Source organism: Lissotriton vulgaris, chromosome 2_1, assembly GCF_964263255.1.
Source record: "Lissotriton vulgaris chromosome 2_1, aLisVul1.2, whole genome shotgun sequence".
Classification (NCBI taxonomy): domain Eukaryota; kingdom Metazoa; phylum Chordata; class Amphibia; order Caudata; family Salamandridae; genus Lissotriton; species Lissotriton vulgaris.
Window position 1 is genome coordinate 1503943094 of NC_141687.1, and position 72089 is coordinate 1504015182.

At 44.3% G+C, this 72089-nt stretch overlaps 3 protein-coding genes and 1 pseudogene across 3 annotated transcripts; 2 read left to right on the forward strand and 2 right to left on the reverse strand.

The window, feature by feature from the left end:
• The first annotated feature begins 10613 nt into the window (after positions 1-10613).
• Positions 10614-12067, forward strand: LOC147732813 (uncharacterized). The gene is made up of 3 exons (XM_086954647.1): positions 10614-11012; positions 11124-11348; positions 11444-12067. Exons 1-3 carry the CDS (start codon positions 10614-10616, stop codon positions 12065-12067), a joined length of 1248 nt encoding a protein of 415 aa, XP_086810773.1.
• A 2593-nt stretch (positions 12068-14660) lies between these two features.
• On the forward strand, positions 14661-16632 carry LOC147732814 (uncharacterized protein F54H12.2-like). The gene is made up of 2 exons (XM_086954648.1): positions 14661-15813; positions 16595-16632. Exons 1-2 carry the CDS (start codon positions 14661-14663, stop codon positions 16630-16632), a joined length of 1191 nt encoding a protein of 396 aa, XP_086810774.1.
• Positions 16633-21127: 4495 nt separating this feature from the next.
• LOC147732815 (uncharacterized) lies at positions 21128-22580 on the reverse strand (annotated as a pseudogene).
• A 340-nt stretch (positions 22581-22920) lies between these two features.
• On the reverse strand, positions 22921-25067 carry LOC147732816 (uncharacterized). The gene is made up of 4 exons (XM_086958867.1): positions 25022-25067; positions 24818-24916; positions 24523-24663; positions 22921-24319 (listed from the first exon to the last, which is right to left on the reverse strand). The coding sequence occupies exons 1-4, from the start codon at positions 25038-25040 to the stop codon at positions 22926-22928; spliced, it is 1653 nt and encodes a 550-aa protein (XP_086814993.1). The 5' UTR covers positions 25041-25067; the 3' UTR covers positions 22921-22925.
• Positions 25068-72089: the final 47022 nt, after the last annotated feature.

Consider the following 72089-nt stretch of genomic DNA (forward strand, 5'->3'; position numbering starts at 1 on the left):
TGTATTCTACACGTATCAGGGACATGGTAGCCCTTGGTGCACTTGCTGCCTCCACAATACAAAACGTGCCAAATATTCGGAGGCAATATGAATCTCATTAAGGCCAGCATTCATCCGCCTTGCTATCTATGGCTAGTATTTTACTTCTCTAGTCTTCTGTTAAGGGTCCTTTGCTGTTTCTTCTGTGCAGAGCCACCAGTGTCGTCACCTCCGTCTTGCCTCATGTAATCAATCACTCGTGAAGATCTGGAGCCCCCTAGCCTTATTAGGGAGAAATCCAATAATCTGCAAACTTGGGGGAGTGGTGTGGGCCTGCACAATTCACCCGACAGGCACTGCATGCGTCATGGGTCTCACTGTTACTTCTACAGCATGTGATTAAAGTGAGCATGCACTTGCATACACTGACGGTTTGCATCATTGGTCCCCTGAAACATCTAAGCTATCCTGAAAGGGAATACATACTTCTGGTGCTTGTAGTTCTTCTGGATGATCATGACCTGAACATTTCTGGTGACTGCCTGACTGTTCTCCATATGTCATCGGTCAGCTCAGGTCTCAATAATGTCTCCCATCTTGTCTTGGACCTGGGGATGTCTGTGTGAAAAGCAGGAGACATCCCTTCATGTAATAGAGTCACTGCATGTTGTCAGTTCCCCAGTGTGAGCAGCAATATGAGTAAAGCAGATGTCAGGGATTTCAGGTGCCGCTGGCCACCTCCATTACCGCCTCTCACTCCCTAGTCCATTTCCTCTGTCAAAGTAACTGTGCCACCAAGTAGCACATTTCAAAGTTTGGCAGGCCCATACCACCCTGTGCCAATGACACAATAGCATTGGCTACACATATCTGTTTTGCTTTTTCCTACCTATACCAACTCCGAAAGCAAATAATTGAGGTATTTAAAAAATATTAAGGAGGGATAAAAAAATAATGTAGTATCCTCAGGACGGACAACAACCTCACATAACCACTCAACACTGGAAGGTCCCTCCATAACTGGGCAGGCGCTTGTATATTATTCACTGCCCAGCTCAGATTGCCCCTAATCAGGTGATGATCATCAGTGTGGCAAACCCAAACCCTTAGATTTTTAAAATTGTTGGGAGCCCATGCCAAGAAGGTATTGAGTTCACCTGGGGTGTGCTGTTGCATCCATTGAAAGCCGCAGGAATAGGGAGAATGTATCCTAATTTGTCCTTAAACCTGACATATCCTTTAAGCTGGAGAGCAATGGCATCGCCTAGCGCAGCTGGAGTGTGGATCTTCCAGTTAAATACATCATCTGCAAATAACAAAATAATGTGTGAGGTGTGTGAAAGCTAGGTGCCCCTGTCATACACTCATCCCTGACAAAGCAAGTCACACAAGGAATAATGGGGTGAGCAGGCACCTTTGTCTCATAACCCTTCATAGGGACCATAGGGCAGAGAAGGCATTCTCTGCGCAAACTCTTGCCACCCTATCTTTATATAGTAACTGTTAGACCTGTCAGCCCTTTGGGTGGTCCCTCCATTTATTTATTTATTTTTGTTCCCTCACTGCCTTCTAACCTTTGTTTTTTATGTCCACTTGAATTTTTAGGTGTTGTCCGAGGGGTTAGGTACTCCTTGTCCCTATAGTTTTTTTTTCCCCTGTCCTAGGTGCCTTTTCTGACTGAAACCACAGGATACACAAAATGGTGGCTTACAACTGTCACCTGCCTGGCTACCTCAGGAACCAGGGCCATAGGACAGTATGAGGGTTTCCAGAACCTTCTGGACTTCCCTGGACATTCTAGGGTCAGCCTATAAAAGGTGGAATGTTGGGCAGCCATTTTGTAGTGTGTGGTGAGGAGTGTTCTTAGCTGGAGTGGAGGCTGTGGAGCGAGGAGATTAGTGCACTGTGAGGGGATCTGATTGCCTCGAGGGGCTGCTGACCCTACCCCTGATACTGTCCCTCTCCCATTGACCTGCCCTAGCAAGAACAGACAAAGATTACTTCTAACCAAGAAGCTGTGGAAAGCAAGGTGAGAGGGTCCGAGTCTGCCTCCGATCTGTGGCCAAGATTCATTTGAAGTGCCATTGCCTTGCTGCCCCCCCCCTTTTCCTGGACACAGCCTGATTTTCAAGACATTCGGTCTGGGTTAGTCCATTTAAAAGAGGAACTCACGAGGGACCCGTCTGTAGTCCCCTGGTCTCCATGGGCTCCCTGCCTTAGCCTGGCCTGGCTGCCTCTGAACCATAGGAGCGCACATGGCTGGTGGAGGTGCGGAGCTCGTGAAGCGGCACTAGCCGTGGCCGCCTGTCAAGACTCCGATTGTTGATTCGGGAGGCGGGAGTGAGACGCGGGCTGGTCCGAGGACCGGGACCCGTGGGAGAGCCTGTGAGGAGGGGTGTTCTGCTGTGGTGGCTCGAGTGTGAGGCGGAGGAATTCGGATCAGAGCCCCGGCCCGACGCCTGGGGAGGAAGTGCGGCGTGACGGGAGTAACTGAGGGAGGAGCCGGCTTATCGTGCAGCGTGAGGGAGGAAACTGACGAAAGGAAAGCCGCTCCCCCGGCGGAAGATGAGTCCCGCCTCCGTAGTCCTGCAGACATCGTACCTCGGCTTGGACTCACGAGGGAGACTCCTTGGCTTCCCAGCAGTCTGACATCGGCTGTCTGGACAGAGCAGCGCCCCGGAGTATAGTAAGCTGGGAATACGACTGAGGGGGCTGAAGGGAGGAAATTAGGTGCATAGACCCTTCTGCTTGGCCTGGTAAAACTCAGGGGCTTCCCCGCCCCTAATAGAAGACCAATTGGCTGGGCGTAGAGGCCATACATGAAAGAACTTGAAGGGTTCAGTGAACTAAAGGTCAGCATTTGTTCTTCCATACTCAACCAGGCTAACAGTGAAAAACCAATAGAAGATACTACATTCATGAGGGCAGTAATGTAACTCCTCTGTGTAAAGTACATGAAACAAGACCTATCCTTTATTCCTTAAATGTTCAAGCTACATGAGAAGGAGTCCAATTTCAACTGCAAATGAGGGTGATAGGTTCTAAAAGATAAATCACTTCTACTTGTAATTTTGATATCAGCTAATTGTTGGTTTATGCACTGCCTAATTATTGCTAACATAATTTGGAATGGATGTTCACAAGACTTATCCATAGTCAATTTTACATGAGATCAAAAGAAAGTCTAGCATTGAAATATAGACTGTGCTGTATTGAAATTTGTGATTAAGATTAGGATTAAGTAACATTTCTTTGTATTCCATGATTTATTGCTGAATTGTTAACCGCAGAGTATTAAATGTGAATTGAGGAGCTACTAAGAGAAACGTGATTGAAAGCAAACTTGAAGAGGAAAAGATAAACTTTTCTACTTTTATAGAAATACTGGTGTCGTGTCATTTTTGGAGTGGATGGACGCTGGACTCCTGTGAGAGTGTGACGCAAGCTTAACACTTTGTGCCTTTGGATTAATCTTTCCCCTCTCTGAGTCAGGCTACCCCATGTGGTCTGGTGGTCCCAGGTCCAACAGTAGCCATACTTATTTCCAAAATCACAGCCATAATCCCATTATGTACAACACAAAAAAGACCACATCAATGAGCATAAGGCCTTTTCAATATCAAAAGATGACACCATGAGAGTCTTGGGCGACAAGCTGTTAGGTTAAGAATATGAAAACGCTTTCTAAGATTATTATGTGTCTGACTGCCTGGGATAAGCCCCTTTTGATTTAGATGATCTAGTACTAGAGCTAGCGGTGCGGGTTAGGTAGCCCAAAAAAAACATTTCTCAGGATTTTGTATTTCACGTTGAGGAGAGACCGGGATCTCTAAGAATCCACGACTAGTAGGTTGCATCCTTGTTTATGGAGGACTAGTATAGTGCTCGCCTTAGCGGATTTGGGTACCACCTCATTAGAAACCCCCCAAATCATACAATGCAAGCAATTAGGATAACAGTTGCTGTCTATATGTTGCATAACACTTTATAGGAAGTCCATCAGTCAGTCCCAGGGTCTTGCCCCTTGTGGGTGGCTCAATACAACTTGAATCTCCCCGGCAGTAAAGGTCTCCTCCAATTCACTCTGCTGTACCTCGTTTAGTGCAGGCAAAGGAATCAAATGTAGGAAGGATTCCATATCAGGGACATATAGCCCCTGTGGCTCAGAGTACATGGAGGTGTAATATGAAGCAAACTCAGTATGGCTCTCCCCATTGGGTGTGAACCATAGCACCATCAGGCATTTGAATGCCATATATAGGTTTCCAGCCTATATTCTGTTGCAGCATTGAATCTAGCATTTGTCCTGTCGTATCCACATCGACATGCTGTTGTACCATATATTTCTTGTAGTGAAGCCCAGTCGGTGTCTCAACTAGAGCCACATGTTCTTTGAAGACCTGCAGTTTACGCTTGCCAACCTTGTGGTCTGTCACCTATGTGGACTTTGCCTTCCTCAAATCTTTTTCTTTCTCCAATATTTGATGTGTCATTAACCTTTTGATCTCATAGGCCATCTTGAAATACACTCCTCATATCACCAGCATGAAGGCATCACATATTGTTGAGTAAACCGCCACAGAACCATAATTTTACCAAAAGTAATGCTCTATGTTCGTAGCGACTTCAGCATAAAAATCAGGGTCCAGCCAAGTGCCTACATTTAGTCTCTATATGGGAATATCTGGTTGGACCCCGATCCTTCCCATGACATGAAGCAGGGGTCTGTGGTCTGACAATATGAAACCCAGGTATTCCATTGTTGTGCTTCCCATTCTCCCTAATTTTATTAGAAACACGTCTAACCCAGACTGCAGACAATGGGCTCAAGAATGGCATGAAAACTCCAGTGCCTCTGGGTGCACACCATGCATCAACTAATCCCCATTGTCTAGTCCACTGCACAAAGTGATGCGACTGTACCCTATGGCGTATCCACACACGCTCTAGAGCATGCAAATGAGCACGCCACACACAGAGCTCTGTAACACACATATGTATTCTACGTCATAATCTTTATTGGCCACATCAGGACAATTCAAGCTACCTCCCAACTAACTATGTAACTTTACAAAACACAAAAAAGCATACAGCAGCAGACCAAGGTCAAGCACTTTAAATCCCACCAGTTTCATATACTTTTCCACGAGTGCAATGACTTCCGGCATCCGCTGCTGCGAGTTGTCTATTACAGAGAAGGTCCACAAGAAAGGGAGGTGCACTCTATGTGAGGTCAGTTGGGAAGCAAAAGTTATCCTAAAGTCTTCTATTTATTAGTGCAGTTTGGTTAAAACCGGCACACAGCCAACGCGTTTTGTTCCCTAGTGCCACTGGAACTTCGCCAGGGCTTCAGGACATATGTAACCCGTTCGTATGTAACGTTCGCTTCCCGACTGACCTCACTTAGGGGGTCATTAGGATGTCGGGCGGATTGCCTCCACCAGGCTGGCGGTAGCCACCGCCGGCCTGGCGGAGGCAATCCGCCTGACATCCACTGCCCAATTCCCCCCGCCATATTAGGCTGGCGGGGGGGACCGCGGTGGTGTAAAACACTGCCCGCCTGTTTTCCGCCCCGGTCGCCTTGCGGCCGGGGTGGAAATTGTTTAATATGGTGGCAGTGTCTGTTAGACACCGCCAGCCATATTACAATGGGCAAATTGACATGCCTTTGCCGCCACGGAAAGGCAGGCGGTCTTCACTCTGGGGGCCCCCTGAGTGAAGGAGAATGGGGGAGGTGCACACGGGGGTACCTGTGGTACCCCCCCCCCCCCACATTTACATAATCAAAGCGGCAGGCACCGCGCGGTGCCTGCCGCTTTGGTATTGCAAATGCTGCATGTCATTTCCAGTATTGTGGCGGGTGGTGCAGAGAGCACCGCCCGCCACAATACTGAAAATACAGGATGTGCCCGTCACTGTGGCGGGCACATCCTAATTCCCCCTACGGGACCCCTGCACTTATGGGGGGCGGTCGCGTTCTCCGTTAGGGTGGCGGGCGGACAAAGTCCGCCCGCCATCCTAATGAGCCACTTAGAGTTCACCTTCCTTTCTTGTGGACCTAACTATGTAACTTTGTCATGAGTCCAGCAAGGACCACAAGGTCCTTCTGCAAATGATCCACTAAATATAGAACTCCTGGTAAGATCGAAATCACCGCACCCCGAGCGTACCCGGAGTGAGATGTGCCATGCAATTTTCCCCTCCATTTCTTGAATAATTTCTCCAATTCTATCTGCAGTAAGTGTGTTTCCTGGGGAAAGGCTATTTGCAAGTTCCTGTTTCTCTATTAAACCAGAATACTGTTGTGCTTACATGATAAAATCACCTTACCACCCACCAAAATTACTACAATTATGACTGTAATCACACTTTATAATTCATTCTTATTTCTACAGATGACGGGATAGGTAAAATTAAAATAAATAAATAAATAAAACCACTTACCTTGTGCAATCGGCAATGTAGTGAGCGCAAGATAAGTGGTTTTATATATTTTCTCATTTTATTTTACCTACCCCGTCGTCTGTGGACTTCCCTCCTTCCCCAACCCAGCCCTGCTGCGTCGCCCCATGGCTCTTACCTGTGCAGGCCGTACCTGGGTGCTAGGGGCTTGTAAATAAGTGTCCTTGACTATTTATCTTCAGGGCTGTCATGCAATGATGACAAACGTAGCACACCTTGCATACTGTTAGCTAGAGTAGGATTGGGTGTCTCTGGCCATGAGCTATATTAATTTGCAACCCAATTACACTGTGAACCTGAACATATCCTGCTTTATCGACCACCAGAAGTGAGATCTGGCCCGCCTCATTGTGAGAAAGATTGCTGGATGGGAATTATCATTCCTGGAAGACTCCCAGATTGCTGAACGCGGCAAGGTAGGGTTGGAGTACATTGAATGTACCAGGCCTGCCAATTTGGGGACATATTTATAAACCTTTCACACAACATAGGACAGCAAGCAAAAGTTGCTAAGCTGCATTGCGTGAAAATGAGACAGCAGAAAGGCTCTATATTTACAAAGACATGGACCATTTCTGCTCTCCCCTTGCATTGGTGCACTGTGTGCAGCCTAGGGCCAATGCAGGCATCCGTGCAACCATAGTGCAAGGGTACCAGCATTATAGGTGGGAAGGGACACGTTCCTGCATCAAAACAATCCTTAGAGGCACCAAAAGAGGAAATAACGAAGAGGAATTAGTGTATTTCTCCTTATTACACCTCACCGGGCATAGCCTTTTGACACATTCCCAGGGTTAATAGCTTTAGTAAATGTGGTAATGCGTCAAACTCCATGGGTGGATGCAGGGGAATGACTATCCTCCACCCATGGGACCCATTCCAGATTGAAATGTAAACGAAAGACACTCAAGCAGCAGCATTCAGTCACATTTCCTTACAGAAACCCACAAGGTGATGCAAATTGACTGTTGCGTGGCTTTGTAAATATTACTGAAACTTCTGCGTTGTACTTACTTAGCCTAGCAAGACGCAAGGACAACACAAAGGCTTTATAAATCTGGGTCTTGGACTCTAATAGAAAGAGGCAAAGAAAATGCAGTCCAAAATCAGATTGCTTTTTTCGTGTGGTGAGCACTTTTTACAACTCGGAAATACTGTGCACATTTTGGCAGACTAGACGAGTTTATGATGGTGAGGCAATTTCTTATCATAAGGACTAAAACTGCAAGATTACCTTGATGCTGTACCGTACTGAAATACATTATTAATTGCATTGTTATACTTGGCGTCATGTAGCAGAGCAGATTTGCTACTAAGCTCACTGCCATTTTGGGATAAGGGTGTATCGAAGGTTACAGCTGTGACTGCTTCCTCAGTGCAAAATCATTCAAATTGTGCATGTTGGAACTGTTTGAACATCACGGGCTGACAAAGTAGGAGTGCCTTTTTGCAGATCTGCTTTATTGAAGGGAAAACTCAAAACAGCTATGAACTAGAAATAAGCTGAAGACTTCTCACTGTCTAAATGGGGCAAAGAGTTGCAGAGGTGGGTAGCAGCTGAGACAGCGTTTCTGTCTTCTCCAGAGTCTGGGGTAGAAATATAGAATAAGGTAGCTGCCTGGGAGACATCTCTGTTGGACTTTGGTTAAAAATGCAATGGGAACCATCAATAAATAGATATTGAAGACACGTAAAGAAGCTGAAATACCAGTCATGAGATACAATATGCTATACCAACCTGAAATGGGACCATCACATTATTTTAAACAATGTCACCTTTCTCCTCATTTGTGTACTAGACTGACAGAGGGGAATGGTGATAAGCAAGGTAGGCAGGTGTTTTCCTCCTCTTTACAGGCAGATTCAGTGGTAATGATGAAACTGAATGGATATTTGAAAATGCCTATGAATGTTTTGTGTGAGACCAAGGGGCATATTTATTAGCCCCTTGCTCAGCCATAGTGTCACTTTTTGTGGTGCTCCGGTGGGGAAAACTACAAAATCATACTTAAGCCACTTTGTATGGCCTCAGAGAATGGAATGAGGCAAATCGCTGCATTGCCACACTCTGCACTAAGGAGGTGTTCCAGCGCAACACCCGTGGGTTTTGATGCTTACCCAGATTTACAGGCGCATGTAAACCCGAGGATGCTCCAAAACCTTCTGCCTCCCCAGGGGAGGCAAAAGGAAGAGAAATAACTATTTTCCTCTTTCTATTTGTGCCCTTTCCTGCACAAAACAATCCTACCATCAACAGAGGCACCCATGCATAATGGCGCAAGGGTGCCTACGTTGGCACTAGGCTGCTGAAACGGCACCAGCGCAGGGGAAAGGACAGGACTGCACCATATTAGATAAATCTGATGCATTACTGTCCTTTCACCCTGATGTAGGGCAGCGCAGCAAGGTGACTAGCAGAGCTGCTGTAAGCCAAATCCATACAAATTCGCCCCCAGATGCATTAAGGTGCATGGATAAGATGCCAATAGTCTATGTTTATTGTCTATGAATTAAAGCTAAGCAGTGGGGAGGGTCCTGTGACAAATGCTCAGAAATCAGGCCAGATAATGACATTTCTTCCACCTCTAATAGCCATTTTGTGCCAGTAAGAGAAACTCGCCTAGAAATGTTCCTATTTATTATTGTGTGAAGTGTAGGCACCTTTGCAGTCGTTTTCATAACATGTCAACAATTCTAGGTATGAATATAAAATAGAAAACTACTTGATAGATTCTCCATGCTAGCATCAGTACTTGAGTTGTCTTTTTTTATAAACGTTGATTGCTTTTCCAGATTTAGATATCCTTTTTTTGTTGATTTATGGAGTGTCATTTTTACAAATGCTGCTCGCTGTTTGTATTGTCATTTCTGAATGAAATAAAAACAGAATCAATTCAAACTACTAAATAAAGTGTATTCCCTTCAGCATAGCAAGTATGTGGATTCGAAAAGAAAGTGATGTCTATTTAGCAAAGTTAGCAGATACAATGTAAAAAAAAAGCATTGCGTTGCTCCTGGGCCAAGATGTGGCCCAAGTAAAAAGTCTAAGATCTGGGCTCTCTGGGTACAAAAATGATACCACCATTTTAGGCTTTTCACCTCCCTGAGATAGACTGACATGGGCTCCTAGAGATAGGGAAGGTAATATGGGTTCCACAACAGTGGCCATTTCAGCAACAACTCCAGGGGATCACCAGCAGTCGGTGAGTCAAGTCAGTGATGGTGGCAGTGCATATGAGCAGTCAGCCAATCTAGTCAACCTGAACTGTCAGGTCAGGTCCTCCCTGAATGAGAAAACAAGCAACCCAAGACCGTTTTCGCCCTTAATATCCTTAATATGGGCTCAACAGCCAGGTATAGCTTGAGTCCATTCTCCACACGTGGCTTGGCAGTTTGAGCTGGACTGTTCCCATTGGAGAATTATTGAGACTGATTTGCACGCAGCTGGATCCAAACTAGGGTGGCATGGTGTGCAAAATAATGATGAACTGGGATGAGGCCCTGATAATTACCAGTAGCTGAAATTAAATTCAAGCATTCCAGTCATCAATTTTTATATACTTTAATATGTCACCCTAAGTAGGACGGGTATGTCCAGATGTGGGTTTCTTGCACACTGTGAGTAGAAAGTAGGGATACCATTCCTCGTCATGCATGTCCCCAAAAGTGACAGGTCAGTGTGTGTCCTTAAAAGTGACAGATCTGTGATTGTCACCAAATGTGACATGTCTGTGATTGTCACCAAATGTGACAGGTCGGGGTCCCTAAAAGTGACATGGTGTTCCTGTCCTTAAAAGTGACAGCTGCCATGCCCCATAGATGTGTCCTTAAAAAAGTGACGGGCCTCAAACCTCTATGATGACTGTAGGTGTCCATTTGTCCCAAGGGGGCGGTCTTCCAAAGGGCGGGGTTTGTTTTGGAGCCATCAGCGAACCAGAGGCCTATGACGTTTGTATGCCATTGTTATGGTGTAGAGGTGTACGCCCCTTTTAGGGGCTGCTTAGGATACATATACGACTTCCTTAAGAACCTCTTACAGCAAGCAGAAGCCTGAATACGAAAAGGTGCCCGCACCCCACATCAGAATGAAGAGATACAACCCAATCGTGAAAAGGCCCGTGTTGGGTGGCTCCCAACCCACTATCAATAGATATTACCGCAGTTTAACACCCATGGTAATGGACGAGGATGCTCGACAAGAAACTCCTAGGGATATGGACTGCGACGTTACTGGCTTTGGCAATGGCATATGTAGGCCTATGGAAGCACGCCGTCTCAAGGATTGCGTATGTCGGATGTCCCCGATTAAGGGCGACAGCAGCGACAGTGAGGGCTCATGTAGCGGCAGCCTGCTTGCTGGTCTCAGTTCAATGGATCTGGAGGAATCTGAAGAAGCTGTAGCACCTCCTAATACACCCGTCTATGAAGACATGGACCTTCAGGAGGATAAGGCTGCTGAGAAGGTCGTTCTGCACCATCCTGCTACAAGCGTCGAAGATGATGGGGCATCACAGGACATTAGCGACTCTCAAGATTTCAGAGCAGCCGCCGAAGACGATGAAAATGCGAAGGTTAGTAAAAAAAATTTTAAAAAGAGAATGTTATGAGCAGGCAATTACATAACGGTTTATTTTATTTCTTCAACTAACGAACTGTCAATATTTTCTTCTTTTTGACCCTAGAGAGCAAACCCAGTCGAATACACCTACTTAATAAACTATGTTAAAAAAGATGTAGCACCTCCTAGCACATCCAGCTATGATGACAGGGACCTTCAGGAGGATACGGGTGTTGAGAAGGGTATTCTGCAACAACCTGGTACAAGCGTCGAAGATGATGGGGCATCGCAGGACATTAGTGACTCTCAAGATTTCAGAGCCGCCGCAGAGAGCGGTGAATATGCAGAGGTTAGTAAGAAAATGTTATGCGCGGTCACCTACATAGCGTTGTATTTTATTTCTTCAACTTACGGATTGTAATTATTTCTTCTTTTGAACCCTAGAGAGAAACCCCAAAAAGGCCTGCGCCAGAATGGCGGTCTACAAAAACGAACAATGTAATTTTCAATTGTCTGTGGTGCTCAAAACAGGCTGAAAGTTCCACATGCCAAAACCGTGATGGCTGCGACAAGTGTGTATGCGACTCTGACATGTGTGAAAAGGAAGATGAAGGCTTGTCCTACTACACAAGGCAGGAAGTTAAGGCTTTCGCCGCACAGGTGGTCCTAAACTGTGTCCGGCGTGACTATTACAGCCTTTGTAACGGCCATCAAATCAACGATCCGCAGCAGGAGGCTCACGAATGTTTGTGTGAATCATACAGATCAAGAACAATACGCTATATTTGTAGTTTGATAGATCCATACAAGGTGTATAAACTGCTAAGGGTGGTGTATGGGTTGTACGCTGAAAAGAAGCTTGTCCACCCTGATATGTTGAGAATTTTGACGGCGGCAATCAATGAGATCAGATATGCCTATGACCCGAGCTTAAAATTACCGGGTATGCAGGGTATGGGCACCACTTTCAACAGAAAAATGATAGAAAAACTTGTAGCAAGGCGTATGTGTAATCTGTATAAAAAAAATAGAAAAATAGGGTCTTTGGCCCCTCGAAAACTGTTTTAAACAGATGCTTATTTAATATTACATGATAGCGTGTATTTAGAACAAAGTAATAGAATGTTACACCTCAAGGTGACTCTGTGTTAATACGTCCTTACAACACTTACTGTGAAAAATGTAAAGTATACTCTGTTTATGATTTGTTAAATTTTTCTTTACTTTTTTAATAAAAGGCACTTATGCAAAACAAGTGGCATTCATTGTCTGGTGTGTAGCGGATGATAACATGTCGGGGTCCGTGTTAAGAAAACTGTATTATGATACACGGGGAGTTGGTAGCTTGGGAAGCGCCGAAGCTCTATATAGAAGGGCTGTAGATGAAAACGAACCTGTAAGCAGAGATCTGGTGAAGAACTGGTTATCAGGAGAGGAGGCATATTCACTGCATAAACCCGCCAGAAGACGTTTTAAGAGACGGCCTACAATCGTTAATGCACAATTAGATTATCAATGGCAGGCGGATATCATCAGCCTTCAAGATTTAGCAAAACATAACAACGGAGCTCACTATATATTAACTTTTATAGATGTGCTGTCCAAGTATGCCTACGCAGAAGCGTTACGCGATAAAACTGGGGCTAGCGTCACAGCCGCTTTTAAAGCCATCTTCGAGAAAGGGCGAATTCCTCAAAAACTACAAACAGATGCCGGTAAAGAATTCTTAAACAACACATTTCAGAAACTATTAAAGCACCACGGCGTTCAACATTTTGTAACGCACACAGAGGTAAAAGCAGCGGTTGTAGAGCGGTTTAACAGAACTTTAAAGTCTAAGATGTGGAGGTATTTTACGGCCCACAACACCTACAGATACGTTGATGTTCTACAGGCCTTTTTAGATGTATATAATGCCAGTTACCACAGGACCATCAAAGCAGCACCCGTAGAGGTAACGCATACTAATTCGTTAGCTGTTTGGAGAACTGTGTACGGTCATAATTTCGCTACAAAGGTGAAGAAGCCTATTTTTAAAAAAGGTGATCACGTAAGAATTTCAAAATTGAAAGGGGTCTTTACGAAGGGTTACCAACAGACTTTTAGCGATGAAATATTTATAGTGGAAAGTGTGGAGCTTAAAGAGGGTTTGTATATCTACAGGTTAAAGGACTATGATGGGGAAATGGTGTCTGGGGTATTTTACAAGGAAGAATTACAAAGGATACCCGCCGATCCGCACAGGGTTTATAAGGTGGAAAAGATTCTGAAAAGGAAAGGTAGAGGCGCTAATAGTCAGGCATATGTCAAATGGAGGGGGTGGCCGGAGAAATTTAACAGTTGGGTGCTGGCCAGCTCCCTGAAGGGTGTGTGAGCTGAGGAGCGTCTAAAAGCGGATGTTAAGATGGAGACAGCGCCCTTTTATATCACCCTGCCGTCCAACGCTTCTAAAGACATGTTCCCCGACAACCAAATTTCTAATTATACAGTGAAATTGGCTAAGCCTGTGGACCTGAAAGGTGATTGGGAGGTAGCCCTAACTGAGATCCAATACCCTAGAACCTGGAACACATTTACACAGACCGAGGCTAAGTTTTACCTAAAACGTGAGCAGGACCCGATGAGCATGCACGAGAGCATCCCATACGGCTACTACCCCACAGTTTTAAGTGTTGTCGATGCCATCAACAAAGCCATAGGTACCATCGAAACATATACGAATACCCATCTGTCACTAGATAACGTCAGAAGGAAGGTGTTTCTTAAAACATCGAGTCGCACCACAACGTTTAACTGTACCGGTAAATTAAGCCGTGTTTTAGGAACAGTACAGAATGCTAAAAGTCCGGTCGAGCCGGATCACACATGCCCTGATATTAACGGAGGGTTCTACACACTCTATGTGTATAGCGATATTGTAGAGGCACAGAGGATCGGAGACAGTTACTCGCCCTTGTTAAGATGTGTCCATGTACAGGGCGAAAATAATACGATGGTCAATATTCAATTCAACAAACCCGACTACATAGCAGTTTCTAAAAACCATTTTGACACTATTTCAATTATGATCTTCGATGATCAGTCGCAGCCTGTGTCCTTTAAATATGGGAAAGTTATTGTAAAGCTTCATTTAAGACCGAGACGCGACAGAGGTTATTAAGCAGACGACATGGTGGTGGTGAAAACATACGGGGACCCTTCAATGTACAGGGACTATTACCGAAACCAGGCCGGCTATGGAGGCCCACCGTACTTTCAAGGGTCACCTGTTATGTATGGGGCTGGTCTAGGAGGTTTCTTCCGCAGTCTTTTTAGAAGAGCTATGCCTTTCTTGAAAAAAGGCTATGAAATTGTAAAACCGCATGTTAAGGCGGCGGCTTCGAACATTGCCCATGATGTTGTTGGCTCTGTTACTTCGGCGGTTGCCGAACGTATGAACAAACAGCCTCAAGAAGGCGCTGGCTTAGTGTACAAGCCGCGCACGAGCGTTAAAAGGAAGCGCCGTGCATCGAGACGCAGAGGACCGCCGGCCCCCTATAAAAAAAAGAGGAGTTCTTCAAAGCGTGCTCAGAAAAGAAAAACCCCACGGAGGAAGAGAGCTACGAAGAAGAAGAGATCCTCCTCTAAAGTAAATATTTTTTAAAGCGGCACAACCTAAAGCATGGCCTTCGTACACTGTGCATCGGGCGAGTGCGCCAAATCCGAGTTAGACTTGTTTACTCTAAAGCCTACACAGACAAGCATCGAAAACAGCTTCTTCATGGAGGTATCGCCTTTAGCCGCTTTGACACCATTGGCCCCTATAGAGTTTTATGTATCAGGGTCCACGGATATGTATCTGGATCTCAACAACACGCTACTACACCTTATGTGTAAAATTGTAAAAGCTGATGGTTCCGACATAGCAGCAGACGCTAAAGTGGCGACGATAGCTTATCCCCTCGCAACCCTGTTTAATCAGGTGGACATCACCCTGGGCGACCGGCTCATCACACAGAACGATAACATGTACGCATACAGAGCCTACCTCGAGAGCATTCTAAATTACAGTAGCGACGCCCTGGACACGCAGCTTTCATCGGGGCTCTTCTACAAGGACACATGTGAACATTTTGAAGTCAAGGAGTTGGACGGTGAAAATCAGGGATTTGTAAAAAGAGCAAGTTTTGCATCTGCCAGTCGCCAGTTTGACCTTCTGGGCCGCATACATTCAGACCTATTCTTCCAAGATAAACTGCTCATCAACGGAATCGATCTTAAGATCAAGCTCACGCGTAACAAGGATTCATTCTGTCTCATAAGCGGGGATGCAGAACAGTACAAGTTGGACATACGGTCAGCGAGTCTGTTTGTAAAGAGGGTAAAAGTGTCCCCGAGCGTCAGACTAGCTCACGCCGACGCTTTGCAAATATCAAACGCCAAATACGCTGTGGAAAGAGTGACTCTGAAGGTATTCAGCATCCCAGCAGGTACACGGCTAACGCAGCAACAGAATTTATTTCTGGGACAACTACCTAAGCTTATCATCATCGGATTTGTGGACAATACAGCTTTTAGCGGCTCCTACGCCGCAAATCCCTTCAATTTTAAGCACTACAACATCAACTACGCAGCTCTGGTCCACGAGGGCACCGTGATTCCTGCAAAACCCTACACACCCAGTTTTATAAGCTCCAACTACATCAGGGAATACCAGGGGCTGGTTTCGATAACAGGGAAACATCTACGGGACTGTGGTGTAGCCGTGACAAGAGAAGGCTATGGGACCGGATACACACTGTTCGCATTCGACCTGACCCCTGACATGGAAGACGGTGATCACTACAACCTGGTCAAAAACGGAAATCTAAAAGCTGAAATACGATTCAGTAATCCGCTACCTACGAATGTGAACATGATTGTATTCTCGGTATTTGACAGCATCATTCAGATCAACCACGCCAGACAGATTTTGTTTGACTATCTTTAAACGTTTGTGAAATGGACACTATGCAGATACGGGACTTCTTAAGCAGGCACAAATACGCTAGGAAATATTTTTTAGGTGTTTTCCCTAGCGATGGGCTGCCTACCGAAATTGGGTCAGAAAGACCATGCACCCTAGTCTTTAACACCGATCCTCATTACAAGGGTGGAACACACTGGGTCGGCATGTTTATAGATAGTGACAAGGTTACGGTGTTTGACAGTACATCTGAGTTCCCCGAACACAGTATCTATACAAAACCCATATTCAAGTTTGTGAAAAAAGCTGCGGCGAGGGTTGAGTATAATAAGCTGCGGGTCCAGGATTCGCTTGCCATCACATGCGGGGAACACTGTATTTATTTTATCAGTAAAATGTCTGAGGGTACATCGTTTAGAAATTTCTTAAATCTATATTCGAGTGACCTTGTTAACAATGACAGCATAGTTGTGAAATATGTCAAAGAAAACACAAGGGTCTCGGTCCGGCCTGTGAAAACCGAATATAGCGTCTGTCAAAATTGTAAGGGCTTGTAACACATGTATGTTTAATGATGAACGTTTAAAATAAAGAAATTTTTTTAAAGCACACATTCAGACTCTGTATTTCTATGCTGTCTCATACACCAGAATTAAAATGTTTTAAAAAGACGAGTGAGAAGGGTTGAAAATTTATAAAAGTGTTTATTACAAACAGTCATGTAGGTTACACATTACATTGACAGTCATTACTAAAGAAATATATGAAGAAAAATCACTGTTATACACGTAGAAGGCCCAGTTATTCAATAAGTCTGTAGAAACATTAAGGATTAATCCACGTGCGGGTCTTGGGCATGTGTCTTTTTTGCCGTGCTGAAGGCCCCATGGGGTTGCTCCAAGAGGGGGATAGTAGGGGCCCATCAGAGGCGGCAGGCGATGGCGGGAGGGGTGTCTTTAAACTTTCAAGCATACGGCGGTGTTCGTTATTACCCACGAGTGTGGAAGGGATGTTGAGTTCAGCGGCCGCTTGTAGAAACTGCTCCCAGCCTCTAGGAGCATTTTGATGCGTTAGGATCTTGGGGTGAGTGAGACCTTTTACCAGATCGTACATGTGTGAACCAACAACAGGCTGTCCCTTGTAAAGAAATTCCCCCCGGTCATTCCACGCTGTTAGGTCTTTAGAAGCGGCTAGTTTACTCATCAACATTTGCGCGGCCCCCCTATGCCTCTGGCTTATATTTTTTAGGAGGTCGTCAACAAAACTAACCGAGGGAGGGGTCTGGGAAGGCTGCGGCGGCGGCTGTTGGGGCGGCGTAGCATGCGCAGACGCTGCTGGCTGTTCAGAGTCCGCGGCATATAAAGTTAACTTGTTTTTTTCGGTATCCCACTGTTTGTAGTAGCTTAGAAAATTTTTAAGGGTGCTGGTGTAAAGGGTAGCTTTGTCGTAGGGGTTTAGATCCGTCCGGTTCAAAATGTCTTTAATTTCAGCATCCAGGCGTAGAGTCTCATTACGGCGTATATCCCAGGCATTGTCAGCAGTAGAGCCCAGTTTCTCCAACTGATGTTTAGGAACCAAATACATCTTTGAGGCATGCTCCATCACAGTCCTGAGAGGAGGCTTGTAATTACGGGTATAGCTATGCCCAACAATGAGCCTATAAAACCCCCAGACTGTTTCACCAGTTTCTTCTTGGTGATGAGTGAGGCCCTTTTATTACTGAGCTTCCTGATAAGATGTCGCTTCTTCTTCAACACTTGTAACTGGCTCTTTGATATAGGGACATTGCCTTTTAGGGTGTTTAGAGCTATTTCTGAAATGGCTGCCACTAAATCGTCAGAAGCTGCGCAGAGGAGGGCCTTTCGCTGTTGGGGACTGGCTGTTACCAACATTTTCAGGAGGGCCAAATTGCGACGTAGGCGTTCAGACATGGTCAGCACCTGGGGTGGGGTATAAGGCCTGGCTACAAATGTCTCTAAAGGTCTTCAGCGCTGCTTTTTATAGGTTCGGGACTTAGTCTTTGGGGTGTAAGCGACTGGGAGATCAGGGGGAAAAATATCAGCCCTTAGTCTGTAGTCTTCTAGAGTATTATTTTTTAAGTCGACCAGCAGGTATCCGTGGGGTTTTGATGTAGCGTCGTTAAAGGCCTCCATGAAGAAGTGTGTGTTTCCAGGGTACATCTGCTTAGCTATGACGGATATTTGCTGTTTGTCACGGGGATTTTTAAATAAAACAAGGTATGAGGCATTGAGTGCTATAGAGCGACTGTTCTTACCCTTGTAAAACAAGTTCTGCACAATGTAGCATATGCTTAGATTACGGTGATGTGAATATTGAGTAAAAGCTCGCTCTAGCTCAGGATGGTCACCACCTTCACGCATAAGGTCATCGACAATAACCATGTTTACAAGGGTCGGAGGTAGCAGCTCATCATCGTTGAGATTCTCAGGTATACCTTCTATAAATCTGATATGGGGGAAGCTGCGGGACAGTTCGGTATAAAGATCTTGCCAGCACGAATAAAGACACACAATGTTGTTAGGTGCTTGGGATAATGCACCTGCAGCATTTTCTAAGAGTTTTTTTATAAAGTAGCTTTTACCGCAGTTTGAGGGCCCTGCTAACACACAGGAGAACGGGTGCTGTAAACGGGTGTCCATTGTGCTGGGGGTGTCCTCTCTAATGCTCCTAATATCCGTACGGCAGGGTTTTATAGTCAGCAGTCAGGACCCTCTTGTCAAAAACAACGCGTAAGGTTTTATGTAGGGGCTGGGTTGTAATTTCCCACTTCTTTTTGGATCTGACTATGCATGGCTGGTTAACAACTATAGTTTTATCATTTTCATGATCGGCCGCTGCAGAATATTCATGCACCAGATCCTTCAGACTTTCAAAATTAATTTTTAGGGTGTTGCTGACGTTTAATGTTATACCTTTGACCTTCATACACACTTTGTTGGTGTTTGTTTTGTACGAGTATGTCTTAGGCCCAGCTGATGTAAATTCTATTATGTGCTCATCCTTATCAAGTTCGCTGGTCAAATTACCTAGATAATCCCCAAGAGGAGGATCTTCATCCCCTGGTTTACTCAGAAAAATCACTGAGTCGGTATCATGATACAGACAGCGGTCCTGGAGTTTATCCATAACACCGTAAAGCTCTAGACGGGCGTGTGCAGTCGTGAAGCAGGCTATGAATATGTTAATGTTGTTACACGTTGTGGGGTACTCTTTTGTGTATTTCCAGCATACCGCCGCGGTCTCGTCATCGATAAACTCGCAGCTGGACACCTCGTAACAAGGGGCAAAAAGGTACTTAAACAGTTCGTCAGGATCTGTTATTATGGTCGTATTTGACATGTTTGTACGCTGTGCGAATTTTCCCCATAAGGAGTTGAGGCAGAGTTTGGCTAACTGCCGGCGGGCAGGGTTGACCTCTATCAAATGTGGCCGTAAGCGTATACCCTCATGCGTGTGGTAGTCATCGATGTATTTCTGCTTTGCAGCTTGACTAGTACACCAATCAGGATATCCGGAGGCCTCCTGTTTGTCTCTGAGAAACAAATTAATGTAGCGTGAAAAGAGACGTGTCGTGGTCCTCTTAAAATGCCACACCTCGTGTACTCTGCCGAGTCTGTAGCCTTTGTCTAAGGCAGCTTGTACCTCGATGGTGCACCAAGTCCCTGTGAGCATCCTTTGTTCTTCGGTGTGACTGCAACCACCGACCTCCTTAAACACAGCGCATGTTCGACAGAGGGGGAACATCAGCTTACCATCAACTCTGTATGGTAACACGGGAAAGTAAAGCTGCCTTGGAGGATAGATTTCACATTTTACTAGGCCAAAGTATTCGGAAAGGGGCTTAAAGTCTCTATATATGATGGTAGGGTGTCCTAAGGGGTACACCTTCATTTTGTTTACAAAAGGGTACAGACTGGTGAAATCATAATAGTGTATTTTCTCACCCTCCCCAGCGGCCCTGTACAACTGTATGGCGTTTGTACGCCCCCCGAATAAGGCATCGCGGGGTTCCAGAGGTTGTGGTAAATCACGACTCTGAAGGAAAGAACGTAGCTCGGTGTTGGTTGCTGTCATCTCTAACCACTCGTGCTCCCATAGGACCCTCAGAGCAAAGCCACATTTTTCAACATACTGGGCCCTTATCAGAGTACGTCTGTGTAAGTGTCCAAATTTGGCCCCCATCAGTCTGTTAAACTCGTGGGGTTTGTAACACTGAGGACAGCCGTGGTAAAAACAGCCATTGTATTCAAAGGCCGTCGGCACGCCCTTAATTACAGCATACCCATCCAGGTAATAGGGACCCAGGCGGTATTCACCACCCTGTAAGGCATGCCGAATATCTAGGTCTTCCTTCTCAGAGACGTACATGAGCCATTGGATAGAAGGGGTTGAATAACGTTTCTGTTTACCGTTATAGAGGTCTGGCGGCACTAGAGCTATACTTTCTGGTCTTAAAAACATGTGTTTGTAGATGGACATACACATGGAGGCCAGGGTGATGTTTTGAAAAGGGTCTATGTATTCAACCGACTTTGTCATTTGAGGCGTCTTGGGTTTCAAGGCCCTGACTTTCTTAGTCATGTGAGGGGTTTTGTGTTTCATGACCCTGACTTTCTTAGTCATAGACACCACAACATCTCTGAAGAGGTTGCAGGCCTGTCGCAGGATCATTACATCGGCCTTGCAATAGGTTTTCAATTCGGATTGAAAATGAAACTCCTTTTCACGGTTTTCAGCGTACCACTGTAGAAAGCTCTCTTTCTCAGCAGGCATCATATAATCAACCCCGTAGCTGTCCGGAGGCGGCATGGGCCCCACATAATTCTGGTTCGCCCAGGTGTTAAAGAAGTGTGGAAAATAACCTTTACACCCAGGGAAACCAAAAGCTTTTGGCAGCTTGCTCAATTTCATGGGTAGGAAATTCAGGGTGTCTATGAATCTTATTTGTAACTGACCAGCCATTAACAACATCAGCTTGGAACCTTGAGTGATGAGTTCTACTTGCACCTTTTCACGAATCATATTCTGTAAAATAAAGAATGAGTCATATGCTTTTGAGTTGTGGGCCAGCATGGTGTACCCTTTGAATTTGGACTGAATGAATGTGTTAAGGAAATCACCAACGCATGTGCGCCCCTCAAACTCCCAGCAGTCATCAGAAGTTAGATGGTGGGCGTAAATATAGTTAGGTTGGTGTACCCCCGTCTCTTGTGTGCACTCTATATCAAAAACGATGTAATCCTCGGTTTTGGGCTGGTGTTTGCCTTTAACCATGTAACACTGGTGTACAAATCCCACCCTACATGGAATCTGACACCGGGGACATTTCATGCCTTTGCATTTGTGTTCTGTCGACACATACCGGCCGCACTCTTGACAGTCCATTTTAGGGCTGCATTTAACAGCTTTGCGGTGTATGCGCCAGCAGTCTTGCGAACGACAAAACATCTTACAGGTTTGACACAGCACCTTCAGGGCATCGTCTATAATGCAACCATCCCTCTGACACATCTTACAATGTATTTCACACTGATGATGTGCCTTAGTGTTGTATATATGGTCGCAATGTGTGCACACGTATTTGACACCCAGAAAACGTTTAAGGTTCAAGATACCGTAAAAGTGATTCTCATGGTGCAGGACATATAGAGTCTTGTTTTTCACACGATCCCCGGTTGTAAAGTACTTCCAAGAACCGTTGTGATAAAGAACTTTCACCGTAACGGCGAAATAGTTCTCAAAAAGACCTATGTCGCCAAAGCCGACCATGCGGTCTGGAGGTATTTCAAGAACCTCATGGGCTTCAGCCGCTCTAGACATGATGACAGCGTCGGTGGTGTTGCGACCCATCAGCAATCCCACGATGCTGCCCGCCAGACAGGTGTTGGCTGCTCCATTGTTAAAGTTGAGCAGCCAACGTTGTTTCTTACCAATGATCTTACTGTACAGGACGCTCTTTAAAGGCCTGGAAACACCCCCCTCACGACCCCGGACAATGAGGGCTATGACTCTGAAAGTGCCATAGGCGACTAGTTCAGCCTTGCTCTGTAAAAGCTTTGACAGGTTTTCTAAAAATTCCACAGCATCAAACACATCAAGGGCCCGTCGTTTGGTGAAGAGCGGACTGTCAAGGCCCTGCCCCTGGAAGCGTAGCTGGAAAAAATCATTAGGACCCACATCACGTATCAACCTATCTATGAGTGATTGCACAGCCTGCTGTATGACTAAATGCCCTTGCACGGGGGACCTTATCAGGTGTAGGTTAATAAACCTAAACTCCTCGTAGTGCTCAGTAGCGTTAAATCTCTCGACAGTACGACTGTAGGTTCTGACGCTCTCTAAAAACACTGTCTCTGAATCCTCATCTAGAGGAATCTGACTGGAGGGGGAGCTTACTGATGCATCATTTTGGGGATTCTGGTTTAGGCAGGGCTCTGGGGTCCTTTTAAGACGCCGTGTAGCGCATATTTTGTCTTTCTTTAATTTAGTTATTAAAAGCCGGCGTTGCTTAGCGCTATTAGCCCACTTATGTTTTCTGCGGGCCCATACTTTTCTAGGTATCCGACCCCCTCCTACCTGAACTGTATGGTTTGTGTAGGTGGATGATGTGCTCATAGAGGCCTCAGCTACAGCCCCCGCCCCCAGACCTTCTGTGTGTTCATGGTATTGGCGTGTTGGTGCTCCACCCTGAGATCCCTCCAATTGCACCGCCCAAGGTCTGTCCTCACCTGAACTTATGTAATGACTGGGGCATTGTACCGGTGCATGTGATTCAGGCGCTGCTTGTGAAAATGTATGATCCTGCTTGTGGGGTTCCATGTCCTTTTTACGGTTGAGGAAGCGTAAGAAGCGCAGGGACTTTGTCAGAACTGTGTGGACCCTGCTGCTGTATTTAGATTTACGCTTACTTTTATTAACACTCAGGGCGTGTTGGGTCTTTAAGGGCCTACGTCGGCATAGTCAAGAGGGGATACTCCAAATGTCGGACACTGTTGTTTGGCATGTTTGTATGATCACCCTTTTACACTGCTCAACCATTTGTAGTATCTTTCGCTGCGCCTCCAGCCCCGATCTGTCAACGCTACCGCATACCCCTAGTTTTAAGGTGGCTGTGTTCACTTGTCGTTTTAACTTTCTGACCGCCAATTGTATGTCTTTCACAAGGGCCCCTAGTACCTCTTTTGGGTTTACAGAATCGTATTGCGGCGGATTAGGGATGAATACCGTGCCCGGTTGTACACCAGTCGGCAACACCCCTGGCCCACCACTCGCTCCATCCGCAGCAACACCATTCTGTAATTGAGGCACCGGAGGGTTCATAGAAAGAGGGTCCCAGTGCGAACACCCCGGGGCTGCCATGGAAGGGTCCTCACTAGATACAGCTTCTAAACCCTGATTTGACCAGTCGTCCCAACAGATACTATTATCGCTACATATTGCTGATGGTGATGGGTGGCTTACACTGGGTGCGGGGCTGGTTGGGTCGTATGCTCCCTGCGGGGGTATAGGTGACATAAGGGTTGGGGAGTGTAAATGTCCGTCAAAGCAATTGTGGTCCCTATCGGCTAAGGAATTGTCGTGGTTGTGGTCGGGTGAATGTCTAACATCCGTATACAAATACCCATTGTGCGTGCTGGAAGGGTCCTTGTGCGCTGCTTCTGAGGGCCTATCAAGTTTGGCAACCATACCTATCAATGCTTTGAGACCACCCCTGCTACCGTTGTAAGGGGTTTCTGGGGGCGGCGCATTATCAGCCTCTGAGCTTCTAAGCACAGCAGGCCTGGGTATAGCAGGATTTAGGGTTTGGTCTTGGGGGAACCCCTCTACAGAAGCCGCTAGTTTATTTAAAACTATAGGTGCCTTCAAGGTATGCGTAGGAGACGGCGCCGTAAGGGGCTTGATTAAGGGATCTGTCTGCACCCCACAGTTCTTCTTGAGCCCGGATCTTGAGAGGCATCTCGCTTTAGGAGTTTGGGGATGTACCATATCTTCAGCGAATGCCATTGAGGCTTTGAGAGGGTTCAGAGACGCCGCACCGCTTTTACACTGAACAGACCTAACTTTGTCTGGGGTTGGAAGAACGTCTTTGCCGGTGTCCCCCTCCCTGTGTAGAATAGACATTCCTGTAGGATTGTTCAACATGATGGAAGAGGGCTTGATCTGACATTTTGCAGCGGTGCCGGTTCTCTGCTGTATGTGCGTGTAGTATGTGCAGAGCTTGTCCTGGCGCCCACGTCTACTCACAGCTTTTGCTGCAGGCTCTGCATTCTGAATGGTCGCTGTTATGTCCCTTAACGGTTTCGCAGACCTCTTGACCTCCCCCGTATTTTCAGCGGTGTTCTTTTGAACAGCTCCTAGAATGTAAGATAAAAAAATATATATATTAGAAAAAATAAAGAACCTGTATAAAGGTGTTTACACTACCCATAGACACCCACCACAATAATTTCTACAGGGCCCCTTTATACAATCCCTACAACACGACGGCTGCCCCCTTCTACCTGCTAGAATAAAACACAGAGAGCGCGTTTTTTTCGCCCCTTTTGTAAAAACACACCTTTTAGAGGTCTTTTCCCAGATCCTTTCTTCGTCATCGGTTCCTTTCCAGATGTTGAGGCTTTCCTCTTTAACGGTCTTTCTTTTGACGGCGGTGCCGCCTCTTGCAAAGCGGCGTCGGTCGTGGTTGCCTCTGAGGAACCTGCAAAGAAAAAATAATCACATTTGTGGTATAAACAAGTCCTTAGCAGTCCCTTCTGAGGAGCCCTCCTACAGTACACCCCTGGGGTTTTTGGGCTAACACAGTCTAAGTCTTAGACAGTTTAAAGAACCCTGGCCTTTCTTTTTAAATTTACCTGAAAGAACCACATTATCCTGAATACGTTGCGACACTTCTTGAGCCCCCAGGTATAGCTCTAGATCATCAGAATCTAGTTGTAGAGCGGCATCATAATCTATAAAAGCATACACACATGAGAAGACCATTAGAAAAAAGCAGAACTTCTGAGACAATGGTGTATAAAAACTACACAGAACTATGCAACTCTAAATACATATACCTGCTTGTATGGTTAGCATTTCGGCGTCGGTGATGTCTATTACAGGGATAGCCTGTTTAGGGTTAGATTAAAAAAAAAAAAAATAGAGGTTTAAAACTACACATCATAAACAAGGCCTTACAGTTTGTTACATACACCTTAGAAAATGCCACTGATAAATTCAAAATTGAAAATAGACTTGTCTGGACATTTAATTTTTAATAAGATCATCTCATACCTACACACAAGCCCAACATAGGTACACCCCTAACATTTTGCACATATCCATAGTATATAAACCTCAAGTTGTTCTTTACAACCCTTTAATAAACATAGCGCCATGTTAGAATTTTTACTTATAAACGCCAGTAACACCAGGATATCTCCTAGGGAAAAAAGCAGTCACAATCTACCCCATAAATACATTATATGCAGCACTGTGTACATTATATACACTCTCAGGGTTGCATTTTGAAAGGGCTGTCTGGGTAGAGAAAAAGCACGCATTTTAAAACGGGGCTGTCTGGGTTGAGCAAAAACATGAGAAAAAAACCCGGCGCCATAGCCTATGCTTCTGGGCAAATCACTTAATTTATTTATTTAGGCATTTATGTATGCGTTTTTATATAGCACAGGCTTTACCCTAAGGGGGGCAGAGCGCTTCATCATAGGAGCAGTACTGTTGCATGCGGCGCAAATTACATGGAAACAAATTACAGAAGCATGCGTTCAGTTACATGCTGCAATAGTGACAATTGTGAGCAAACAAAATGCCATAGGTAGCAAAGGTACAGTACCGGAGGAAAAAAAAGTGACATGTGTGCAAGTTACAAAAGCGAACAAAGAAGAAGTAGAGGTATAATACTGCAATAAACGGTAGACACTCAAGCACAAGAACAAACATTGCGTCGGCATTGGTGGCACTTTTGCAAGTATCTAAAGCAAACAAAATGTAAGAGATAGCAAACGGTGTGTTACACGGGAAAAGTGACGTTTGCATGTTACAAAAGAGTACCAAACGCCGTTGAAAGGGTAATACTGCATTAATGGGCCGCCCTTCAGATAGTGTATGAGCTAAATAAAATGACCCCAACGCAAGAAATCTTGAAAGCGGACCCTGCTGCTGCTGCAAACACCTATATATATATTTTTAATTTATTGAATGCCCCCCTTTGGGGCACAGCCATCATGTAGGAAACCCGACCGCGAGCTTCCTCGCCGCTTTTTCCAGGACACGCCCTACCGCTTCCGTGATGTCAGGGGTGTCCCCGGTGACATCACAGAAGGGGCTGAGGCCTACCACAGCAGGCGCGAGGACGGAGCTCCATGATCCCCTGCAGCCGCCGCCATCGGGTTCCACGTGGGATCCGTGGAAATGCCCTTGTCTGCCCCCAGCCCCCCAGAGCACAGCCATCGGGAAGCGGGCTCTGTGGGGCTTCAATTTAAAAAAGGAGCCCCTAGTCTCCCGGACCGCCCAAAGCCATCCCGCAATGCCCCGGATCCTGCACCAGCCCCCCAGAGCTCCACTCCAATGCCGAGTGCTCCGGGGCTACATTTTTTTTTTTTTTTTAAACGGCTCCTCGAGCCAGTGCCCATATGCTGCCCAGAGCCTTCCAGCTACCGTGCACCGGAGCCTGCCGCAGGAGCCACCAGAGCTGCTCACGGTACACGCGGACTCTGGGGCACTTTTTATTTTTTTATAAAAGCGGGGCCGCGAGCCCACCACCAAGACTGCACAAACCCCGGAGCTCCACAGGGAGCTCAGCGGGCTCCGGGGATTCCTTTACAAAAATTGGAGCCTCGAGCCCAGCACAGCCTTACAAGCCCCCAGAGTAGCATGCAGGGCCGTGGGCTCTGGGGGCCTTTATTTTTTATTACAAAAGGGCCTCGAGCCCCACCGGCCATGCCTCAGCACAAGTCCCAGAGCCCCGCACATGGCCAGAGGGTTCTGGGACCTTTAATGTATGAATAACGGGGCATGGAGCCCCACACAAATGCGGCCTTTATTTGTGTAAGGATGCTTGGGGCATGCGCACCCCATACAGAGGACCCTGCAACCACCTTACCACACATCGGAGCATCGCAAGGACCGCAGAGTGCACCGGAGGCTTATTTAAAATATGTTGGACACTGTGACCCCCACAGATAATGCCACACACCCCACGAGGCCTCCGAGGGCTCCTGGATACCATGGCTGCCCCACTCAGAGGTTCACGCTGAACACCCCCAGAGAGCCCTTAATTAAACGGCCTTAAATGCAATTGGTGTCTGTAACACCCTCACCCTGACAACGCTGATGACCCTGCCTTAACATGGAGCACCGTGGACACTCCCAGCGCCCCAGGCCCTCCTTGAAAACCCTCCTTGTATACTACTGAGGCCCTGCCCGACCAGCATTCATCTTGTGAACCAGCTGCTGACCCCTGCCTATGCCGGGCCTCTACACATGTTGGTGAGTACTGAGTTGCATTATTTATTTATCTAGTTTGACCTGTATACAATGTATATTATTTAGGATGCTCTGACACCCATAGCCCCAACATAGCCTTGTTATAGGTCTGTAGACAGTGTAAAACCCTTACGTTACAGGATTGTTGCACCTCTAATACCCTAAGCATTACTCTCCTTAAATACAGCCCAACAGTTTTGTTAAAATACCTTTAACAGGTCCCCACACCACAAAAGCAGCATCCATAGATATCATAGATACACCCCGGCCTCGCATAAAATTACCCTTAAAAGCGTAACACAACAGTCATGTACAAACCCTAAAACAGCCACCTTTAATCACATTACCATACAGTTCCCATGCCCTTAGCGCATTTAAAAAACTTAAAATGACAACTCTCCTTTATACCTCAGCACATCCTGCATTATACACCTTAGACAGCAGCCCCCAACTCCCATTATATATTATTTAAAACATTATGAACCCAGTCCTACATTGCGCTAGGTACCCTTTGTAAAATACAACCTCCTTCACCTTAAAAGGGCTGCTACCAATTCTTTTAAATACAACCTTAAACATGCAACATTGCACCAGCCCCCTGTTTTACTTACATCCATAAATGTGTAGCACGCTGCATCAATCTGTGATAAGTTATTCTGCTCCATTATTCCCTTTTAAACTCCTGAGATGGGCCTGTGCAGCAAAACAATCCACGTATGTCGTTCCACCAGGGTTTTTAAAAAATGGCTATTTCTGCTGATCCACCCAGAGTAGGCTTTTATACACTGCCTGCCCTGCTAATTACGTCAACATCCTTTATGGAGGGGGGGGGGGTTTAGAACCTTGTAGTGGTGGTCTTGGGAGGGAACATTTGCTGACCAATGTACATCTTCTGTTAGCCCCCCTTTAACAGCTGTTAATTAAACTTACGGTCTACAGTGGGGATAGCGGTGTAACCAGTTGTGCTCGTGACTGAATCTCTGGGGAAGATAAGCTCCTTCCGTAGTTTAGGGACATGGCGGATGCCCATGTTTTTCTACTTGGGGCTTTGTTTGTTAGATAGACTCTTAGGATTATGACAGCTTTTAAACCTATTGTTTGCTGAGGGGAGGGATGTGTAATTAGCAGTGCTTGGGACTCGTGACTCCTTCTCCTGGGAAAGTGGGGCCTGGTTGAATAGTTTTTCTTTCCTCTTCTCAGCTTTACTCTGCAAACATTTAAACATGCCTGGACATCCCCCCTCTTACACGAAGCCATTTAAACATGCCCAGACATCCCCCCTCTTACACGACGCCACTTTTTGCGCACACATTTACCTTAACCTAAATGCCCTGCTAGGCTAGCATAACATTTAACATTGTCTCGTGCTCTGGCACACCCCCTAAGCTACATCCCCCACAGCCCAGCTCCAGTTAGGGAGACCACAAATTCCTCATGGCACCAAACTTTTTGCTCACCAGCTGTCACTTTTAAGGACAGGAACACCATGTCACTTTTAGGGACCCCGACCTGTCACATTTGGTGACAATCACAGACATGTCACATTTGGTGACAATCACAGATCTGTCACTTTTAAGGACACACACTGACCTGTCACTTTTGGGGACATGCATGACGAGGAATGGTATCCCTACTTTCTACTACTGTGTCACTAAAACCAAGGTTTGCCCAGCTGATGAGCCCATAACAAGGGCGTTACCAGTCCTGGGTTGTTGTGTGGAGAGCCTGGGACTCACGTCTGAGTATACCCAGCACACTCGGGGTGAAAATTGCAAAAAACACAGTTGATGGACAGAATGTAGAACAATGTCATACATTCACCCCAGTACAAGGATCTGGGCCTAAATCCATCGTTTTTTGCACTCCACACCACCCTGGGTTAGACACTGGCTATATGCAAATCAGCTCTGACCATGTGCCTCATGGGAACAGTCCAGTCCGAACTACCAAGCCATGTCTTTCCCAGACCGGAATCAAGCATCCAAGGACCGGTTTCTGGCTATCAGCCTTCATCAGCCTGGATAGCTTGACTCCAGTGGTGTGGAGAGCCTGTCCATCAACTGTGTTTTTTGCAATTTTCACCCCGAGTGTGCTGGGTATACTCAGACGTGAGTCCCAGGCTCTCCACACCACTGGAGTCAAGCTATCCAGGCTAATGAAGGCTGATAGCCAGAAACCGGTCCTTGGATGCTTGATTCCGGTCTGGTAAAGACATGGCTTGGTAGTTTCAGACTAGACTGTTCCCATGAGGCACAGGGTCAGAGCTGATTTACATATAGCCAGTGTCTAACCCAGGGTGGTGTGGAGTGCAAAAAACGATGGATTTAGGCCCAGATACTTGTACTGGGGTGAATGTATGACATTGTTCTACATTCTGTCCATCAACTGTGTTTTTTGCAATTATTTACAAAGCAATGACAGACATGGTGGTTCTACTGACCACAGCAGGCTACCATCCCTATGAGTGTTGGCCATGATCAATGAGTCACAAATTGCGATCTGCGTCATCAAAATTTATGAAGCAGGTCATTTGCGACCCCATTGGGAATCACAAAATTTGTCTGAGACACAGTAATTCATTCTGTTTCGCAAATCACAATAAAACGTAATTTGTGACCCACTAAACAGAATGGTCGTACATCTGGACAATGATGTGCAAAATAACAATGGACTGGAATGCAAGCTTGAGTGATTACAATTTGCTGAGAGTAATTCAAACATTCCATCCATCATTTTTTTAACACATGACTGCTCTGCCCAAGAATTGCTTAGCGGTTAGTTAAAATTTCAGTTTGGGGACTTCTAGGAAACAAATAGTCATTGCTTCTCAGATCTATGAAACTTTTTGAGATGGTTAGTAGTTCAGCTAGTTTTGGTGAGCTGTTTTCATGTATGGCGTTGTAAGTTAGGACACAAGGTGTAAAGCAGAAACTTGCTTGAGAAGGCCAAAACAGGAGTAATGCACACACATTTTTTTGCTTAAAATATTGATCTGACAGCTGAGCTAAACACTGCTTTGGTTGGAGCCAGCTAAGACTATAGACCTCCTGCTATAGTGGCACTCCAAAAAGTCCTATCTTGAGATTGCGGAAAGTCACCACTGACCATTGATTTGGGAGGAATTAGATGCTGTATTCTCATCACGATGTTAAGCTGGAAATCTTAAGCTTCAGCAGTCTTTTTGATATGTGGAATAAGCTTGACAGCAGGGTCAATTGTGAATCCCAATGATTTGATTGATGGCACATATGACCGAACAATCCACTCAGTGCCAACAGGTTTCAAAGAGCTGGATTCAGCTTTTTGGTAATGAGTAGAGAAGAAGGAATTCAGTTTTATACGACTTAAGGAGAAGAAATTTGTCTTTTAATCAAGAAGGTAGACTGGACATACAGATTCTTAAGAAGAAAATATCTTCAGTGGGTGCTGTTTTTAGGTGCAGCTTGGTATCATCAGCATATTGGTATAAGTATTCATTTAGAAACTGAAAAAGGTTAGAATAAGACAACAGTCCTGCGAAAACCCCTAAGGAAATTTGGCCAATCAGGCGTGTGGTCTCTAATATTTACCAGAAAGAAAATGAGAACTACTGCAGAACTTTGCCACTGATGGCCATGCATTGTTGTTTCACTGTGAAAATCAATCAATTGTAGTATATCAAATCAAATGTTGGAGAACGGTTGATGAACAGCATAAAGAATTAGTCACCACCTGCCCACAATTTAACGGACATCATTGACAATATTGCCATGTTAATAGGATGTGAAATTACAAAGTAATGAAATAATACTGTCACAAATTTTACTGCATTATGCCACACATTTTCCCTTTCATGTTGCATACTTTTGTCAAACTTGTCACATATTTGGCCCTTAAGGACATCATAATTCCTGTAGCTTTCATTTAAAGTGCTGACCAAACTGCCTTGGAATAGGTTGGAATGCCTTATCCACAGAGGCCAGTCTGGCTTCGTGTCAGACACATTCCTACTGTATATCCAGCCTCCAGGCAGATTGAGGGAAGAAACTGGAGTACTGGCTCCCAAAAAAAGAGAAATCTTATGACCACTTGAGTGGTCATTTATCAGAGGGGTGATAATGAGAACAAAGCTCTTCAATAAACTAGTGAATTTGTGTCCTAGCACAAAAAGACCAAAGGGATGTTGACAAGTCCTATTCATTTGAAGAGGGTTGCAAGGCACGGCTGCACATTTACACTGTTTCCAATTGTTTTTAGTTTTGAACTGTGGAAGATACTGTTTGCTCCAAGGTGGCACACAGTGTGTAAATATAGCCAAGAAAAACTGTGTGGCTTAAGCTGGAAGTTGGGATGTACAGATTGCAGGAAAAGGGTCTACTCACAAAGGTAAATTTACACATGAGTTAATCTACATTTGCAAATGTAGTAGTACACTTTGCAATAAATGTACTACTTTTGGCTGTTCACCATTTCTGCATGTGAATTCATTACAGAGCGTAGACTTACATGTCTCCTCCCCATTAACAGGTGCCGGACTCAGGCGGGCCGGGCCCCCGATCTGCCCCCCCCTCTCCCAGGCCCTGCAGCCCTCACGGACCGGTGCTCAAGCAGAGTGCAGAAGGTGGGATATAGGAAGACAGCTATCCCTCTTTTCGAACTTTACCAGCTAGGGAATTTTCTCGCCTCATCTGGTAAATGGAAGACCTTCTCATCTTGAGGTGATTAAGAGAGCAAGATTTAGCTCTACACAACCAAATGTCAGTGCCAAAAGGAGGATCATTTCGAAAAACTGACGGACATCCAGCATTCTAAGTTTAAACAATTTCCAAATTCTAGGTGTGGTGTGGACATTGGAGCTGAGAAAAGTACTATACCTGTAATTGAAATTATGAACGAAGAAAGCAAGATTTAGCACCAGGCAACTGAATGTCAATGCCATAAGAAGGATTGTTTTAAAAAAATTAAGGACATCCGGCGATCTGAGTTTGAAACCGTGTCCAAAATCTAGGTATGGTGAGGAACCTTTAGCTGATAAAAGTACTGTTCCTGTAAGTGAATTTTCCAGCTCTGTGTTTCATTAACCCACAACAGAACCATATCCGAGCACACAGCATCAGAAATAATATGGAAAGACCAGTCACTTCAGCATCCTCATCTGAAATATTACCAGAAAGACAAATTAACTCAGCATGACAGAATAATGTTCATCTAAAGACTCATCCAATTCCCGAGAGGAAGCACACGCTGGAAAAAAGAAAGTTATAACAAAAGGTTTCTTCGGCAGACCATCAAAGAAAAGCCTCTGAAAGAAGACTCTGAGGCTTAAAAGTTCAACAGCCAAAAGCACAGAGATTCAAAACCATCTTTGCTCAACAACCAGTTTTAACTAATGGCGCAACTTTGAGACTTTCTGCCTCTGAATATAATACTGCGACCAACTCTCTTCACTTTAATGAAACACTTAAAAATTCACCACTTTTTTCGTTCAAGACCATCTTAAATATATGTTTCCTTTTTAATCTCTACTGTTCTGTAATTCTATGTAAATTGCCTCAACATTATCTGTTGTGCAGGAGTGATGTGTAAAACTGTTAAATATAAAAACGAATTAAGTGAACACCGTGGTGCTATATCTAAATAAATATATCTAAGTACATAGATTCCCATCATCTGAACTAGAAACTTGCCACCAAACATAGGAAGGTTAACAGGAACTGATGTTCTGCGACTGATGATCCACAATACTACTGTGCATGTTCTAACGTCCTTAGTTACCACCATTATGTCAGTGCAAAAAGGTACTTAATATTTAATCAGTAAATATCTGACTAATACCTTATCACTGCTTTGCTAAGAACCTAACAAATGAATATGAGAAAAACTTCAGTTACAAAATAAGTTGCTGCCAGGCAGGCCATAACCTAAAGCCCAATATCCGTGAAAAATATGATGGCTTGTGTTATAGGACTGCTTCCAGATATATTTTGGGGGTTGACTCCAGAGCACATTTCTATTTTCCTGAGGCGGAAGCCGGGATAATTGTTGCACTGCTAGCCTTTTTAAAAATTGTATTCTGTGTATGGTCCTGAGGCGGAAGCCGGGATAATTATTGCACCGCTAGCCATTTTTAGAATTGTATTTTATTCCTTGGCACTGACCTGATTTTATAATTGCTGATTTGCACACCTCGCATTCCGTTACCCTCTGTACTTGAACCCTGGTCCCTGCAGCCAACTAGGCGCTGCCGCGGGACACACAGGGAGTTAGCGGGGTAAGCGGACATGTTAAGAGGAACTCGGGGCGGTCTAGTTGTTGAGAACTCCCGTCCTCGCTGCCTTAAAACCCGCGCCTTCTCCCCCTGCGCCGGTTGACTTCAGGGCACATTTCTATTGTCCTGAGGCGGAAGCCGGGATAATTGTTGCACTGCTAGCCTTTTTAAAAATTGTAATCTGTGTATGGACCTGAGGCGAAAGCCGGGATAAGTATTGCACCGTTAGCCATTTTTAGAATTGTATTTTATTCCTTGGCACTGACCTGATTTTATAATTGTTGATTTGCACACCTCGCATTCCGCTACCCTCTGTACTTGAACCCTGGTCCCTGTAGCCGACTAGGCGCTGCCACGGGAGACACAGGGAGTTAGCGAGGTAAGCGGACATGTTAGGAGGAACTCGGGGGGGCGGTCTAGTTGTTGCGAACTTCCGCCCTCATCAGATATAAATGACTATCGTCACTCGGCTGCGCAGCGGACGAGCGCAGCGGGCGCGCAGGCGGCGAGCCAAAGGCTCGCCAAAGGAAAGTCCGTCTGCATCCGTCCGCGCCCATACGGGCCCAGGGGCCAGTTCCCCAGCTCGAAATTACCTAGGATTACCTACTCAGGTGCCCAACTGATCTCCCTCAGACCGTGTACAAAGTCTGACTGCACTGTTTTCTATCCGAATGATAAGGCCCGAGGGCTTGCAGGAACTGTACGTTTGGTCTGGAAGCCGCATACCCCTGCCCGAGTTGCGCGCCCCGCATCAGACCTTCCTGCAACATCGGGTTCACGTTTATTAGCCTTAATTGTAGATCGCTAGCTAAACACAAGCGTGAGATCTTTGATCTCCTTGTGGACGAACGACCCGATGCGCTGTTTCTGACTGAAACATGGCTACATGAAGGCTCAGGGCCGGACATTGCCGAAGCACTGCCAGCTAACTACACTATTCTCAGGCAAGATAGAGCCGACAGAATGGGAGGAGGCATTGCGATTGTAATAAAGAGAAATATTCACTGATTGCTTGAACTTGCTGACCTTAAAGACTGCGCGGCAGTCTATTTCAAACTAGCACTTCATCCTAAGTACACCCTCACAGGCCTGCTAGTTTATCGCCCCGAGCCCAGCTAATGTTTGGGCCCTGCAGTTATCAGAATATGTAGCCACCGCACTGCTGCACTCTAGTAATTTCCTGATTTTAGGTGATCTCAACATCCACCTGGATGACCCCATGTGCAGCGTGAGTACAAACTTAATTTCTGATCTCGCAGCCTTGAACATGATACTACACAATCATGGTCCCACACACAAAGGGGGCCACCTTGCCGGACCCTATCTTTTCCAATCTGGTCCATATACAATGCAGTCCAGCACTCCCCATCCACTGGTCAGATCACTCGTTGATCTGTTTCAGCCTCTCCCTCGGGGACATCTCGGTCCAGCCCAAATTTTTCACGTCCACCGTTAGGAGGGACTGGAAAAAGCTGGACGTGACCGCCTTCAACCAGCACTTAAACTCCCATTCTCCAAAAGATTACACTAAAAGGAACAATGTAGAAGCAGCAGCAGCTAGTACATATTCTTGGCTTTCGGAAGCCATTAATAACTGCCTGCCCCTGTCCCATAAAAAATCAGTCACTCACAAACCACAGGCCCAGTGTTTCAACGAACAATTAAAAACAGACAAATCTTACTGCAAAAAATTAGAAAGATTATGGAGAAAGGACTACTCTCCCGCAGCAGATCAGGCCTACAAAAAGGAACTGAAGCTCTACCATAAAGCGTGTGGCCAGACCAGAGCCACCTACGTCACTAAAACCATAAACGACGCTGTAAATAAGTCTAAAGTGCTTTTTGGGCTGGTCAAGGTCCTAGCCGGATCAGTCACAGTGGCTGGACCGCCACCCCTGGACAGTACCCAGTGCGAAGAGCTTGCTCAGTTCTTTACCACTAAGATCGTGAAAATCTACCAAGACATATCTGAGCTCAATGGTGGTAACATGTCCCTGACCACAGCCATCAGCCCCAGCCTCTCGAGCATCATGCCTGTCACATATGCCCCCCTGGTCGAATGGCCTGACCTTAATCCGTCTGCTTTATCAGAACACCTGGCCAAAATCAAATCAGGCTCACCTAATGATCCCCTCCCTGTCTCTGTTCTCAGACTTCTGGATGAGCCTCAGCTCGTCAGGATTTGCTCCACACTCAATGTCTCACTACATCAGGCCAGCGTTCCTGCGTGTTGGAAGCACGCCATGGTTTCTCCTTTGTTGAAGAAACCTATGGCATATCCTAAAACCCTGCTAACTTTAGGCCGATTTTGTTATTACACGTTTTTTCCAAGGTAATGGAAAGACACATTCACCAGCATTTGGCCCAGTTCGTCTCGACAAACAATTTGTTACATGACTCTTAGTCAGGGTTTCGCCCAGGATTCTCGACTGAGACAACACTCTTGGGAGTCACTGAGAATCTTCGCTTCATGCTAGACAGAGCGGACACAGCCGCACTGATTCTGTTAGACCTCAGTGGAGCCTTCAACACCATCTCCCACACCATTCTGCTTAGAGCAGTGGCCTCCCTAGGCATTGGTGGCAAGGCCCTGAAATGGCTGGAATCTTTCCTGGCCGATCAAACCTTCCAAGTCTTCCCCCAGTTCTCGTCATCCAAGATTCATGTCTCTCCTTTTGGAGTGCCCCAGGGCTCAATCCTCCGCCCCTTCTTTTTAATCTATATGTTACTCCCCTGGCCTACATCGCCAAGCAAGCGGGGCTCACACTGTTTACCATGCGGATGACTCGCAGATCGTCTTTTCCCTTTCACAATCAGATCAGTCCCCCACTTCCCTCCTTCAGTCGGGTCTCACTGAAATAGCTACTTGGATGAATCAAAATCTGCTCAAGCTGAATGGGGGGGAAACTGAGATTCTGATCCTTGGGAATAAGCATGATCTGTGGTGTTCCAAGCATTGGCCGGCCGAAATGGGCCCTATTCCATCCGCATCTGAGCACGTCCGCAACTTGGGGGTGATTATAGATCAGGGGCTTACAATGCAGACACAAGCGAAGAAAGTGGCGGACACTTGCTTTGCCATCCTGCACTGGCTGAGGAAGATTCTGTGGATGCTGCCTGTTGACACCCAGAGGTCTGTGGTCAATGCCTTGGTGACCTCCCGGTTGGTTTACGGTAATGTACTCTACCTGTGGGCTACCAAGGCAGTCACCAGGTGCCTCCAAATGGTTCAGTACGCCGCGGCGCCTCTACTCTGTGGCTGCTAAAGATACAAACCTATTGCAGAGCGTCTTAGGGAACTTCACTGGCTCAGAGTGGAGAGCTGTGTGAAGTTTAAAGCCCTAAGCTATATGAACAAAATTAAAGCAGGCACAGCCCCAAGATATCTGAAATCACTGGTCAAAACATACTCCCCAACACGCACACTGCGGTTGTCCACCCAAGAACTTTTCTGTGTGCCCAAGGTCAGACTCTCAAGGATTTGCGGGAGGTCCTTCGCCTCTATGGGTCCCAGGCTTTGGAACTCCCTCCCCCTGTACATCCGCGCTGAAAGCTGCTATGGCCGTTTTTGGAAAGCAATTAAAACATGGCTGTTTAACCAATAATCTATGACCCAGTGTTTGTGGCTCTTGTCTCCGTTAGCGCCGGGAAACCCTTTTTGGGTAGCTGCCGCGCCCTATAAACTGAACAAATAAATAAATAAATACAGGGTGAGATCTCTGACACATTAGTGGAGCACTCTGCTGCAATGTAGTTCCGCTTATAGGAAGGTAGGTCTCGGGTAAAATAAACATTTGTTCTATTCATTACATTATTACTAAGACTTTTTTTTATCAGAAATATAACTGTAAAAATAATGGAATATATTTAATATTAACACAGAACTAATAAAATAAAATGTTTCAAGACTTTAGCTAATTAAGTTAAATGTGCATTAATATATTAACTAATTTAAATGTATTTATTTAATCTATGAAAAATATTTTTGAAACAATAACTAAAGCCACTCACACCCAGTAAGCTTTTTATTTGTATTGAATTATGTTGAAAGTTATGTCAGGAATTAATTTCAAAGATTTTTTATCCAAAGTTTAAAAGTATTTTATTTAAAATTTATTTTTAAATTGTTTGATATTAAATGATTAAATATTGAAATAATTGGTTAATCGTTATATACGTACATATCTATATTCAATGACAAAAGCCAAAAGTTAAAGCTTAGTTATATTTAGTAAAACATATTTTCCCTATATAAACCAAGTTTAAAGTACGCACACTTTAAAAATTCTAAAGTTATATTTATAACTTTCATTTACAATTTATCCACCATCTTCAAATTATTATAGGTAGTGAACCTTGTTACACAGTCTATTCAACTCACTCATCCAGACAAAACTAACAACAACTCACCCCTCTACCATGCACTGTGATGTGAGACAACACTAATTATAACTCGCCACTCTACCATGCACTGTGTTACGACAAATAATGTAATTTGCGATGTTATAAGTGCTGTTATGAATGCTATGATTTCAAATACTATAAATGATGTATGCAATAGTGTACAGAATGCATGGGGAAGTCATGGAAAGTGAGGTGAAAGGACTGTGTTTGGAGGTTTGTGAGTTATAGTAATTTGGAGTTGGTGCGTAAGTTATACATTGAACTTATAATCATATCATTGCCATTTTTATTGTGTTTATATTTTAAGTTGGATTTGTATAGAAAGAATACATAAGGTATTTCTAACTATACATTATCCTTAACTTTTGTTTTAAATTGTATGTTAATGGTTTTTATTTTTTGACAAAAATGTGTTTCAAATCGCAGTGTTATTGATTGGAGTGTCGTAAAGTTAAGTGCAGTAAAGTACAGTTAAGACCAGTGTTGTAGAATAAAATGCCATAGTGTAGGGTATTGAAGAGTGGAATAGAGTGTACTGGATTGGAGTGGAATGATGTAGCGTTTAGTGGAGTGAAGTGTTATGCAATGGAGTGGTGTGGTATGCTGTATTGGGGAGTGGCATGTCAGTATAGTGATGTGTCAAACAGAAAGGCTGAGTGTTGTACCATGGAGTGTTGTAGACTGGAGTGTTATAAAATGGAGTGTGGTGGAGTGGAGGGTCAGCTAGTAGAGTGCAGTACAGTGGCAGAGAGTGTTGTAGAGTGTAGTGGCATAGAGTTTACTTCAGTGGAGTACAGTGCTGTATAGTTCAGTGTTGTCGAATATAGTGTTGCCCAGTAGAGTATTGCAGAGTCTGGTACAGTGTGCTGTTGTACAGTGGAGTATCATTATTTGTAAGCACACAGTGCATGTTAGTGTGGTGAATTACAGTTAGTGTTGTCTGGTTAGCGAGCTGAAAAGAGTATGTAATGAGAACCACTGCTTATAATAATTTGAAGGTGGTAAACAAATAGTAAATAAAAGTTATAACTATCACTTTAGAATTTTTAAACTTTGTGTAGTTTAAACTTGGTTTGCATAGGGATTTTTTTATAACTATAATTAAGCTTCATACTTTGCTTTTTCCTTTAATTTTAATGCTTTTTAAAAATATTTAATAAAAAATGTGTTTTAACATAGAGTCCAGTATTGGAAATGGAGAGCTGTTATGTGGAATGTCGAAAAGTACACCGGAGGAGAGTGCTGTAAAGTCTATTATCGTCGACTGGAGTGTTGTAGGTTTGAATCAAGTAGATCAAGTACACTGTACAACAAGCTGCTACAAACTTGAAACTCCACTCCATGGTACGGCACACCGCACCACTCCTTTGCATAACACTTTAATCAAGTGTAGTAGCATATAGTAAAGTGTAGTAAAGTGCTATTTAGTGTAGTGGCATGGTGTCTCATATAGTGAAGTCAAGTATCGTAGACCGGAGCAGTGAATTGCACAGTGGAATGGCATGTCGAACAGTAGAGTAGGGTGTTGTAGACTGTCATAGAGTGGTGTAGAGTGTTTTAGAGTGGAGTAGGGTGAAGTAGAGTCATAGAGTGGAGTAATGTCAAGTGGAGTGTTGTAGAGTACAGTGGAGGAGAATGTTGTAGAGTGGAGTGCTGTGCCATATAGTGGAGGGGCGTATCATAGAGAGAAGTTGAGTAGTGTGTCAGCGAGTGTCATACAGTGTATTACAGTGACATAGAGTGGATGTGCATGAGGTGGACTAAAGTGGCATAGAGTGTAGTACAGTGCTGTATAGTGGAGTTGCATACATTGGAGTGGAGAGGCTGGCAGTGTAGTTGCATAGAGTGGAGTAGAGTACAGTGTCATATAGTGAAATGAAATGTAGTAGAGTGCAGTATCATAGAGTGGGGTAGTGTAGAGTGGAGTAAAGTGTCATAGAGTGAAGTGGCAAGTCGTAGACTATCAGGGTATGCAGTGCAGTAGAGTGGACTGGCATAGCATACAGTAAAGTAAAGTATCAGAAATTGGAGTACTATGTTGTACATTACATTGCAGTGGGATATCATAGAGTGTTGACAAGTGATGAAGACTACAGTACAGTAGAGTGGCATACAGTAATTGATGTTTGTAGAGTGGAGGGGTGTACAGTAGTGTTGTATAGTAAGGTACAGTGGATTGGCATACAGTGTGAGAGATTGCAATGGCACTAGGTGGCTTACAGTGGAGTGGTGTACAGTGGATTAGTGGAGTAGAGTGGACCACTTTGTTGTGGTAGAGTGTTGTATAGTTGGGTGCAGCGGCATACAAAGTGTTGCATACAGTGTTGTATGGTAGACTAGAGTATCCGAGAGTAGAGTGGAGTACAGTGTTGAACAGTGGCATACAGTATATAGTTCACTGTTTTACATGGGAGTGAAGAGGTATAGACAGGATTAAAGTGTGGGTGAGTGGCATAAAGTGTAGAAGAGTATTGTAGAGTGGCGTTGCATGGAGTACAACAGTCTGTAAAACAGTGGAGCTGCATAGAGTGTTTTGTAGGTGCAGCCAGTTCAGGTAAGAGCGGTAGGACAGGGTGGGCATGGGGCTTAAGTCGACAAATGTCAGAATGGGAAAAAAGAAACACTTACTTTGCACTCGCCCGCTATCCAGTCTCTGAGCCCACGTGCAGAAGGTGCTGAATGCAGGAGGTAATATAGTCCGTACGTGCAAGGTGCCAGGAGAGACAAAATCTGGTTAGCCTAGTGTTATCCTCTGACAATTTCTTGTGCACCAGCGCAAGGAATTTTACTAGTCGACAGATAAACTGTAGATCTTTGGGAGCTAAGGAGGTCAGCACAGCCTGTCTTGGCAAATGGGTCCCTCTTTGATTAAAGGGACCCTTCAGCATTTGTCTTCTTTCCTCCAGCAGCTCTCAAAAGGTGCATAAAGGTACGGCAGATCCTCAGTATCAGTACCACACAAGCAGCAGATCTTTGTTATAGATTCTCTCAGCCAGTGGGGAAGGTTGGATATACAAGGCGGAACCCCGAATGATATTTCAGAAATTGATCTTTAATGGATCAAGGGAAGCCAAGGCTTAAGTATTTCTGGGGTGCTAGAACAATATAAGTTTGATTTTTTTTTGGTATGCTATAGAGTAGCCCCAGTAATTAAGGACAAACTAAAGTTTATGAAATCCAAAACATGAAATTATAACAGATGAATCTACAACAATTTTTAAAGGGAATGTTATTTAATCACATTATCACAAACGTATCATTTATCGTAGTTTAGTCATCATATTTTTAAACATACATTGCCCTACAAGATAGAGAAGGAAGGAAGGTAGGTGAATTGGGGGTGAGGATCGTGATCATGTGAAAAGCATGGAAAAAAGAGGAAGTGTACTCATACATCATTTCTCAGGATATCATTGAGCTAATTAATTATGAGCAAGTGTTCCCTGACTTAATGTATACATTCTTAAAAACACTATGCCCTAATGTTGGAACACCATAGAAATGTTTGTTGAAGCAAGGGCTAGTTGTAGACAATGGAAAAGTCGACGTTTCGACCCCGTAGACACAACGTAGATTGGTAAACACCTTACACTGGGGTCTGCATCAGGACAAAGATGTGTGTAGGAGGGCACCTGATATAAAAAATATAAGAATCAAAATCGATACTGTGCGACCCACTACTTAATCCACAGAAAAAGCCAAAATGTGCAGAGGGGATATTTACCAATACAGGTCCTACAATTGGACACAGTGCAGATAACAGGCCAGACAGCTCCTAGAAAATGGAGGGCGACATCGACCCCTACAAAAATTAGAGGGGTGATTAGAGCGCATTAGTAGCTCCAAGACAAATTAAGTAAATTGGCAGACAACGAGATAGAAACTCACTCAAGTCCGTGGGACAGAACAGAGTGTCCCTGTTAAGCTAGAGTCGCTCAACTATAATTACTGCATGAACTTTCGACTGAATCACATGAATCTAAAAACAACGAGTGAGGACAAACAGGAGGAAGGAATTAATAAATCCACACATTACATATACAAGTCGATAAAATCCATTAACACAGTATGTGAAATACCTGTTCAAAATCTGGAGTTTAGATCTCAATAAATGAATGTGCTGAAAAACACAAGAAATAGAGTCATAAGACTCACCACATAATTATTACCAGGATTTAGTTAGCAAAATAGGTGGTTTCAGAATGGGTTAATAGACTCACCGATCTTCGGTGTACAGAAACCAAATACTCAGGCGGTGCAACGCTGCGAGAAAAACAAACATAAAAGCGAGCGTCATTAACTAGTTTGCCGAGGGAGAATGAACATCTCCAAATATTAAGAAAATGTTAGGAGACCGCATGGGGGAGCCCCGAGCCTGCTTACCGCTACACGTCTCGGTGATGCTTCTCAAAAATGAATCAGGAGAAGGAACCGGCACGGAATGGAACTTCTTAAAAAGCACGCGACCGCTATCAGTCAGCGTGTGTTAATGAACCAGTGCTAGCGCTAGATGCTGACTGCAGCGCGTCACGGCATCGTTCTAAAAGGAAGTGAAAAAAGACTAATTCAGCGGTGTTTACAAAGTAGCGGAACCATTCACCAAATATTTCAAAAGGACACAAAATCTGGCAATGTAAAGATAACAGCACTTTTTTGGACACTTTTGACTGTTTCATAAAGAACACAGAAGTATTCTCTTTCATGTGTTGATGCACAAAGTGAGCATAGTCAAAACAACATTAGAGTACAATTGTCTCTCTGGCCATCTTATTATACATTCCTTGTGTTACCATAGTTAGTAGTGACATTGTACAATCTACATTGATAAATGCATTTAACAAGTGTCATGGTCAGATATTGGGCGCAATTACCCTCAACAATAAATACATATATGTGTACATTAACAAAAAATGTACATCATTACATTAGTAACTAGGAAAATAAACATGGTCAGACATTGAATACGCTTCGCAACAACAGGAGTAAATGCATGTCTGTTTATGAACCAAGTTGTGATACACAAAATTGAACCAACATTGTATTAGTAAGACAAACATGTTTACCTTGCTACTAGATGGTTTAGCAATTACAGGTAGCTGATTTGTGATGTAAGTGATGTTCGGGTCCAAACAGCAAACCTAGGTGAACGTTGGGAATTTGACATAAATATGTGATGCGATTACTCTATCGCTAAGCATGCTAGTTGTCCATACAGGAATGAGCTCTGGGCTAAAATGCCACCTTGCCTTCCACTAAAGGGGGGAGTTTCATTGTTTTCCACACTGATTTATTTTTTATCAAGGAGTGGTATCCCATAGTTGAATATACCCTGTCCCGGTCAGGGATTCCTTGAGATACGCTCTTGCAGGCAATATGTAACTCTGTTGGAGCTCTTACTATAAATAGTCATTAAAAGTGCCGGGAGCCGCTTTCCTGATTTTGCCCCAGAAGTTGATGGAAGCTCCTTGCCTTGCCATGGGCTGTCTCTGCAATCCAAACTCGAGCCTGATCTGTGCTGACGAAGTGTGCTTAGGTAGGCTGACAATGATCCTGCAAGAGTTACTTGCCATATGTTATTGTTGGCAGTGGTGTGGCATGCACTACCCAGAGGAAAGACAAGAGTGATGACCCTTTTAGTTCTGATTTTAGATTATTAAATGAAACTGCTATTGCCAGGCCTTCTCTTTTTATGGTATCCTTTGTTGTGCAAAGTTGCCTGCTTTGTCAAAGATCACCCCAAGATATTTATAGTCCACAGCTGATTGAATTCATGCCTTGCCCCAGAACCATGCGGTGGATTTATCCTGTTATTGCCAATCATCTTAGTATGTATTTTGTTGAAGTTGATGTTCAGTGTATTTTTATCAGAATATTCGGCATTCATGAAGCTCAACATCTCGACAGTGTTGGGTGTCATTCGTCGGGTGGGCTAAAAAAAGAATGATCAAAGCGGGGGCCAGGACGCACCCCTGCTTCAACCATTTGCTTGTTGGTATCTGCCTTGAGAGATAAGCCTCTTCTCCCAATGATTTGCCTGGCCCTCTCCACATGGTAAAGCGATGCCCTGACATCAATGAAGCATAGATGAAGTGGCTGTTTTGAGGCTTTTGCGTTGCCCATAAGAAGTGATATTGCCATGATGTTAGTTGTTGTGCTCAAGGTTTTTGGAAATCCAGTTTGGTTAAGTGGTATTTACCTTTTTCAGTTGCCCGCGTCAAGAGTTCCTCCAGTAGTGTCCCTGCAAGGTATTTTGCCTTATTGTTGTTGATGAGGGCAAGTAGGCAATAGTTCTTTGGCATGGACCTGTCTCAATTTTTATGTATTCTAGATATTAGTGATCCTCTCCAGTAGGATGGAATTATGCCACTGAGTCTGATTTTGAGAACGAGTATCTCTAGTGCTTCTGCCTAGAAATCCACATTGTGGGCCTCATTTATGAGTTTTGTCCTTCCTGCTGCGCTGCCCTACTGCAAAAGACAAGGGCAGGAATGCACTGTATCTATAATATATGGTGCATTCCTGTCCTTTTCCCCTGTGCTGGAACACAATGGGCTGCTGTGTGCCAACGCAGGCACCTTTGCACCATGGTGCACGGGTGCCTGCATTATGGGGATGATCATCACAAAAACAATCACAAGCGGATTTTTCTTCTTTCCATGCAGAAGGCAGCAGATAATGCAGTAGTAAAAGGAAAACGAGGAGAAATAACAATAGCTCTCCTCATTGTGCTTCCCTTGCGCCTCCCCTGGGGAAGCATACATTTTTGGCGCTGCATCAGAGTTAAGATTTCTCGTAAATCTGGGGGCATTCCCAGCATCACCTATTGCACACCCCTTTAACACAGAAAACTGTGTTAAAGAGAACAATATTTACAAGACAGATTAGGCCAAAAAATGTGGCCTAGTGATGCCTGGTAAATATGGAGCAGGCTCCTGCTCCACAGGAGAGTCACAAAAAGTGATGCACTGGCAGCACAAGGGGTAATAAATAAGACCCTGTGTGTGAAAAACCCAGGAAGAATGCTGCTGGGGCCTGGGTTCCCTCGTCTCCTGACTTTGCTTATTTGGTACTTAGTTGAATTCATCCTGGGTGACCTGGGGGAGTGGCGATCCATTTTGTGGCATTTGGTCAGGTACTAGTTAGTATCAGGCTGGCTTCTAAACCTGCGGCCTATGCAACAGTGTGATGTTTAAAATGCTCCCCTAGATATGTTGCCCAATCATCTTCGGGTATGTGAGAGGTTATTCCCCCATGTGAGGGGCGTGTATCTGCGAATAGCCTTACCCAAACATCCTCCTTTCATGTTTCATTGATGGGCCACTTCTGCTTCTTCAGTGCTGTTTTTCTGCTGTTGTAGTAATACTTGCAGAGTAAAGACCTCTGAGTTGCCTTGAAGGGACCTTAGAGTGCGATTTATAGATATTTTGAGTTGCCTGAGCTGAATCTTTCGGACCTTTGGAATGTGCCCCATCCCATTGGATGTTTGGGGAAGGCTTGCTTTAAGAAGAACAGCTAAAGTTTCCTCCAGCTTGGTGGTGAAAGACTTCCACCTTCCTGTTTCACTTTCCGATGAGCCCCCAGGTGCTCTATGGTTGCCTGAGCAAACTAATTCTCTTGTAGTTTACTGTGAAATTGGTGTTAAGAAAATTCCTTCACTGTGTTTCATATTGGCCCGATTGTTAATAAGATTGTCTCTTTAGGGCAATGAACACTGTCACCTCTCTCACCTAGGTGAAATTAAACGACGCGTTCGAACAATAGGAGAGAGGTGTAGTCTATTGTTGTGCAAGTGGAAGAGGAGTAGTATGTGGCCGCCGGTGGATTATCTTCCTGAAACCTGCCATTAAGAGCTCTCAGATTAAGATTCTCTAGATCATACCAACCTTGGTCAGGCAGCCCTCGTTGTTTCTTCCATGCACCAGTATCTTGTGAGGTGCCCAGCTGATGTCCTCTGTGAGGACAATATTCACAGTTTCTCCCTCGCTTATGTAATCCACAACCTAATTGGCCAACTGTTGAGCGGCTTTGGCTTTGTGTTTTAGGTGTATGTAAGTATTGATTAATATTATCTCAGTAGCCGGGTTCTGAGGTGAGGTGGTAATTTTGACAGCATTAATAATTGGAAAGGTGGAGTGTAAATGAGTAGCTGAGGTGATGCAAGCTATTGAAACGTAGGTTGCCTGGCCGCACTGTAAAAGGCCATACTATGCTCCTTTTGCTGCAGGCATGACAACACACATATATCCCTCCAAATAGTGTGGTTAAGCTAGCCAGGTTTCCTGCAGCAGAATGATATCGAAGGTTTTGTTGAAATGGAGAAAATCCCCGCCTGGGAGTTTGCCAACAAGACCATTAACGTCCATGTACACATCCAAAGGCGATCTTTGCATTTCTTGAATTCTGTCACTGTTTCCAGTGCTTGTCATTGATTGTCAAGTTGACTATTAATCCTTCTGGAGATTCATCTAAGAACATTATCTGAGTAATGTAGGTTGGTTGTGTACCGACGGCCTGTTCCATGGCTGTGCCACATATTTTGTTGAATTTTGGGCCTGAAATTGGGGTAAATATCTGCATGGTTTAGAGCGGGCTTTTAGTTCAACCCTTCTTCTTTCGGGTTATCAATTGCCTTTCATTTGTTTTTGTTTCTGGAACATCTTCTGGAGGCAGATCTCCTTCAGCAGTTGTATTTGAACATGTCTTGGGGCCTGGGAGAACTATGGTGGTTGAGTGGCCTAAGTGTGGGTCCTTGCCTCTTGCCTCTCTGTCATCCAGTATCTTGTTGATAGTTTGTTCTGTACAGTTAGTTGATGGGATAAGTGCAAGATCCTGCTTTTTGGGGGGTTGCATGCTTAGCACATGTGCATGTTTAAAAAGTCAGTACAAATCCCCTAACTTCCCATTAATGCCTGCAACAAAATTGCCAAGGTAATTAATTAAGTAGTGTCAGCTGAACATTCATTTTGTCTGATTGATATTGGAGCAACTTCACCCAGAGCTGCATGGTTTTTAATAGAGATTCAGAGGTGCTGTTCATTCTTAATTGGCCCATACCTGGCTGGTTCTCCCTGCCAGGGTGGACATTTTCCCCTCCGATCACCCTTGGAGCCGCTGTTTTGACTTGTATGGTGCTGACGTTCTAGCTTAGCTAATGCTTGCCATCTGTCATTTGCCATTCTGTATGTCCTGTTCTACTGTGATCCTTTTTTGTGGTCTTGGTGTGAGGGGCGATTTGAAGCATATACTAGAGTAGCGCATAGCAGAGTGGCATATAGTGGATTAGCATACACTGAAGAGGTGTAGAATGGAGTTGTATAAAATGCAATAGCGGCGTAGATTGGAGTGGAGTGGTGTACAGTGGGGTTGTGTAAAGTGTAATAGTGCAGAGTGGAGTGGCATTGAGTGGAGTAGCATATAGTTGAGTGGCATGCAGTGGAATAGCAGAAAGTAGAGTGTAACAGGATGGAGTGGCACACAAATGGAATACAGTAGAGTGGGGTGGGATGCAGTAGAATGGCATAGAGTGGAATAGCATATAGTGGAGTGGCATCCAGTGGAGTGGCGCATACTGGAGTGGTGTACAGTGGTGTTGCGTCATCTATAAGCTTTATTGCGACAACCCGTGCCATAAAAGCAATTTTACAATAAACATGTTTATTATGTTTAAAATTATACAAAAGCCCATAACATGCATACTAATCCTTCCTTGTGTGAGAGCTAAAGCAGTGCAGCATACAAATTAAGTTAGATACTAAACTGGACACAATCCATCATCTAATTTCCACAGAAAGTACTCAATAACATTGTTAAAAAGCCACTGTATTGTAATTTTGGTTGTAATAGGACTAATGTGCATTTAAGTTGAAAGATACATTATAAATAACACTCTCAAATCTCCTATAGGCTAGAGCCTAAAGCAACATATCAAGCAGCAGGTGGACAAATGCGTTTCTGGTACAAGTTCTATATCTCAATTAAATCACCACAGATGATACTTTGGGATGTCAATCATAGCACAAAGCTGTAAGTGAGCCCCCAGCAAGTTAGAACACATCAGTGGAGCCAGTTGATGGACTTAGAGTGGGCAACCTTGATCTCATTACCTAGAAACTTAGCAACAGAGCTTGCGAACGATAGCTGGGGGTTAGTAACGCTACTTCTGGTTCTCAACATCATACCAAGAAGTTTGAACCATTTCAAACAGGGGCCCACATAACAAGGGCAGAAAACAAACCATGTACAACCGATTCTGCAGAACCATTGCAAGCAGAACACACACAATGCCTGCACCTGAGGCCCATTTATTGGTAAAGGTTTTTAGTGGCAGAGTGCCAACCCTGAATTTATAGTAGAGATTCCTGTCTAATGGCAAAGTAATAGTGTTGCTTGATAACAATACACTGTAAAATGTAAGATCTAAGGACCTTCCCATCAATGTTAAGGTCTTCACCACTGAGTCTCACATTGCGAGGTACATAAGCAGTAATGGTTCTTCAATGATTCTGTTGATGGAATAGGTTTGTGGGATGGGTTATCCATTAAAAAATGTTTTAGTTGGCTGTAACCACTTGATTTTATATAATCTACCTACATCTATAACATCACTTAGGGCCATGGCATATTGGGCTAGTTCTGGTGTGGACCATAGCCTTCTCCGGAATAATTTCCTACCTAAATCTAGCATTACCAGGTTTAACAGGGTGATAGTGGGAAGGTGAGTTCCACTTCTCAGAAACTTGTCTCTGAAAGGGTTGAAGAATAAATATTAGAAATCCACCAGTGATCTGAGTCCTATAAAACAAAGCCCAAAGCTTTAGCATCATAAACCTGTAGAATAGGGATGATTGGTTTAGAAGTAGAGTGACTGCGTTCCTTCACTAAGGCCCCGGTAATCTGTCTATGTTTAAGTGACAGCATCAACTTGGGGCTTCCATGAAATGGTCGAAGACAAGGTGACACCAAGGTAGTTGAAGACATCTGCCCTCTCAAGTGACTTATCCACCAGCATTACTCTTCCCTTATATGACCTATGTTGCCTAAACTGCATGTGCTTCGTCTTTGCAGAATTGATCTAAAGATGTTGCGCTCTTCAGAACTCCTCAAAGTGGTGCAGCACAAGCTGTAATCTACCAAGTGTATTCGAGATCAGCAGAGTGTCATTCGCAAATAACAATCTGGGTGGTTTTTTTGACACCCAGAGTAGGGGCATCAGTAGGGAAACAAGGAAAACCAAGTAGGGGCCAAAACAAAGAAAACAAAGTAGGTGCCAAAATGCAATCGTGGCGAACACCTTTGTCAATAGAGAACCGATTGGTAAGTTTGCCTGGCTCACCTCAACGAACTTGAGTAAAAGTGCCTTAATGTAGGTGAATTTGTAGAAATAACAGTTCTGAAGGCATACCCAATTCGTGGAGGACTACACTTAGGGCTAAACTGGTCATGGGAGCCATAGGGCCTTTTCCCAGGAGGCTGGGGGCCCGTTTTGCAGCATTGGGGGTCGGTTCTGTTACTAGGGGCCCACCGTTTTGCTGTGGTGGTGCAATAACGGCACCCTGTGACAAAAGCACAGTGCCTTACACTTGACCCCCGGGGGCTGGTCTAACAACACTGCCAGGACTGCTGTAATGCCAGAAACCGGTCCTAGGAAGCTTAAATCCGGTCCAGGGAAGGCATGGCTTGGCAGATCAGGCTAGACTGTTCCCATGATGCACAGGGTCAGACTGATTTGCATATGGCCATGTCTGAACTGGGGTGGCAGAGTGGGCTAAAGAACGGTGATGGATTAAACCCAGATCTGTTGACTGGGTGTGAATGTTTGATTGGTTCAGATGCCCCATCCATCACCACCCCCTTTTGAACCGCTTTGTTCGCCATAAGTTGGCAGGGTATGCTCAGATATGAGACCCTTGCTCACTTTGGCACTGGATTCAAGCAAGCCTGGCTGAATACGGCTGTAATGCCAGAAATTGGTCCTAGGAAGCTTGAATCTGGTCCAGGGAAGGCATGGCTTGGCAGTTCGGGCTGGACTGTTGCCATGAGGCACAGGGTCCGACTGATTTGCATATGGCCATGTCTGAACTGGGGTGGCAGAGTGGGCTAAATAAAGGTGATGGATTAAACCCAGATGTGTTGACTGGGTGTGAGTGTTTGATTGGTTCAGATGCTCCGTCCATCACCACCCCCTTTTGCACCGCTTTGTTCACCATAAGTTGGCAGGGTATGCTCAGACGTGAGTCCCTTGCTCGCTTTGCCACTGGATTCAAGCAAGCCTGGCTGAAGACGGCTGTAATGCCAGAAACCGGTCCTAGGAAGCTTGATTCCGGTCCAGAGAAGGCATGGCTTGGCAGTTCGGGCTGGACTGTTCCCATGAGGCACAGGGTCAGACTAATTTGCTTATGGCCATGTCTGAACTGGGGTGGCAGAGTGGGCTAAAGAACGGTGATGGATTAAACCCAGATCTGTTGACTGGGTGTGAGTGTTTGATTGGTTCAGATGCTCGTCCATCACCACTCCCTTTTGTACTGCTTTTTTCGCCATAAGTTGGCAGGGTATGCTCAGACGTGAGTCCCTTGCTCACTTTGCCACTGAATTCAAGCAAGCCTGGCTGAAGACGGCTGTAATGCTAGAAACCGTCCTAGGAAGCTTGAATCCGGTCCAGGGAAGGCATGGCTTGGCAGTTCGGGCTGGACTGTTCCCATGACAGGGGACCCTAGTTATTTAGGATCATGCAAAGGAATAGACATATACTGAATAGTATATAGCCTCTGTCCAGCCGGACAGGATTTTATTATTTAGATTTGTTATAGTAGTTCAGGTATCTAAACATTTATACAAAAGTGGGCACAACCTGTGACCCACAGGAAACAAGACCAAACAGGTGACAGGGTTTTATGTAAAAAACGCACAAGGCGGTCTGCATTGTTACTTAATAAAACAGACTGAGATTCATTTTGAGCAACCCATTGTTAACGACATTTCTTTGAATTCAAAACAACATATGGTGCTTTTAGAGTCGACGACGTTTCGATGCAATTTAAAGATACATGCATCATCTTCAGGACAAAAACATTAAGTCATGTTTGTCTTAGAATTATTTTGCATATGTCACATAACCACTGTTGCGATTTACATAATTTACAAGTGGAAAAAGGGGAAAAAACATAAACAAGAAGATATTTTTTGAAGTGAGGGATTTTTAAGCTGTGTTGCAGTCAAGGACTGTATAAAAGGCGTGTTGTCGTCATGGTGCCGCAAGATATTCAATTAATCTAAGAGGGCGGGAAAGTCGGAATGTTATTTTAGGTCGATACTGAGCAAGTCTTGCCGTGCCAGTTAACATGCAGCTAAGATACTTACTTATCGGGCGACCAGATCTGGAAATTACCGTGAACTGGGAAGGAAGGGGAGGGAAAATTAGCAGGGTGGAGACTTAGGAATTGGGCGGGTGACAGTGAGGCTTAAATAAATCTTACTTGATAAGGAAGTTCCTAGATTGGGAACGCGGCGTTGCCGGACTTCCGCGTGGTATGCTAAGAAAACGAGAATACAATTGTTGCAACACAGCTTAAAAATCCCTCAGCCCTTCCAGGTATTATCTCTCCACCGAGATAGCCTCTCCTGCCCGCTCAACCCTCACTTATTTCACCGCGCCGCTCAGTTATCACCGCGCCGTTTATTCACTATCGCGTCTTCACCACGAATCCACACGTTTTTTCGCGCATGGTACTGCGGCTCAATCCACAAGTACTTTTAACCCAAATATAACTATTCTTTCAGAGAATGTACCCGAGCTGGTGCACTTGCATGAGTATATACCAAGCATAGCTTTTATGAATGATTTATGTTTTCACCAATATCACTCGCAACCTAGCGGCTCAACTTATAAAGTAGTTAAATGCTGTATTACAAGTATTTTTATGGTGATACCTTAGACTATTCGCCGGCATGAATATACACGCATGGTCACCTATGCCACCTACAATGTTACGATGAACGCCGAGCACTAGACAAACTCCAGGCGGTACGCATGCAATTCGAAAAACGTCGCACAACCTTCACCAATGTTTTCAACATCACTATGTCACTTCAAAAAACTTTTACAGTACTACCCGACTATGAAACTCAGTCATGCCTAGTGTCTAATGGATATCTTCTTGTTTATGTTTTTTCCCCTTTTTCCACTTGTAAATTATGTAAATCGCAACAGTGGTTATGTGACATATGCAAAATAATTCTAAGACAAACATGACTTAATGTTTTTGTCCTGAAGATGATGCATGTATCTTTGAATTGCATCGAAACGTCGTCGACTCTAAAAGCACCATATGTTGTTTTGAATTCAAAGAAATGTCGTTAACAATGGGTTGCTCAAAATGAATCTCAGTCTGTTTTATTAAGTAACAATGCAGACCGCCTTGTGCGTTTTTTACATAAAACCCTGTCACCTGTTTTGTCTTGTTTCCTGTGGGTCACAGGTTGTGCCCACTTTTGTATAAATGTTTAGATACCTGAACTACTATAACAAATCTAAATATTAAAATCCTGTCCGGCTGGACAGAGGTTATATACTATTCAGTATATGTCTATTCCTTTGCATGATCCTAAATAACTAGGGTCCCCTGTCTTGTACAATAGATTACTGCCCAAGGACCCTAGTGCTACTCCTTTTGGGTTTTCCCTTGTCTAGAAAAAACAAGACTGTTCCCATGAGGCACAGGGTCAGACTAATTTGCATATGGCCATGTCTGAACTGGGGTGGCAGAGTGGGCTAAAGAACGGTGATGGATTAAACCCAGATCTTTTGACATGGTGTGAGTGTTTGATTGGCTCAGATGCTCCGTCTATCACCACGCCTTTTTGTACCGCTTTGTTCGCCATAAGTTAGCAGGGTATGCTCAGACGCGAGTCCCTTGCCCACTTTGCCACTGGATTCAAGCAAGCCTGGCTGAAGATGGCTGTAATGCCAGACACCGTCCTAGGATGGCTGAGTGAGCTAAAGAATTGTGATGGATTAAACCCAGATCAGTTGACTGGGGGTGAGTGTTTGATTTGCTCAAATGCTCCGTCCATCATCCCCTTTTGTATCGCTCCATTTTTTTTATGAGACTGTGTTTCAGTGCCTATGATTGGTAATGTGCTCTGAGTGACTTACTACTATGTTAGGCTATAGTAACTTTAGAAAGATAGTAAGCAATGTGCCTACTCTTTTGTCAGTGTATCTTTGTAGTATCCAGTTCCTCCCTAAACCACACCTTACTTTGACCCAAACCCCTTCAATTTTGAAGAAGATATTCCCCATGTTCTCTTCACTCCCTGTGGTCCCTCCCACATTTCTACTAAGTATTTATGTTATATATTTTTAGACCCTTTCGACGTCTAGTATCTGTTAATGGAGAACTATTCAGGGGTGAACTCGGTGATCTACAAAATGTAAGTTATTTTATAAGAACATTATTGCATTCATATTGCAGAACAAGTATGCTGTAGATGCTGAGAAAAATCTACAAAAAAACCGAATTGAGGGTGGGCTGGGGAAGGTTCTTTTAGGAAGCACAGTTCTTCGACATAGGGAGCGACATTTGGTGAAACTGAGTTCAGATGAACCAGAAAACATTTACAATTTTATCCTTAAATACATCATTCCTCAACAAAACGTAGAACTTAAAAAGATGTTACTGACTGTATAATCCTCATGCCCAGTAATATAACTAATCTCAGAAATTGCCATACACTTACACTCGACCTAGCTGTGAAGAACTCTTTAAAAAGGCAAGCATTCAACCAGGATAAAATAATTTGAGTAAGATATCTAACATCCTAAACAAGAATCTTTACTACCACCTACAGATTAGATATTGAATTCAGCTTCTCCTACAGAGGTAGGAGAGCAGTGCTGAAAGCCTGCACCTTTTTGCAAAAATAATAGAGGTGACACAGAAGGGAACACATCTTGAGGGACCTGGGGCCATATTGAGAGTTTGGTGAATGGGGATACTCTGTTGCAAACATTGGAACTGCCCCATCCACTGTAGTACAAATGCATTATGGCCTATGAGACTTGTATAATAGCAGTCAAGATATTTTTTTAACATTTTGACAGAGTATCCCATGCACCAAACTCTGAATAAAGCCCTTGGTTTCTAGGTACTGTGAAGCAGCACTACTGGCATATCTCCCACAGATAGACAAAGATGAGGAGAGGAAATAGGCAAAAGATTCCTAGATAAAGAATAAAGTAATTTGTTCCAAATGGTCCAAGCTAGTACAAGTCTCTGTTGTGGAGAGAATTACAATAAAAAATAGTGGGAGGTTAGTTCATAGTTCCCAAACTGAAACTACACTGACAAGGGGCCATTGGGGAGAAATATGGGTGGTTATCTAGCAACAAAATACATGGATAGCAACCTTCCAAACATGCTCCATATGTAGCTGAGCGAGATATTAGGCAAGCCTCTACCATTCCCTTTGAGTCTCAATTGTCTTTCGATCTCCACAATAATGAGAAATATTTGCTGTGCACGATAGTAGCAGCAGCTAAAAAATGCATGCCAATAGAACAGCCTTCTGTGGACATTCCTACCATCCAAAATGGGAAGATAATATTTAGCATGTAAGACTAGTGCTTCATTTGAGCCGGTGGCTCCAGGTGTTCCACCCACCGGCACTTATTTTACCACATCATACTTTGATCCACAACAACAATAGGTCTGGCTTTAATGTACCAAGAAATGTAAACACATGCATTCACAGATGCTGTTTGAATGCATTGTATGCACAAATCTTCATCAGCACATTAAAGCCTGCCATTCTGGTTTTGCCATTGTGGTGAAAAAGTAGCAACAAAAATTGCTTTTCGTGTAGAATGCATATTGGAGAAAAATAAGTGAATGTGACAAAAAGTATAGAGGAGTTTATTTTTTAGATTTAGAATAGTCCCTCATGCATTCTAATGGAAGCACTTCCTGGAAGACACAATTATGTATTGCAAGCTGATAGCATGGGATGAGAGAGTAATACTCCTCGAGGTGTATTCAAGGCACAGCCCACTCTACGCATAATTGGCAAAAATGTCATCAAGACAGCTGTGCTGCCAAACCAGGTCTAAAAAGGGAAGTTTGTCTAACACAGATATAGATGGCATTATAAAGAAAAAATGTGAATAGGTATACTCTAAAATTTGAGATTTTGTCATTCACTGACATAGTGTAAGACATGTGGGAAGCTGTAAAAAATCTGGCGAAATGTGTGAAAGTTGGTCTTTAGTGCATTTGTTTTCTTTTTGGGAACAGTACTGCGTTGCATCCCTATTAATACTCTAGCAAAATGCTGAAGAATATTTTACACAAATAGTTTGGAAAAGCAAAAAACACTTTTACCTCAAAAATTGTGGTAATGTCATAATTACTGGTTGTGGTAACAGAAAATTCCCTACTATCCAGGGGAGAGAAAAGTGTGGTTCATTCTTCGGAAGCGAGAACCAGATGGGTGCAGGATTCTCGTATCCTATGGGGCCTCAAATGGTCACAGGAGGCTACAAAGTTACAAGAACACATGAGTTCCACACACTTATGAGATTCACCTTGGGTATAGCACATCCTTAGATATTAGGGAATTTGTGTGCTGGTCCTGTAAAAACGCCAAGTGATCTTGACAGGCAGCTGGGGGTGGAACATGTAGACCTTTTGTGAATCAAAGAAAACTATTGTTTTATTGACCCCTTTGTTTTTAAAGTTGCCGTAGAACCCTATATGATTTGTTAAAGAATAAACTCAGTGTTTTCTACAGACAATGTTAAGTCTTCCCACAATACCCACTATCTTCTTTATTTCACTCACAAGGGGCATACAAAAGATCTCTTCCAAAGTACCCCGGCACCGCTGGGCGTTGCACTGCTCACCTAGCGTGGATCACAGCCCAGTGGCGAAGCTTGCCACCTTGGTTGCTGTCAGCTCCTGCATCCTGACAGAAGATACCCTTAGCATCAGTGGAAGAAGATATATAATTATGCATGGATTGCTCTTAATCATTGTGGGAGTGGAACGACTCCGAATGTTACACATTTTGGTCATAGGATCACATGTGTGGGAGGATGTGTGATGGGCTGTATGAACCGCCCTTCTCCTTCTTTGTATAGATTTGCTTATGTAAAGACTTTAACCTCTTGGTCAAAGTGTGTGCTATATGAAAACTGCAAAGCAAATATAATAAATGAAATAATAGCTAAGACAATAACGTAAAATGACACACAACATAAACCTAGAACACGAAAAATACCCTCTTATTTTATATCATACCATATAAAACCCTACCACACAGAAGTGCTCCTTAAGTTAGCACAACAACATAAAAAACAGACCCAATTGTTCTGATGACCCCCCCCCCCCCCCCCCCCCCCCCAAAAAAAAACCCAAAAACGATGCCTCGAATGACAAGGCGCTGCGATAGTATATAATAATGTCTGGGATGGTTATTCAAACTCCAAGAAAACCATTAAAATAATATGCTCTTTATTTGTGTGACATCGATAATTCTTTGGCATTTGCTACATTTACAGTGGTTAAAAGAATAATAATCTCCATCCCGTGGAAAATACTTTTTTTAATAACGCTTTTAAACAGTGGAATGCAATTTCATCCGGCACAACCTACGCCTGTAATCACTGTATTTTAGTATGTATGTTTTTTGCTACACCTATCACTTACTATTTCGATCACATCAGAGTAGGCTTAGTAGGTACTTATTATATATTCTAGTCTACTGGTTGGCACAGTTTAAAATCCTAAATCCTAAAATACTTTGTAGCACAGATGGAAAAAAAGAAAAAAAACAGCGTTTGTCTGCGTGGTATATTGTGTAGGCTCCTTTTAGCCTCTGGAGGATTATATTAAGTGAAACATTACTTTTATTGTACCCCCACCTAGAATGCTCTGTTGTGGGTCTGTTGTGCGGTGAGTCTAAATGCTGAAAACTTCCAATTACATTTTTCTACGGGAAAGTAGGTCAGAAAGGGATTAACGCCTGATGCAGCATGATGCAAAGGGAAAGAAAACAAGTGAGCCCCAACGGATGCCTCACTGAAAGTAAAAGTATCCAAGCAAAGGATTATAACCACTGGGGGTCCCTGCTACATAGAGGATCTCAGTAATCTCTGCTCCTGCAATTTCTTCAGCAAGTATTGGACAGTGCCACAAAAAATGTGGGAAAAAAATACAAACGAAATGCACTTGCACCATTCTTGCTGCTTGTGCAATATTTAATGACTCAAATAGGGGCATAATAATGGAAGGTTTGCTTTTACACCACACATCGGGTGCATGCGCGACGCAACCCTAAAATATAATTTATCGAGCCATGCAAGGCCACCTTGCATGCCCATGAGTGGCTTGTTACATTCAGAGTAATGCAACTCAGCGCAAACCGCTGCATTGTGTTACTGTGCCCCAGGGAAGGTACATGGGTGTTGCACAGGTGTTCCCATGCGGAACCCATAGATTTTGAGGTATTCTCAGATTCATCATCACGGGTAGACCTGGAAATGCGCCAAAATGTAGAGCAGCAAGGTGATGTGCTGCTCTTCATGGCTTGGCAGTTCAGGCTGAACTGTTCCCATGAGACACAGGGTCAGACTGATTTGCATATGGCCATGTCTGAACTGGGGTGGTGTGGAGTGCAAAAAAACGATGGATTTGGGCCCAGATCTCTGTACTGGGGTGAATGTATGACATTGTTCTGCATTCTGTCCATCAACTGTGGTTTTTGCATTTGTCACCCCGAGTGGGATGGGTATACTCAGACGTGAGTTCCATGCACTCCACAACACTGGATTCAAGCAAGCCGGGCTGAAGATGGCAGGAATGCCAGAAACTGGTCTTCGGAAGCTTGTTTCCGGTCCAGAGAAGGCATGGCTTGGCAGTTCGGGCTGGACTGTTCCTATGAGGCACAGGGTCAGACTGATTTCGTTGAGTGCACTGCATCACCAAATGCGATGCAGTGCGCGCAACGAAATTCGTTTTATTTATTTAAATGTTTACTTACCTGTAAAACTCCGTAATCCATACATTACTCCCCCCACCCTGCCCCTCCCCCTCCCCACGTCACCACCCTGCAGGTACTCCCACTGCCGGCCGCTGCTGAGCACAAGTTCAGCCCACTTGAGCCCTCGTATTAACATTGCTGTGAGTGACGGCATTCTGTTGTTTCACAACGTGCACTTGCGCAGAACAAGTAGCCCTTGCAAACCGGGGAGTACTGGACCAAAGTGAACTTTTCTAAAACCACGGTTTTCATTTCTTTTTTGCTCTATTTGGCAAGGGTCCACAAGTCCCTGAGAGAGCGCAATTTGAATGAAATGTATGAATACGACATAATTATAAACCAGTTGCGTAAAGTTAAGCTAAGGTAACTAAAGATATGAGAATATGTATCCGCATTTACTCACGATTGCTTTGTTAGAGATAGAGAGCACATATAAAGTGTGGGCCAATATGGAAATGTGTGAAAATGCTTAGAAATGTTAGGTGTGTTAATTAGGTTCCATGTTATGTAGCTGCTAAATGAAAAAGGATGTAAAATGCAAAACGAAGAAACGTGCAGACTACATGGCACTGTATAAAAACGAAATGTATCATTGCATCTTTCACATGACATGGTTTCCTTATTATTCAATGATTTTGCTTATATGTTAAAGGCTATGATTTATAGATGTGTTTGTGTAGCTAGAGAGTGGTGTGTTAGCATATTATTTTAAGTCAAGAAATAAAGGGTTCACAGGATGCAGGCTATTGCAAGTAATTTAGTGGGCCTGGAGAGATAAAGAGTCTTTTTGATCTGCACGTGTTAGTTAAAACTCAAAGCCTCGTTAAAATAAATTGCCAATGCTGGTCGAAGTTTTACGACCTAGTCTGATAAGGGGAGGCTGGAATTTGGGGCCCTGTTTCGAAGTGTCTGTTTGCAGCTGCGAGGGGGGTACCAATCAAAGAGCTTGATGAATAGAGCTCTGTTCGAGGAGATAGGCACGGGTCCGGAGTAGTCTACTGGAATGTCATGGGGGTACCAGCACGCTGGAGACGGAGCCTGGGAAGCAAGGTCAACTTAAACAGACGGTCCGAAGAATCGAAACTATGGAAAAAACCAGAATCAAGACCACGTGAATTGTGTACGTGGTGGGCGTCTCAGAGGGGCGTTCCACCCATACTGTGATTTTGTATTAGGGACAGCACCCCGGGGAGGAGATAGAGCAGACGGCCTGAGGACCCTTAGAGAGCGGATGGGTAGGCAGAAAGGGTACTGCTACAATGCTTAGGGTTTCCATCTGAGACTAAGAGCGAGAGATCGGACTTCTTTGGAAGTCAACACGGCTGACACCTTTCTAGGTAAAGAACTTGCTAAGTAGGGATGTCATCTGGTTTAGTGTAGGGTCAGTTTAACTTGATTTGTTTCTCTCCTACAAATGACGCTAAAGATTCATCTTGTGTCAATAATCTTTACCTTACTGATATTTGAATTGGTCTTGGTAATTTTCTTCTGTCGACTGAGATCACTCAGAGAGTTCATGTTCATTTTACTGCCTGTGTATCTTTTGAACCTTATATTGAGATGTTTGTACTTGCAATTGAGTTTGGCTTTATAATAAATCTTTAAACTTTCCCCGTAGTAAGTGGTTCTTTAGAGTTGTGTCAGTTTGGGTCGATTTGACCTACGCAGGGGTTGCCTTTTACTCAATGACAGTCAATAATCGATCCAAAAGACTTAAGTGAGATAAGAGTCAGGGTGATCTGATAATCGATCAAAAATCTCACTTTCCCAGTTGGTAGCAGAGTAAAGATGGTTGGCTTCTTGAGGAAGGCAACCTAGATTAGGTTAAGATTACCCCAAGGCCCCTAGTCATCGATGACCAGAAGAAGAGCCACCTGCCGAAGAAGGTGCTGACGGTGCGAGAGAGAAAAGCAGCAGAGTCGGTCGAGAGTGATTATAAGGGTCATGCGTTGTCAGATTGCGGTGTTTTGTGTTGTACCTGTGTTGTAATGTCAAGCGGAGTTGAATGCGCGAGTGTATCAAGAGGGAGAGAGAGGACCAGATAGCTAGTCCAGATCCCCGGTTTATATGTAGATTAATCAAAAAGAGACTAGCTATGGGTTGGGATGGTATGATGTTTACATTGTAAAGATCATGGTGACTCAGGTAAGTTTTGTTGGTCAGGGGTGGCAACCGTTGGGTGTCTTTAGAAAGCCCTCACCCACCAACCTAGTTGGTGGCATGCTTCATCATCGGGCCCACCCAGTGACACCTAGCGTGTCCCGGGTGTGCTACGACGCCTGAATACAGCAGAGCAGGTATGTCACTGTGTGTGCGGTGAGGGATGTTAAGAAAGTGAGTTTAAAACGGCTTGGCGGGGGTCCCTATACCCAGAGGGTAAAAGACTTTATTAATAGGGCCTCCGTCAGCGGATAAAAATAAGGCTGTGGGACGTAAGAGGCGAGTTACGACCTCCCACGTCCTTTAGAGTGTCAACATGTTTCAGCCAGTGCCTTATTGATATGCTGGCTTTCTTCAGGACAGTTAAAATGGGTGTGGGTGTGATTAAAACTAGTGGGTGTGTAGTGTGGACTATGTGTCTACACGCCCTAAAGTGTATCTAACTGTGAGAGGGGGGGATTCCCTTCTCAAGATCACCTGTACATGTAACATAAAAGACAAGGACAAAACATACAGTGGAGAAAGAGTCACTTGGAGATATGAACCACATATCATGGCAGCCGGCTTAATAGCGATGAGGTGCAGGCTATAAGCGGCTCAAGTGTAATGGTATTGGTGGTACCATTATGGTGACATATCGCACTAGAACTTCGTTAGTGAAGTGGTATTAAAAAACGAAATTTTGCAACAATGGTGAAAAAAGTGAGCACAATGAACACAATGAAGCGTAAGGACTGTGTCTTATGCTAGTTTTAAGTGGTGTCCTCTTCAAGGTTACTTTGAAGTGGCAAAGGGTAGACCCTATGGGGGAGATAAAGGGTGAACCACTGGGGTTAGGAGACCTGTAGGGAGAAAAAGGTTGCGCTTACCCATGGTCGAGGTGGTAGTAACAGCATACTCACAGGATTACTGGCCGATGCCGGCTGTGGACCTAGTGTGTGCCTCCTTCGTGGAACCGGTAAAGTGTGGCCTCTTTCCTGGATTATATACTGAGGTTAATTGGTGAAACGATTGCACCTGGAAAATGAGAAGAATGGTGGAAAGACTCGTCTGCCGAGTCATGATCGCGCTCAGGTTGGTGCCAGGTCTACTGCGTCGGAGCGCGGTGTAGCGGGCGTTCTTAGCGCATGCGCGTTGAGGTTGGTGCAATGAGCGCATGCGCGGCAGTAAGGAGCCGCTGCGCATGCGTGCGGCAGGAGCACTACATGCCGCTGGGTACAGTGCGTCTATTGCTAATGTATGTCTACACTAATCGGGGCTATTATTGTACGTGTTGGCTACTGTGCTGGGGGCCTAATGGGAAAAGCGTCTGGTACAGGGCTACAGTTATAGCACATCAGTTGTTGACGCTCGTGTACATTGATAGAGGCTGTAATGGATAAAGGGGTAAAGGGATAAAGCGCACCAGGCGCTGGTGAGTAGTTTATAAAGGGAGAACAGCACTCATGCTATGGTAGAGGCTGTAATGGATAAAGGGATAAAGGGATAAAGCGCACCAGGCGCTGGAGAGTAGTTTATAAAGGGAGAACAGCACTCATGCTACTGAGTTTATATGGGTGCACTTTACGGACGCACTTTGCGGGCAATTCTATTGGGCAAGGTGAACCAATCATGCTCAAGGGGGTAGTACAGGGATTAGTTAGAGATCTGGGATCACAGGTTGGTCAAGGAGTTCCGGGGAATTGCATCATTCAGGCCCTGTGTAGCAGTAGAGAGGCGGTATTCTAGTGCAATATGTCACCATAATGGTACCACCAATACCATTACACTTGAGCCGCTTATAGCCTGCACCTCATCGCTATTAAGCCGGCTGCCATGATATGTGGTTCATATCTCCAAGTGACTCTTTCTCCACTGTATGTTTTGTCCTTGTCTTTTATGTTACATGTACAGGTGATCTTGAGAAGGGAATCCCCCCCTCTCACAGTTAGATACACTTTAGGGCGTGTAGACACATAGTCCACACTACACACCCACTAGTTTTAATCACACCCACACCCATTTTAACTGTCCTGAAGAAAGCCAGCATATCAATAAGGCACTGGCTGAAACATGTTGACACTCTAAAGGACGTGGGAGGTCGTAACTCGCCTCTTACGTCCCACAGCCTTATTTTTAACCGCTGACGGAGGCCCTATTAATAAAGTCTTTTACCCTCTGGGTATAGGGACCCCCGCCAACCCGTTTTAAACTCACTTTCTTAACATCCCTCACCGCACACACAGTGACATACCTGCTCCGCTGTATTCAGGCGTCGTAGCACACCCGGGACACGCTAGGTGTCACTGGGTGGGCCCGATGATGAAGCATGCCACCAACTAGGTTGGTGGGTGAGGGCTTTCTAAAGACACCCAACGGGTGCCACCCCTGACCAACAAAACTTACTTGAGTCACCATGATCTTTACAATGTAAACATCATACCATTCCAACCCATAGCTAGTCTCTTTTTGATTAATCTAAGCGGAGTTGAATGCCTGTAGTGTGGTTGTGAGACGGTTGTGAGCGCGCGCAACCTGGTGAAAATCTTAAGTTCAGAGAAGAGCTTAAGTGGTTCGGGTGTATCGGACATCCAGAGTAATTGTCTACCATTGTGAAGGGGGTCATGAGGTACCATTGATCACCCATAGGACCGTGATAGGGGGAACGTAAGAGTGAGTGTATGAGTAACGGACGCTGGTCGGACGTTTACTGTGTGTAAGTAACCTATCAGTTAAGGCGAGCGTCTGAATGTTTACGGAAGACACTTCGTCAGTTGAGGTGACAATTACAGTTAGACTGTGGACGTACAGTCAAGAAAAGTGATCGCTTGGTCGGAAGTAGTCATTTTTCAGTGTATGAATGGGACGCATGCATGACCAGGAGACGAGCTGAGAAAGGAGGGGAACTGCTGCAAAGGGGACGAGTGACGTCAGAGAGAGCTGCGCTGTGATAGGCCGGTTGGTGTACAGCCGCGCTGGGATAGGCCGGTTGACGCAAGCCGCGCTGTGATAGGCCGGTTGGTGTAGAGCCGCGCTGGGATAGGTTGGTTAGCGAGAACCGTGCAGGGATTGGTAGATTGTCATCAGGAAGTAAACAGAAGAAGAGAATTAAGGGAAATCCTAGAATATTGAACATGAAGTGTTTTAAATGTCTAAGGGCGATCTTCAAAAGAGACAGAGGGAATTCTTATGATGGGGAAGAGGCCCCGCCGGAGGGCACACCCGCTCATTATATGGCCGTGAACGTTGGGTTACATACTATATTGTGGATCTCAGAATGTAAATGTAAATGTAAATATATAGGCATTTATATAGCGCACTACTTACCCGGAGGGTCCCAAGGCGCTTCGACCGCTGCGAAACCCTTCCTGGCTTCCCTGAGAGATGGTCCCTTAATGGGTATCTCCAGGGTGAGACCAGGCATCCCCGGCGGTCTGGTGGGGCCGTTAGTGAAGATGAGGCAAGCTAATGCCCAGAGTTGCCGAGTGTGATCGCTGATCAGAGTGGGCACCGAGGCGAGAGAATTATCGAGTCCGCTGACCCTGGTCCAGAAACCTGCCGCGCCGGGAATCGAACCCTGGTCCCGGGCCGTCCTCTGCTCTCGGGTCTGCCGCCTCTAACCAGTGAGCCACACTACACAGAATGGAGCAAGATAACAGAGGGAAATGAGGAACTAACGTTCCCGAGATACGGAACGTTTAGGTTAGAAGCATTGAACCAGCTGAAAGCAGTAATGCTCGCGACGAGACCTCTACCCAGACGAACACAGTTTGAAGCCCTTAATGCATGGTTTAGGGCGGCGTACGACCGGAGCTTGAACAGGCGCCAAGAAAGAGTGAAAAGATCGGTAAGAGCAGTGCAGGATGCCAAATGGGATGAAGAAGCTAAAAAATGGAGAGTGCAGAGAATAGAAGCAGATAAACTGTACCCAGTGATAGAAGTCACAGGAGATAAGAAGCCTCCAGTGGAGGATGATGAGAGCGAGACGGATGACAGCCTGATAGATAGGTTATTGTTGGACAGACCACCTCCGTACAATCGCGAGGCTGAATGTCCCGAACTCCAAAAAGGAGACGGGACCGGAAAAGGGGAATATAGACCGCTCCCCATAACAGATTGGGACCCCAAGAAAGGCGAGGAAATACCTCAACCTAGTCCAACACAGAGAGTAGTCGGAAGGTTTGTGGTACAAAAAGTACCGGAAACTGAGTGTGCCAGGTCGTACCAACTGCCGGACGCCCTTCAAGTACCTGTTACCATAGGTCCTGTAGTATTGATTTACGATCCAGAAAGGGCGCAAAGGGAGGAACAGGCACGATGGGACAGGGAAAGAACAGAGATGGAAAGCCGGAACAACACGATTAATTCACAAAGGCAGTTGCTAGGACCAAGAGGTCGGAGCACACCGTTGAATTCAGTAGTGGATCCCATAATAGATCAAGGGGGTCAGAGAGGGCAGATGGATCTGAGAGGACCACGGCCGAAATCCTTTAGGGAGTTGAGGGAGTACTTGAAGGAATGGGATGCGGCCGTAGGGACTCAAAACAACAGATTAGAAGCGGAAGCAGAATGGGGAAACCGAGAGAATGGTACCCTGTCTCACTGCAGAGCTGGAGAAAGTGGTCCTGAGTGGGACGGGAAGAGTCAGGACGGTAAAGGAGACACTCGCCATATCGGGAATGGAAGTAGACAGGAGTATGAAGATAGGAATGCAGGATGTGGAGGGGTGCCTCGCCTCATTACTAGTGAGGGAGATCGAAGAACGCAGGAGTACCGGAACAGTTACAGGTGCACTCACCACACACCGGGCGAAGATGTACAACATTGGAGTCGCGGGAGTATTGTGGTAAATATTTTACCGTATACAAGTTTGCCAGATAATTTCGGACAAGTAAAGAAATAGCTCAATCAAATGAGAGGCAGAGTCCGTGGTGTCTGAGTCATAAGGGCTTTAATCATAAATGATGACTCGAGCCATGGAAATCTATTCCATCAATACAAGGGTTCGGGTATGCAATGATGGCAGGAAAGATGTCAACGATTTATTAACAGTACATGACATATATAGTAAAATGACACAATGGAAGTGAATACAGTAGGCGTGACAAGTGAAATGTATATGATAAGAACACATGTGCGTAGCAAAAAGGCGTGAACAGGGGTGTGCACAGAGGCGTGTACTGGAAACGTCACCGAAAAGCGTCACAAGGGGGTGGATGCTTAGAGAATTCTTGCAGAGTCAGCTGAAACCTGTGACCTGAATGCGCGCGCAGCTTATATGACGTGTGATTGACGTATATCTGGAGGAAGCTAAGGGCCTGACATTTAGCACTAGTAGAGGAGACAGAAGTCTGGCATGTCAGATCGACCTGTCCCTATAACATATCTGATATCTAGTGTTTGGAGGATGTTTAATCTAGAGTAAAAGGTCTCTTGGGCAGAGGCTACTCTATACTGAATGTATGCGTGTCTAGGTGTCTGCGTGTCTACGTGCGGAGCCATGGGCCTACTCTGGTAACGGGAACTGTAAATTACTTGCACGGAGACAGGAAGACTTGCTATTTGCTCTGTAGCCGGGGATATGTTTACCTAAATCACTAGACAGGAATGTGTTTTCGAGGAGCTGAGCTGGCTATGCTGATAACTTGAAGGTAAAATACTGTTTTTGGCGGGCAGACCAGGCCGAGCCGGGCACCGCTCGCTTGGCAGGAAGTAAGGTAGAGGTCAGGGATGCATCTCCATGCTGCAGCTTCCTGAGGCAGAGACAGAAGTGGCTTGAAGACAGAATACAGGGCCTAGCTCGGCAGAGCCAAGAAAAACGTGAAAGTGCACCATGTAAAGACGGTGGCACGGCATACTTAGGAACTGAATTATCGATCCATTCATGGTGGATCTGATAGAGGACATGTTAACGTTGGACGCAAATGTATTTGCGTCTTCAGACTCGGTCGTGGAGGGAAATTACATGTACTTGAAACTCGTACATGGAGCCGGTGGGGTACACGTTAGGGGACACAATTGACCATAAAAATTTCAATTACCTCAGTATGGAGAGTCGTGAGGGGTCTCACCATGCATCCAGTGATCACGGGAACATGGAGAGCTGTGAGGGACCTTATCGAGTATTGAGTGACACTTTCCCATCCCCTAACACAACTATCATACCACTTGAGTCATTTCTACCTGAACATGGTTCTTTATTTTAGGTATTAACAAAGTGCCATCTGCTTTTCATATTATTACTCATTTATTTTTTGTCGTGGTTTTGACAGCTCCCCAATAGTCCTACCAGACCACCGACGTCTCTCAGAATGCACGTTGCATCCATCATTCATTTCATTTATTGCTAAACTGATTACACAAAGTATACAAACTCGATCTGTCCGTTTTTCTAAACTACTTTCTTTTAAGTCTACATTGGGTAGTTAAAGTACGGGTGGGCTCATTGGTTGCTTGTACTATCAGCCACCAGGTCACCCCCCTGCAACCGTTTGACCAGCATGGTCGCAGTCGCAGATTAATAAACTGCTCTCTACAGCTACACAATGTTATAGCGTTTTTATTATTACACATCTGTTGATTATCATTCATGGCAGAACATGGCAAAGTTAAAAATCGGAGCAAAAGGATTTGGAGAATAGAGCCTAGCGAGGTTTTGCTACTTAATCCAATGATTTGAATAAGTCACTTGTGACTACTCCCAGCAAATACAATTTGCAGACGCACATCCCATTTCCTACTCGACCATAATGAGGCCAGAAGTGACACTTCACACTTAGCCTGTGAATGTGTGCAGGAGCAGATTAAAAGAAATTGAGAAGATCCTTTGATTCCCCTGTTGCCGGGACAACACTTTGCTCTGTCTGGACATGTAGACAGAAACAGCCTCAAGTGGTCTCCACACAGTACAGCTCCCATTTTAAATTAACAGTGGAGAAAAATAAATACTTAGGTAGGTAAAATCAATCTTCATATTTTATTTTAGAATGAATGGAAGCAATTGCTGCATGGTTTAATCACATGTTTCTTGGCTCTTTCTGGCGCTAGGTTACCGATGTTGCCGAAGAGAATTAATTTCCTTTTAAGTTCTGTTGCATATTGCAGTCTGCTCATTACACCCTAGACTTCAATTGAAAACATAGTTCTGTTCAAGTCTCCAATTGCTCAGAGAAGAATGGAAAGTGCAGGTTTCTAATCAAGCTTCTCAAATATGCATAACAGAAACAAATATAAACCATTTTGAACGTTTAGATTACGATCTTTGAATATTTATGTCCAAACATTTTTACTCGTAACTGTTGCCGTGTTTTAGTAAGAAGGATGCAACTGCAGGTCTCTCCCATTTATGATTTTTTAAAACTTTTTGTGTTAAATTGTTTCACAAGAGGTACACTTGCACGTAAAAATTCCTATAAAGATTGGGCAAATGGTAACTTTGCAGTGGACATGTCTGCAAACATGATCTACCTTAACTAGGTTTGACTAGAGGGAAATATATATCACAAGGGGGTGAAAATCATCTTGCAATGCTAAAAAAATATGGAAAATGTTTTTCAGGTTTATATTTCATACATCAATAATGAAAAATAATATGCGCTTGTACGCATGATTTTGCATATATAGAATGAAATTAACATAATTGGAATTGAAATGAATTTCCTGTGATATATATAGAAGTGTGTATATTGTGTTTTAGAAATCCCGCATTTTGTATTAAAAAACATTTTAGACAAGATGGTTCTGTTATTCGTTCTGCCCCCCCCCCCCCTGCTGCACCTACTCCCACAGACTCTGCAGCACACTCTCAAACTGATTTCATATTAGTTTATTTTCATTGATGTATTATTTTGCTAATGGTCAACTTTTTATGATTCGGATGAAAGATTCCAAAAAGTAGCTATGTCTTCCGTTCCTTTACTGGATCTATTCACTGAAAGAAAAGTCTTACTGTTAGATGTTCCATATTTGTTTGAACATCTACAGATGGTCTTGGCAAAGAGGTGTTGAATAATTATTCAAAGGGTTGGGATGGTTCTAATGTGTTAACGTAAGGTTAACTATCCTTGTGTGCTGATTTGCCATAGAAAGGATGCTTTGATACTTTGGATCGCACCATATGAGTTTGCATTTTTTTTTATATTCTATGCAATAATTTTGTATAAGAAGCCCTTGATTTGGTGTAGAGCCAGAAGACTTTCCTGTTCTACTAGAGATGGAGCCCAATTTCTTTCTGAGTTTGCTGCTCATTGGGATTTAGAATATTTTCTGATTTTACATACTCGGTATAACTTTGCAACTAAGAACCTTCATGGCATTGACTCAGCATTGCATATTTTCCATTTTTGTAATAAAATATTTTAAAATCCATTGATATAGGACTTAATTATCGAGGGGAACCCATTACTTATTTAGGGGCTTTACTCTGCTAATTTGATATTTGTGAAGGTGGCTTAATGCGGTGTAAGAAGTTGGATTAATAGTTGAAGAGGGTGAACACCTAATCAAGTAGCAACCACAATCCTTGTTAGGATGAAGTCACAAGCAAACCCATATTAATCTGTGTTCAACCCTCTGGTAGCTTGGCACGGAGAAGTCAGGCTTAACTTAGTGACAATGTGTTAAGTATTTATGCAGGACTATAAACAGTAATAAAGATAAAACACCACGGAAGAAAAATCCCACACCAATTTAGAAAAATAGAATACATGTAATAAATAAATCAAGACCAAAACAACAAAAATCTAATCAATAAAAAAGGAGCTAAGATATTTGGAAGATGTTAGTGGAAATGGCACCAAAAAACACATGTTGCTGAGGTGGGGCGGGACAATGCCAAACGTTCAAGGTCAACCTTGATGGAGGCAGGCCAGCTACAGGGACCCACTTAGGTCCATGGAACTCAATACGTTAATCCTGGTTGCAGAGTCCAGAGTTGAAGATGGTTAGCACCGCAGAGGCAATACAAGGTCAAGGCAAGGAGATGACGAGTCAGTCAGTCAGTCAGCCAAAAGTCTTTATTTCGATTAATTAAAATCGTAAAAAGCAGCATCAAACATACATACATACAAGTTGCAATAAAAATCCAGGATGTAGTATACAAATAGATAGGTGTGCAAAGTTTAACAGCTATTCCTTCATATAGACAATATTTACAATTCTTGATTTGTGCATATAATGAGCTTTATAGAGCCACTAAGGGAGCTATAATTTAAAACAATACTATGTACAAATAAAAATTGTGCAAGATATTTGCAGAAGTTCATATATATACACAATATTTACAATTCATGATTTGTGCAAATGTCAGACTTTGTAACACCACATTAAAAACAAATGCAATTTGAACGGAAGTGCAACTGTTGTTTTCATAATTTATCACTGATTTCCCCCTACTCCTCCTACTGTACTTTAAGGTAAACAGGTGTTCATGCTTTTTCTATTAATCCTCACTGCAGCCACCAGTAAACTTGCTACACTGAAAATGGTATGCACACTTCCCAAAAGTTGCAAGTATAGGAGGGCTGGTCTTACTTGCAAGAAGCCTGCTTCTCGTAGTATTGGGAGTAGAAATTTTTTGCGAGCCACAGAAAACTTTTCACAGAACATAATTAAATGAAGTGTATCTTGTGTGGAAAAATTATCACAGGAGCAAGGTTCAGAATCTTCCGGTTTAGCCCAGTGCGGAAAAGAACCCAAAGTGAAGTGTATTAAATTAAGCCTAAATCTAATCAACAAAAAAACGGTGAAAAGGATTCGTAACAATCTTTAAATAAGGTTCTATTAAGGTGGACGTCTGTAAAAGATAAATACTTCTTGCACCCCTTTTTTAAGCTCCTCTTCCTCCCTCTCTGCCTCCAACAGTGTTCTAAAGTTGTGTTTAATCCAAACCACATCCTCTTTCTTAATTCCCTCTGGGGCTGTATATAGTTCAGGTCGACCCAGTCTGACACACGCCGCTCTAACGTATGCCAGCCATGGGATTTCCTCTGCTTTCTCCAGAGCTAGGCAGTCTTTGAGGATAAGATGGTTGAGTGTAATTTCCTCATTAAGCCAAGTATTTGCCCAGCAGATCAAGGGGGCTGCTTTTAGCTGATCTGTGATGTAGCCTAGACCTAATTCGGAATGTATGGAGAGAGTTGGGGTTGACTGTGGAACTGACAGCAAAGATCTAAGGAATCTATTTTCCACAAGTTGGATTTTGCTGACGGAGGCATAACCCCATATAGAAGCCCCATAGGATGCAATTGCACAGCATTTGGACCTATATATTTTTACCATGGCCTCCATGGGTCACGCTCTCAGCCTTTTAGCAAAGCTAAGGAGGGCTGCTGTAGATCTTAAAACAGCGTTACTCTTCTGTTTCTGCTGGGGGGACCAATTACCCTTTTCGTCAAATAAGACGCCTAGGTAGTTAAACACCGGTACCCTAGAGAGATGTTTACCAAGGCAACTAAATGAGATGACCGTGCTGATCTTCCTGCGACCCCCCGCTATCATTACGTGGGATTCGCTGGTGTTGACTTTTAGATCTAATGACTCAATAAAGGTGCCAAAATTGTCCAGTAGCCTCTGTAAGCCCACCCCTGTACGGGCAATCAATACGGCATCATTCGCGTACAGGAGGACCGGAACAGCTGATCCCCCTGCACGCGGAATGTCCGCCCTGACTCCAGACAGGGATTTTTCCAATCCATTAATATAGATTGTAAATAGGAGGGGTGCCGGAATACAGTCTTGTCTAACACCCCGTGTTTCGTTGTTTCTCGAATGGCCTTTTCCACATCCGCTAGTTCGAATTTAATAGGTTGTATTGGGCGGGCCAGAGTGGAGTCAACCGGATTTGACTCTTGGTGGTCCTTGTCACTATAGATGCTCATAAAATGTTTGAGCCACGCCTCATCCGGGATTACACAATCTGTGTCTGCGTTGTCCTTTTCCAGGAAAAAGGACTGATTTATAGTGGCCCAGAATTTTCTGCTGTCCTTTAACACGTCAATTGACTGCAGGTTGTCCCATGCCTCCTCTTTAATTTTGTTTTACGTGTAGTTGTTACACGTTTATATTCCTTACGAAGGGTGGACACTAGGGCCCTATCCCTTGGGGTACACTTTAGGGCCTTTAAAAGAGCCCCATGTGCTTTAGTACACGTGGAGTCAAACCATCTGAATGCCTTCTTGGTATTTGTTTGCAAATTGCTGAGAAAGAAGTTATAGTTTCTATGCCCACCGCCTTTTCATACAGGCATGTACCAAAATCAGACTCTACTTGTGTAGCTAGATTTTCAAAGAAAGCCTCAGGGACTACGGCTTTCCATTTAATGCGTCTTCCTTGATCTTTCGAAGACAGAACCCGTGGAGCAACCCTGCCTCGATCAGTAGTGACAGTCTTACACCTCAATTCAACTTCCAGTGCAAGTGGGTTGTGATCGCTGAAAGTTGATATCATAACTTTATACGCCCGAGTTTTGGTCGAGACACAAGGAGAGAAAAAGATGTAATCAATCACAGACTCCGCTCCTCGTCCTATAAAGGTGGGAATTGCTTCGCCACCAGCTTCCTTATCTGGTTCGGTTAAGTTTAGGTTAGATAATAATTCCTCTAAAGCGTCCCCCTGTTTGGTATGTTCAAAGTGGGGTAATCTCCCATTCATCGGTCCAACTCTGTCTTCCCCATAGCAGTCCCACTGACAAGGGTGTAAGTTAAAATCCCCCATAAAAATTATCTCAAAATCAAAAGGGTTATTTGACTTATAGACTGACAAACAGTGATCTAGTGCACTAAAATGATCCTCTTGCGGTGAGTTTCCTATTGAGTTAT

Coding starts and splice junctions, on each gene's coding strand:
- LOC147732814 (XM_086954648.1), top strand. CDS start 14,661: ATGGCCTTCGTACACTGTGCATCGGGCGAGTGCGCCAAATCCGAGTTA. Junction 15,814..16,594: donor GACCCCTGACATGGAAGACG/GTGATCACTACA, acceptor CTCATACACCAG/AATTAAAATGTTTTAAAAAG.
- LOC147732816 (XM_086958867.1), bottom strand. Junction 24,664..24,817: donor GGATAATGTGGTTCTTTCAG/GTAAATTTAAAA, acceptor TTTTCTTTGCAG/GTTCCTCAGAGGCAACCACG. Junction 24,320..24,522: donor TGGGAAAAGACCTCTAAAAG/GTGTGTTTTTAC, acceptor CTTACATTCTAG/GAGCTGTTCAAAAGAACACC.
- LOC147732813 (XM_086954647.1), top strand. CDS start 10,614: ATGGTAATGGACGAGGATGCTCGACAAGAAACTCCTAGGGATATGGAC. Junction 11,013..11,123: donor AAGACGATGAAAATGCGAAG/GTTAGTAAAAAA, acceptor TTTTGACCCTAG/AGAGCAAACCCAGTCGAATA. Junction 11,349..11,443: donor AGAGCGGTGAATATGCAGAG/GTTAGTAAGAAA, acceptor TTTGAACCCTAG/AGAGAAACCCCAAAAAGGCC.